Genomic DNA, 72,089 nt, shown 5'->3' with positions numbered 1-72,089 from the left:
TGCTGTGCTGACTCATGGTGTAATCACCACAGTCTGCCTTAGTGTTACTGAGTTATGGTTTCACTACCACAGCATTTCTCAAAATTCTTGCAGAGTCATGCTTTGTGTTTAAACTATGACTCTTCTACGTGACCCAACCATATGCTGTTTGTGGTTCAAACACCACAGCCCGCCCGAGTGTTTCCGCGGTGTATAGTTGGCATAGTTTAAGGATTGTATTGTTGCTTTTGTCATAGTTTAATCTGCTATATAGCTGCTTTTGTCATAGTTTAATCGGCTATATAGCTGCTTTGTCATAGTTTAATCGGCTATATAGCTGCTTTGTCATAGTTTAATCGGCTATATAGCTGCTTTGTCATAGTTTAATCTGCTATATAGCTGCTTTTGTCATAGTTTAATCTGCTATATAGCTGCTTTGTCATAGTTTAATTGCTTTGTCATAGTTTTTTGAGCTACAAAGTTGCCATAGTTCCACATACCACATCACACATTTTTTTCCCCAACCTCCTTGTATTTTTGCATAGTGATAGTTTCATAATGCTGACAAATTTTACCAATCAAAACCTACCAAATTATCCACCTGCACAATTTTTGGATTCCCGTTAAGCCCGTATTGATTAAACTAAATGAATAACATGGTGACGTGATAACGTCACACAAAATAGATTAAAAACATCCATGGATTCTAAACATAAACGTGCACTTCAAGACCCGTAAAACGTTTAAATTCTACGGTAATTCTTTAAATTTCGTTCAGTGTAAATGAAACAAATACCTTTTATTGTAAATAAAACAAATCCCTTTTTTTTTTTGTAGTTTTTTTTTTCTATGATGCAGCAGGGAAGTTAAAAAAAATAAACACACATTTGCTTTGATGAAGCAGTGATGCCTCCAGCAAGGTAAGTCTAAATAGCAGTAAATAATAAAACTGACCCGCCATCAATACTACTGTTCATCAGCAAATGTGGATAGGTAAATTTAATACAAAAGTCAAATAACTTGAACGCCCAATGTTGCGCGAAACATGAGAGACTTTCGGTCCAGAAGTACTGCAAGACTTCAGAAGAAACATCATTCCTACTGAAGAAGAAGAAACATTCCTACTGAAGGAGAAGAAAAAGAAACATTTGGTAATGAAGATATGGATTGGTCTTACTTTGAATTTCTGGATGTGGCTCCACCCAAAGCCAGACTGGACTTTCTGGTAGGTGCACTTATTGTATTAAAGTCAGTGGTGGATTAATGGCTAATTAACAGAATTTTAACTTCATGGTTACTGGCCCATCACTGTTGGACCTTGAGCAAGTCCCCTAACCTTAGCTGCTCCTCAAGGATGGGTTAAAACAAGAGAACTAATTACATTTATACCTGTAAATATTAACGATATGTAACTCTTTTATCATTAAGGTTAACATACACACATAAATCTAATTTGCTAAGATTATTATACACACACAGTCCCGTTTGCTAAGATTATATATATGTGTAAGTCCCCTTTGCTAATATTATATATATATATACACGCATCTCATGTGCTAAAGCAAGTCTTGTGTACTAAGATTATATACACACACAGAAATTTTGTGTGTTAAGATTAATTGCACACACGTACATCTTGTGTACTAAAATTATTATACGCACACACGTAAATCTTGTGTGCTAAGATTATTACTACACCACATATGTAAATCTTGTGTTCTGAGATTATTACAAGCACACGTGTAAGTCTTCTGTGCTAAGATTACACGCACACACGCAAGTTTCGTGTGTTTAGATTATTATTATACTCACACACGTAAGTCTCGTGTGCCAAGATTGTTATTATACACACATTTAAGTCTTGTGTGCTAAAATTATTATACGCACACACAAGTATCGTGTGCTAAGATTATTCCACGCACACACGCAATTCTCGTGGGCTAAGATTATTACACGCACACACGCAAGTCTCGTGTGCTAAGATTACACGCACACACGCAAGTCTCGTGTGCTAAGATTACACGCACACACGCAAGTCTCGTGTGCTAAGATTACACGCACACACGCAAGTCTCGTGTGCTAAGATTACACGCACACACGCACGTCTCGTGTGCTAAGATTACACGCACACACGCACGTCTCGTGTGCTAAGATTACACGCACACACGCAAGTCTCGTGTGCTAAGATTACACGCACACACGTAAATCTTGTGTGCTAACATTATATATGCACGTCTCATGCTAAGATAATTACACGCACACGCATAAATCGTGTGCTAAGATTATATACGCACACACAAAAAAGCAATTTGCAACTACAAATTTAAGTCCTGGTGGCAACTGTAGCCAGGACCCCAAACAAAGTAAAATAAAAACAATAAAACTAATTATTTACTGATTACATTATATATGCATGTCACATGCTAAGATTATTATATACGCACATGCATAAATCTCGTATGCTAAGATTATTATAAACGCACACAGGTCTTGTGTGCTACGATTATATATGCACACCCATGCGTCTCATGTGGTACGATTATTTTACGCACACACATAAATCAAGATTATATAGCCATGTACATTTTGTGTGCTTAGATTATTATTATATGCACATACGTAAGTCTCGTGTGCTAAGATTATTATACGCGCACGTAAATCTTGTGCTAACATTATATACGCAGGTCTCATGTGCTAAGACTATTATATACTCACACACGTAAGTCTCGTGTGCCAAGATTATTATTATACACACATTTAAGTCTTGTGTGCTAAAATTATTATACGCACACACAAGTCTCGTGTGCTAAGATTATTACACGCACACACGCAAGTCTCGTGTGCTAAGATTATTACACGCACACACGCAAGTCTCGTGTGCTAAGATTACACGCACACACGCAAGTCTCGTGTGCTAAGATTACACGCACACACGCAAGTCTTCTGTGCTAAGATTACACGCACACACGCAAGTTTCGTGTGTTTAGATTATTATTATACTCACACACGTAAATCTCGTGTGCCAAGATTGTTATTATACACACATTTAAGTCTTGTGTGCTAAAATTATTATACGCACACACAAGTATTGTGTGCTAAGATTATTCCACGCACACACGCAATTCTCGTGGGCTAAGATTATTACACGCACACACGCAAGTCTCGTGTGCTAAGATTACACGCACACACGCAAGTCTCGTGTGCTAAGATTACACGCACACACGTAAGACTCGTGTGCTAAGATTACACGCACACACGCACGTCTCGTGTGCTAAGATTACACGCACACGCACGTCTCGTGTGCTAAGATTACACGCACACACGCAAGTCTCGTGTGCTAAGATTACACGCACACACGCAAGTCTCGTGTGCTAAGATTACACGCACACACGCAAGTCTCGTGTGCTAACATTATATATGCACGTCTCATGCTAAGATAATTACACGCACACGCATAAATCGTGTGCTAAGATTATATACGCACACACAAAAAAGCAATTTGCAACTACAAATTTAAGTCCTGGTGGCAACTGTAGCCAGGACCCCAAACAAAGTAAAATAAAAACAATAAAACTAATTATTTACTGATTACATTATATATGCATGTCACATGCTAAGATTATTATATACGCACATGCATAAATCTCGTATGCTAAGATTATTATAAACACACACAGGTCTTGTGTGCTACGATTATATATGCACACCCATGCGTCTCATGTGCTACGATTATTTTACGCACACACATAAATCAAGATTATTATATAGCCATGTACATTTTGTGTGCTTAGATTATTATTATATGCACATACGTAAGTCTCGTGTGCTAAGATTATTATACGCGCACGTAAATCTTGTGCTAACATTATATACGCAGGTCTCATGTGCTAAGACTATTATATACACACACACATCTTGTGTGCTAAGATTATTATACGGACACACGTAAGCTTAGTTTAAGGTTATCAAACAAACACACGGCTCACGTGCATAGATTATCATATAAACACGCAGGCTTCACTTGCTATGATCATATAAACACTCACATCTCGAGCTACGGGCAGCTGGTCGTCTTCGGCAGTGGTAGCAGGCATGACGCTCTCTGAAGCACTGAGACCTCATCACCCTCATCACCTTCTCAAGTTGAAGAAGTATTGAAGTACCACAGCCAGGTATGTGTCGAAGGTCCTAAAACTCACACAAATGCACAAGTCTATCGTGCCAAGATTGACATACACAAATGCACTAGTCGATTGTGCCAAGATCGACATACACAAACGCACAAGTCAATTGTGCCAAGGTTGAAATATACACATGCACAAATGCGCAAGTAGATTGTGCCAAGGTTGAAATATACACATGCACAAACGCACAAGTCGATTGTGCCAAGATTGACATACACAAACACACAAGTCGATTGTGTCAAGGTTGAAATATACACATGCATAAATGCACAAGTTCATTGTGCCACAGTTAACATACAGAAACGCACAAGTCGATTGTGCCACGGTTGGAATATACACCTGCACAAATGCACAAGTCGATTGTGCCACGGTTGAAATACACAAACGCACAAGTCGATTGTGTCACGGTTGAAATATACAAATGCACAAGTCCATTGTGCCATGGTTGACATACACAAATGCACAAGTCTATTGTGCCAAGGTTGAAATATACACATGCACAAATGCATAAGTCGATTGTGCCATGGTTGACATTCACAAATGCACAAGTTGATTGTACCAAGGTTGAAATACACAAGTCGATTGTGCCACAGTTGACATTCACAAACGCACAAGTCCATTGTGCCATGGGTGAAATATACACATGCACAAATATACAAGTCAATTGTGCCACGGTTGACACACAAACGCACAAATCTGATGGTTGAAATATACGCGCACACAAAATGCACAACTCTTGTGCCAAGGTTGGAAAAATCTAATCCAAAAAATCCAAGACCACGAGGGACGTATAACAAAAAATAAGATGGAAAATTAATTCAGTGTTTACAAACCTCCAAGCTTGGACCCAATATAATTCAGAGTCAAAACTTACCATGATAGAGATTATGTAAAAACAATAAATAGCTAATTAAACTTTAAATTAATGTAATTTCTTAACCCAGTGCACACACAGTTGGAGAAATGTGGGTTAATGTGTAGGACTGTATCTTTCACAGGGACGTTCCGTATCATGGTGGTACCTAAAGAAATTTGCAACTACAAATTTAAGTCCTGGTGGCAACTGTAGCCAGGACTCTAAACAAAGTAGAATAAAAACAATAAATAAACCAAAGTCCAAGCTTGGACCCAATGTAACTCATACAATCAAAACCAGGGCCAGCCCTAGACATCTTGGGGACCTAAGCAGGATACCTTTTGGGTGCCCCACACAGCCAAATATGGACAGTTAAGGAACACAAAAGCTGATACCATATTCTATTATAAACCAAATTAATTACATTTTCCCTCTATTAACATGATGGCCACAGTTTACTAACTGCTCCTTTACTGTCTGAATGATCCTCAGTGTCAACCATTGACATTAACTCTAAGGAACCACTGTAACCTTGAATGTAAAATAAAATAAATGCAAAGCCACTGTTATGGAACATTAATAAGGTTCTAAAACAAACACTCACAAATGCACAAGTCTATGGTACAAAGGTTGACATAAACAAACGCACAAGTCTATCGTGCAAAAGTCGACATACACAAACGCACAAGTCTATTGTGCCAAGGTTGAAATATGCACATGTACAAATGCGCAAGTCGATTGTTTGAAATACACACATGCACAAAAGAAAAGCCTTAAAAAATATTGAGAAAGTGTAAACATTGAAAAGAAAAATGTAATTAAAATATTGTTTAGAACTAAAAAGTAGTATATTATAGATTATTTTCTCCAACCACAGTTTTATTCATTTTTTCTTGCTTTTGAGAGGCAAAGTCTTTTAGAAATCTGCCTTCCAATATCATGGTTCATACTGATTGTGACATTGATAGTGTTTTTTGAAGGATGAGGGGTGTTGATAAGTGGGTAACAGTTCACTGTGTCGGACAGCCATCGTGGGGGGGGGCCTGGTGGCCGTGGGGCCCTAAACAGCCGCTTAATCTGTTTAGTGGTAGCCCAATAGGGATTATATTTGGTAGAATTTGCAACTAAATATTTAAGTCTTGGTAACTGTAGGTACATTATTTACAGTGAGCTCTATTTATTGCCCATTAAACTTTTTTTCAAATACTTAATACTTTTTGTAAATCAGGCAAAGATGGATGGATGCAGCTGTTGAATCAGTTAAATGGGTTGCAAGTGGCAAGATGCTTAAAATGTGGGAACTTTGACCAAGTGGGAATTGTTGAGTCAGGTTTTGGTACAGTAAGCAACCTTAGAAACGTCACCAAAGTAACATGAATGGATTGGATTAAATTTAACTTACTGGACCGATGGGCCATTTGTAAAGAAATCAAATCCACCACCAGGGATTTCATACATTTATATTCAACAGAATGATTGAGTGATTCATGACCTCTTCCGCAAGCCAATGGAATTCAAAAGAAAGTCCACCCTACGAGGCAGAATGTGGAACTGATAGATTAAAGCTCCTGAATAACAATGGAAGGGGGAAAAGGACAACATTCACTCAGTCTGAAGAGGAAAATTAAAAACTAATAACCTTGGAGTGACCGTTAACGGTGTGAACTGGAAACCAACATCCAATAGACGCAGCGCTCAAATATCACCCATCATGGAACTGATTTCTGAGATCAGAAAGTCCTCCTGGAGACTTGATCATATTTGGCAACATGACGACAAACTCCTTTCAAGATGTCAAAGGCCTGAAAGAGATGTGTTTAGGTTCAAAGTTACCAATGTGGTCCAGCAGCCGATAGCTTTGTCTTCTAATGGAAGGAGCATGATGAACTTTTGGTTTTACAAGTTTACACTCTAAGGATCAACTTTAAGGGGACAGATTTTTTAAATTTTTGACTTTATAGAAATGTTGTTATGCTCTGTTAATGTGTGTTTGTGAATGTTTGTTGAGTTACAATTTGTTTCTGCGCGTCTTGAAAAGGCTTTCTCCGCGTCAAGAGAGCTTGTCGGTTATTCCTCTTCGATCTTGCGTGTCCCTCTTGCAGTTTTTCATTCTGCTCGAGCAGATGACCCCTGACCCTTCGTCTTGGTGTTAATCCATTTCTTCACAGATGCACAACTTTAAACCCTGCCACTCTCACAGGGTTTTGAAGCTGAACTAGAGCTTACATAAAACTCAGACCTGACTTGACTGAGACTCTCCTTGCTAAACCTGATCTTATTTGTATAAGTTGCTGAAACAGGTTCTGGACATGTTAGTTTTGCTATTGATTCTTCCTCTGATTTTTTGCATTGCGGTGACGTATAACATTTCCGTTTCCCCCAATTATTCTGATGTGTAATCTTTTTTTCTTCATTAATCTGACGTATAACTCAAATCTTTTTGTTCCATTGTTCTGATATTTAACCCAGGTCCTTTTTGCATTGTTCCAATGTTTGACCAAAGTTCTTTTTCCCCAATTGTTCAGTTGTTTAACCCAAATATGTTTCTTCCATTATTGTGATATTTAACCCAGGTCCATTTTTGCATTGTTCCAATGTTTAACAAGTCATTTCCCCCCCCCAATTGTTTGTTTGAACCAAATATGTTTCTTCCATTGTTCTAATGTATAATCAAAGTATTTTTGTTTCCATTGTCCTGACATATAACCCACATCCTTTTTCCCCCTTTGTTGCATTGTTTTGAAGGTTTTTTGAGATTATGATCTTGACTTTACTCACTATGTATTCTGTTTGCTGGTATTTGCTAACAGGTTAAGACCTTCCTACGTGGTATTAATCCAGGTGACTTTGTCGAGAAAATAACTTTAGGAAGAAGTTTTGGGGTTCTGAGCCCTGGCTTGGACCCTACCACGTGCTCTTAAAGTCCTTTTTCCACATTTGTTTAGCTGTTTAACCCAAGTCTTTTTCCCCATTATTCTGATATTTAACCTTGGTCCTTTTTGCATTGTTCCAATATTTAACCAAAGTCCTTTTTCTCCAATTGTTTATCTGTTTAACCCAAGTATTTTCCCCCATTATTCTGGCATTTAACCCTGGTCCTTTTTACATTGTTCTAATGTTTGACCGAAGTAATTTTCTTCCATTACTCTGATGTATAACCAAAATCTTGTTCTTCCATTGTCCTTTTGAGATTACACTCTCGACTTGATCCACTGTGAAAATTCTGTTACCCTACAGTCTGTGTGCATTCTGTTAGCTGGTATTTGCTAACAGGTTAAGGCCTTCCTACATGGGATTAACCCAGGTGACTTTGTCGAGAAAATAACTTTAGGAAGAAGTTTTGGGGTTCTGAGCCCTGGCTTGGACCCTACCACATGCCCCTGATGATCCATGCCAACCACTGCTAGAAGATCCCTGGTCTGAAGAGACAAATGGTCCCAACTCATCTTTAACATGCATTGTAGGTGAATGATGTTCTCTCACTCTGACATAACACAAAAAGATCTAGACACAACAGAAGAAAATGTCTGTCCTGTGTTGGTGTCTTGCAGTACGCTGATGTGCAATTTTCCCACGTTGGAACCCTCCTGGCAACTGTCCCACATTGGAACCCGGCGTTGGAACCCTCCTGGTAAATAACTCAAACCCAGCTACACCTAAGTATTCACCATGTTTTTTGTTCTGTCTGCTGACGTTTTTTTTTTTTTTTTTACTCTTATCTGCATTTGTTTTCTTAGGTTGACCCGATGACACGTGGAATCTTTTTCTTCTAAAAATAGCTTGATTGTGTGACATTGTGACCGAAGCCATGTACCTGTATCTGTTACTATCAAAAAGTGTTGAACAATATCTAATATCTGCAAAAATCTATAATCAAGCATCTCTACCATGTTTGGTTAATAAAGATTCAATTAAATGTAGAACACTGTCACGCTTGGGTTTCATTACATGTTTGTATTTTCTAAATTGTAGGAGTTTTAAGCGGCTTTGGTCAAAGACTCATTATGCAAAATATTACCAGTTAAGAGCTTCAGTAAAAAATGTTTTCATTTGATTGAATTTTATTGTTTATTTTTCTGTTTTTTAAGTTTATTTTTAACAATTTACAAGGCAACTCAAACTTGAATTTGTTTTCAGTTCATGTGATTATGATTAACAGTTGTTCATTACTTATAATATGCTACATATTTTTTTATTTCCATTCAACCAACTAATGTGCCTTTGAATATGTAACTTGTTGTAAATAAGATTCTGTTAAATAAATTAAGTAAAACATCTTGCCGTCTATCATTTGAAATATATGCTGAGGCTTAAAATTGTAATTAGTTATTTTATTACAAGTGCTGCTTTTTATAACGGTTTAAAAAGCTTTTTAGTAGTAGTCAACTTCTTAAAGTAGCTGAAATTACCAAAGAGTTGGTGTGTGATCTGTTGCAGGAATATATAAAACCAAACTATCATCAGCTGATGTAGAGGAACCCCAATATGGCACAAGGAGAACATGCAAACTCTACACAAAAAGGTTGCCAATATTTATTAGATTTGCTGAGAATTAAATTTTACACCCATTAATCTGAATATTAACTACAACCTGGTGCTGGACTAAACTGTTTTTCTAAATTAGATATATTATACATGACCTTTGAAGTTAGTTTTGTGTATTTCTTTTTTTGTGTGTGTGTGTGTGTGTGTTTTGGAGTTATTTTAATTATTTGTATTTTTCTGCCATTCTTTGTGTTTTTGGGTTGGTGTTGGGTAATTTTGTTGTCGTGTATTTTTGTTTTGTATATTTTTGTTATTTTTGTAGGCTTGTTTTTGTTTTGTTTTAATACAGTATATTAATTTAACTTATTTTTCCATTTGTTTTTATTTTTTATTTATTTTTAATTTTTTTTTCTTTTGTCTGCACATGCTGTCAAAGGTCAACACTACAAGAAGTGCAATCATTATGAGATAGCAATGCATGTTTTGTTATTGCAATAAAATAAATTTATTTATTTTATTGCTTAATTGTGACCATCACCAGCCCTCCCTAAGGAAGGGTAAGAAATCTTTTATTAGAGGGAGGATATAAAAGGGAGAGCAGTGTTGCACCTAAGTGGAGAGGGAGAGGGGAAAGGGAGCAGGGAGGAGAGACTCAAGGTAGGAAATAGAAAGGGTGGGGAAGAATGGATTGTTTTACAGTGAGGGTGAGATGTGAAGTTGTAGAATATATTGTGCTTATTATGTTGTGTAATCAAGCCAGTATAGTGACAAGTGTGAAGCTTAGCTATAATGGTGGTGGCTGTGGACAGGGGGAATGAGTGAGTGGTAGTACCTAAAGCAGGTATTTGGGATTAACGTGTCTAAAGTTAAGCCCAGTATGAGTTTTATCCCACATCCCAAGGCGTGCCACTGCATCGTATACCAGTATATGTGCAAAAAACCGCTACCGCAAACCCAGGAACTGCCCCGGGCCGACAGATGCAGCCAGGCCAGCACAAAGAGTGTTTTTAAAATTTTGTTGTCATTTTGCTGTGGTTTTGTGCATCTTTCTGTCATTTGGTTAGATTTTTAGAATTTTTTTTTTATTCATATCATTCATAGCATTGTCTTAGAAGCGCCGCAATATGTCAATAAATACTGCTTTTAACAAAGCTTTAAATTAATATATTTAGAGAAGTCGTGGCTTAAATTAGGCTGTCTTTGTATCAGCTCTTATCAGGATAAGCAGGTATACAATCAAAAATGTAAAATCATGACTCAACCTTTTTTAAAAAGTTTCTTAGTAGATTTTATTGCTGGTTAAGGTTTATTTTATGTCCTTAATTCTATTGTCACACATCACAGTGGGATAATTAAAACCACCTTTATTACATCAGATCTAATAAATAGTTATAAATTACATGAATTAGAAATGACCAGGCTTTTGTGTTCTGATGGAAATTAATTTATTTTAACTTTGTTTTAATATGAAATTCAATTCTTCACATCACAGATGTCACAAGAAACATTGTCAGATTTTATAGTCTCACATGACATCACAAATCCATCTGCCAGTTTTCACAGTGAATTCTACAACATGTCACACACATCTGCGTGGAAAAAAATAAAGTTTCAGTGAAAGCATTGTTGCACATAAAAACTGAAGTTTTTCAAAATAAAAGTACCAGAACATGAAAATAAAAAAAAAAAAACCTTTTAAATAAATGTAAACTTTATTCTTTCTTTTGTCTGAACACACAGTAGTCAGTTTAAAGAACAAGATATAAATATTTCAATGATAAACATTGTAAACAGTGTGTAGATCTACATTTTTTTTCGTGTAGTTTTAGCACAGTTTAAAAAAGAAAAAACACAACGCCTCAGTTTTTGGGAGAATGTCTGGACTTGAACCATTGGAAAAACATCAGGAACAAGTAGAACTCACTCACACGTGCTGTCCCTAATAAAAGAGAAAGCATAAAGTGCAGCTAGCTGCAGTGGCTTTTTTTTTTTTTTTTTTACAGCAATGACTGACGGAATAGTTTTTCTGATAACAGATGATTTTGGGTCTATATGTTCGAGCTCTAGCAGAACAATTGCACACATGTAACAAAACTTTCTCCACTCACCAAATCTTTTCAAATTAAAGTGTCAGAGAAATGTAAGTGTTTGCATTTTTTCCCTTTCTATTGATTTGTGTGGAATACATTAAAGCAGTGGTTTTCAACCTTTGCAGCCCACAACCTTCAAAATAAAGGTTCTAGAGACCTGGGACCCCACTGGTAGATCTTTTTGGGGATACATCCATAAAGTCAGCAAAATGATGGTCCATTGTTCTATGAATCTTTTTGATAACCACATTTATTTATTTATTGGAATAATATCAACTGTTATCCAGGAAGTTTATTGTTATTTGAGCCCATAGTATATAGATGTAAATCCTTGTTTTAATCAGAAATAAAATTAGTTAAAAGTGACCAAAAATGGAGGAAAAGTTGGTGAAATGGGATTTTACAGACACAAAAAGTATAAAATAAGGAGAAAAGAGTAAAATTGACAATGAGTCAACATATGTGACATTCGTTGGAAAAAGGGTTCATAAGTGCCAAAAATGTCTTGAAGGTGGATAAAGTTTGCAGAAAAGGACAGAAAATGTGGTAAAAAGGATTCAAAGTGTCAACATTGCCTTAAAAGTGGCCTAAATGGGGAGAGGGGGGTAATGCATTTAAAAAATAAAAAAAAAGTAGAAACAATTAGTTTAAACGGGCAAATAATGCATGTATAACAAATAATGATTGTGGTTAAATTAGCAAAAATAAGCATGAAATATGGTGAAAAGAGGTTCAAAAATGGGTCAACATGTGCAACATTAGGTTGCAAAAGTGGTGGAAAGGGTTTATAAGTGCTGAAAATGTCTTGAAAATGGGGGAAAATATGTTGTAAAGGCATTGAAATTTGATGAAGTGGCAGAAATAGGAGTAATGTAGCAAAAATTCATTAAAAGGAGCAAAAATATGCTATGAAAATTTTATGAAAAAATGTTAAAATATGTCGTTTGATTAAAAAAAATAAATATATATATATGCAAAATGGGGTTAAATTAGGTTAAAAATATTTTGTTTCTTGAAGGCATCTGGCGACCCCAAGGTTGAGAACCTCTGCATTAAAAGGTGATTGAAATCTAAAACCAGTGATTTTACAGGTAGGGATACTGGTTTGGTTATCTCTGGTAAGCAGCACTGGAGCGATGGAAAGGAGGGGCTTCCAGTGACTGGTTGCCGTACTGTCCCACTGGGCAGCCCCCAGACCAGGCTGTTCTTCTCCAGCAGGACCAGGGAGGGGTACTGCATCTAATCCACGGCCTGAGACACTGAGACCAGGACGGCCGACGCTGGGTAAGCGTAGAGGCTGAGGGCGGAGCTTAAGAGGGTGCCGTCATTGAGGCGATAGGAGGAGGAGGAGGAGTGGGAGGTGACAGAGGGAGGGTAGGGAGGCTGCTGCCTGAAGGAAGCTCCGCCCAAAGTCGGATCATGGCTGGATGACGTCACAGACAGCTGAACCGGAAGAAGGCAAACGTGATCTTGGAGGTATTTTCTTGTTGATCTGTGAATTTTTTGGTCCTTTTGTGCTTCTTTGTATATGTGTTTTTGTAGTTATTTTGTGTGTTTAAGTGGTTGTTTTGTATTCTTGTTATTTTTGTGTTTTTCTATCCTTTCCTGTGTTTTTAGAGTTGTTTTATGTATTTTTGTTGGCAATTAGTGTGTTTTTGAAACAATTTTGTATTTTTTTTTTGTCATTTTGTATGTTATTAAGAGTGTAATTTTTACGTCAGTTTGGGAATATTTGTTGGCACTTTTTCAAGTCATTGTGTGTTGGTGCATGGGGGCTGCTATTGGACGAATCCGAGTCCTGGGAGTCGTGCACCGTCACACAGCTGATCACGTTGGTCATCTGACTCGTTCCAGAGCTGAAGGTCAAAGACGTGAAGTGAAACGTTCAGAGTCTGAGTTAGAACAGGAAGTGACGTGACGGATCTCACCACTTAGTGTGTCTCTCATCCTCTGAGTCGCTGTGGATGGTGATGATGCTGACTGCCGGGCTCGGTGTGTCAGAGATGATGATTTGCTGAGACTGGTCACCAGCAAACAAAAGGTTGTGGACCACAGTGGTGGGACGGACCAAGGACATTGGCCTGGAGCGCAGACAGGAATACACATTAGATTAAACCCAGAATAAAGAGATGTGAAGAAAAAGGAATAAACAGTTGAAGTTTTATACATAAGGCTGACATTACTTGTACTTGGATTTTTAAACGGTTGTCTCAACTCTATGTATGTATGTACAGTATGTGTGTATAGTGTGTTAGATTGGTCCCATGCTGTACGTGTGTGTGTGTAACTGCTTTTTTTTTCACATTTTTCTGTAATTTTGTGTTTTTGGAGTTACCTTGTGTGTTTAGGTGGTTGTATTATGTGTTTTTGTTATTTTGTGTACTTTTATTGACATTTTGTCTTTTTCTGTTTTTTGGGGGTTATTTTGTGTTTAAGTGGTTGTTTAATGGGTCTTTGTTGTTGTTTTGTATGTTTCATGAGTCATCATGTGTATTGGTTCATCTTTGAAATCGTTTATTTTTGTTAACTTGTGTAGTTTTTGTTGACATTTTTCTGTCCTTTTATGTGTTTTCAGAGTTATTTTGTTTGTTTAATCAGAATCAGAAGTCCTTTATTTATTCTACAGAGAAATTACTTGCCTTACAGCCACTCAAGAAATATTACAAATAAAAACTATAAACACTAAACAAAGAAAGAAAACGTACATAATTAAGTAAAATACTGTTAATTAAATAAGGATTAAGTACTCTAACATTATAGTAGTAAAAATAAAAATTAGATGAATAATAATAAAACAAATGTACAAATATAATGCAGATATTTACAACAATCAAAGCTGTGAGGTTACAGTGATGAATTGTAAAGGTGTGCGTGTGTGTATGCGCACACATGTATGTTCATTGACTTGAGATTCCTCATGTGGAATGAATTTCCAATCATAGTTTGATCGTGCTCTTTGTGTATAGACATATTAGAGTGTCAAAGTGATGGAAAGAAATGGGAAAAAATGTCTTCTGATCAATCATAGTATTCAGAGACTGCCTGCCGTCAGCACGTGTACTAGTATGTGCATGTACATGTGAAATAGGCGTCCTACAGATATACACAAAACTTCATAGCAGGTTGATCAATAGCCCGCACAAGAGTAATGAAGCACCAGTCAATATCACCACCCGCATTCTTGGCTCGTAAACTGATGACGGCCTCGCTCCCTCTTGTTTATTTCTTTCTCTTTTTCCATTAAAACCAAATAACAATGGTCCATCTGTTTCTGTCACTGCTGTGTTTACTATCACTTAGCCTTCTGCGCATGTTCCTCTCAGAATGTAAAGATAACACTAGATGCATCAAACAAATTGACATTATTCAGAAGTTACATGATACAGTCAAACTAATTGTGCCTATCACGACCCTGTATTGTTGAGATGCTTGTGGCCTTAAGACACAGCCAATGTGACGCCTTAGGCAGGATCAGGCATCAGCACCTCAGGACTGATCAGAAACATGGACCTGAACACATGTATTTAAGTAACTTAACTGCATTTGGACATCATGAGGTAGTGTGCTGGATCCAGTCATGTACATCTGTACACTAATGCATTAGATATGTTATGTCAATTCAAATTTCAAGTCAGCACTGTGCAGGGATTGATTTCATCCTGTTGTTCCTCTTTCATTCTTAAAGGTATACTCTTGCAAAGACAACTCAGTTAAAAGACTATTATATTAAACATTACTAGTAGAAATGAGAGGAGAATTAGAAACTGCATATGCAATAAAAGTTTGACAAACTGTGATGTAGTGATTACTCAAGTGCTCCATTCACGTAACTCCAACTGGTTTTATAAGGTTAAAAGCATCGCATCATTCCAATCGTAGTGTAGACTTACTGATTTTAAGGTGTCTTCTATGTTCAGCTGGAAGGCATGCGTGGATGTGTAGTAAGATGGCTCCAATATCTTACATTATGTAACTTTTAATAATTTTCTAATCAACTCTGTGCAGTAGACATTAATTAAATGCTTATTAATGCATTAACTGATATGTCAATTCATGTTAGGTATTACATTATAATATCAATACCATATTAGTAAAATGTAAACTAATGCTTAATAATGCATTAACGTTAATTAATCGACCCTCATTGTAAAGTATTACCAACACAAATTAGAACAATAGATTATATCTATTACAGTACAGAACAACCTAAACATATAGCTGCTGTGCACATTTGCAACATTGATGTTAAAATAAATCAAATTATCAAACATTAAAAGAAAACTATTGTTGTGATAATACATTGGTAAAATTAGAGTGGTTGTCCTATTTACAGTATATTCAATTTCAGCACAATATCTAATGTGCTGAGGATGAGGATAAATTCGCCTAACAGAACTGTTATATATTTGTGTCGATAACATCATTGCCCACTGTAATAATGTGTCTCCAAAGGTTGATGTTGAAAGAAATGTTTATGATAATTAAACATGCATAATTTTTTTGTTGTGCAATATTTCACTCAGCATTGGAGGGGCTACTATACGTTTGTGAACTTTCCACAGTGCTTTCTTTTCTTTATTTCACACACTAGAGTAATTACTTAAAAGCTAAGACTTTAAAGCAGAACTAAGTAACATTTTCACCTTAATAAATCCTTCTCGTTGTCCCTGTGAGGGTAATACAAGTGTTTATGGGGTGATTGGGGGGTCTTTCTGTCTGTGTATAAATTCCCTTTTCTCAAACTTATATCGTGGCGGAACCAGCAAAAAAAGGCAGAGAAGACCTTTGTCCGAGGAATGGAGCAACTCCATGCGGTGACAGCTCAGCATCAGCAGCAAACACGTACTGTCGTCACGACAACAGGCACGCACACACACTCACAACCCAGCACTCCATCAGGCAGCACACACACACAAGTATCCATCCATCTATCTATCCATCCATTTTCAGAGCCGCCTTGTCAGCTCACAAACAAACACATCACACACATTTCCACACTCCCTGCCATATTACTCCCACATCATTCATTTATGATATGACCATACTGTTCACAAGGTCACATTGAAAAATATGTGTGAAAGCACCCTTATTGTCACTGTTGTATTAGGATTTTTCAGTGATGGGCCGCTCCATTCTTGGGATAGCATGTAGCTGTGGGGTGGGGCAGGTGGCGGGGGTGTGGAGTGTTTATGACAGTGACATAACCAAAAAGGACCATTGGGGGGAGCGCTAAGCGCAAGTTACTTAGTTCTGCTTAGTCTTTTTGCCTTAACTAACATGGGACATAGGATTTAACTTTGAATGGTATTAACACAGTTTTGTTGTGGCTTTTTTTTAACTGCATTATAAACTTTATACAGACTGGTTTTTGAACCCTTTTTCATGTAAAATATTTACATTTTTTAAGGCAATAAGATGGATGGTTCTGTTTCTATCCTGTATGTTATGTATACAAATCTTTTTATTATTATTATTTAAAAGTAGCCTATTATTTAGTATCCTTCTCAAAGTTTACTCCAAACTTAAACAAGGACAAACACTACTTTAGTATGTTTGATATATGTTTACATCGCAGAAGCAACTTATAATCAAAAAGAGGTCAAAGTTAGAAAAATGTTCCATGGTTACAATTTAGCTTTCTAATGGTTTTGTGGATTTAAGCCTGGCCTTGGAGCAGCATGACTTCATCCAGCATCTTGTTCCCTGTCAGCAGAATTCATCGCTGCACAATTTCAGAATGTTTTTCTTTGTGTCATCACATCGTTTAACAAGTCAGACAATAATCAGAATGTTACAAAATGGACATCACCGAGTTTTATTCTTTTTTTTGCCCAATTTTTCAGAGCACGGTAAAAATCTCTATCTCTCATTGCCGAAAATTTCAAAACTCATTTCTCAGTAAAGTGTCATAAAGTTCAGTCGTTTACCAACTAAGTTGTGTCGGGTTGGTTTCTCAATTACCCCACCAAGTTTCAAGTGCCTTTAAAGCGTGAATCATCATTGTGCTATGATCAGGATCACTGATTCAAATGACTTCAAATATCTGTCAAAGAGAATATTTGGTTTGGTTTTAATTGGCTCTGGTTTTCCTCAGTTTTGCACACTACAACTCACAAAGGCTCAAAGCAGCTGTGACAGATGTCCAGATACACATTGTTCCATCTACAAAGGCCAAACCAGGTAAAAGTATTTACAACGCAGCAAACTGTGTTCCTCATCTTTATTAGTGGCTTTGGCATCTAATCTGGGCACCTTGTGACAATGATGGAGCAGTCCATCTCTGCTGGGTTGTGGAGAGACGGGAGGATGGAGGAGGACTGACCCGCATCCTGAACTAAAAGATCTATTTCATTACTAAAACTCCAGAGGGAAAAAATGGAATCAGAGAAGAAGAGAAGAGAAAAAGTGGGTAGAGGTAGAGAGTCATTTCATTATACAAGCCCAGAGCAGAGACGTGTCCCCATGGTGACAGATCGCCACAGCAACAGCTTCTGAGGGTTAAACTGAAACAAGGAGACTGTCTGCTACTGATTAAGTCAGGAACACATTTAGATAGACTGTCCAGCCTTCAAAACCTAATCACACAGGCATGCATACTCACATGCACACAGCAGCACTGGATATGATGCATGTTACTCAACAATACTATTCAGCTGTCTAATACTTTAGTTCTGACCTTAAGCATACCAGTCAAACAAATCTGGTACTATTAATACAATCCTTTTTCTTGTAAGGAAAATGTAAGGTCTGTAACTTTAAAACTAGGCTGCACCAGTACAAACTTAAGATCAAGTTTTATGCAAAGAGACGAGGACGTGGACCATGTGTACAGATGATCGAGAGGATCTTGATTTCTCATCTCAGTGCTAATGCTAAATGATCACTACAATTTTGCCTGTGGAAAGAAAGTAGTGAAGCCAGTAGAACTAAATATATTCCAGTCAAATTAGTAAATAAGTAAGTAAAGATTATCATTTAGCTCTGTGAAAGACCTTTGTGTCACCCATGTCCAGGGTGTAGCCCACCTTGTGCTGCCCAGAATTACTTAGGGCATTTTATTTCAGTTTCGGACAAATATAGACCAGTTAGCTGCAGATTTTAGGTGGGAAAATGATCAATTGAATCAATATTGTGCCCTAGTTTTCACTTCTACTACCATTAATGATAAGATAACCTTTATTAGTCCCACAAGGAGGAATTTGCACAGTTTCAGCTACAGATAAATAAAATAGAATATATATAAATTATACACACATAAGTATGTAAGGCATTGACACAGTATCCAAGCAATAAGTCATAGATGTTGTGGCGGTTTTGGATGAACGAGACGGAGTCAAGCTTTAGGGTTGCTGGTCAGATGCGGACACAGGGTTTATTTGTCAAAGGGCTTTGGGAAGCAGATCAGTCTGGAATTCAAAGGTAAACAGGCTTTCATTGTGTGCGCCTCAGTGAATCTGATGTTGTTTGTGCTCTCAGGGTTTTTGTACGTTGCTGATTACGGTAGTCATAACAATAGCTAGCAGAGACATTGGTGAACACTATCAGTTTACGATGGTATCTGACCTGCTTCGGGCAGTCTTACTAGAACTGACCAGGAGAAATTCTGTAATCACATATCAACAGATATCAGTCTGCAGGATCTTCACAAAAATTTAATTCATTTTCTGATCAATGCTTCTTATTTCATTTGAGAATCTTGTAGAACAATTTGGGGAAATTTGCGACATTTGGGAAAAAATGAGTTTGTTCAAGATTTTGAGAAATGACTGTCACCATAAGCATGCTAATATGAGTCCTACAAATATTGACATTTCATTGAATTTGTGTATTTGGAGATATCTCTGATATCTAAAACTGAATTTAGTTTTCTCTGGGCCAGATTTGGTCCACGGACATTAAGATTAACACGTGAGTTATAGGGTATCCCTTTCCTGTGACAGTTTCTTCTTCAAGTTGATCTTTTTTTTATGCTAATTCATCTTGGGATTCAACCATTAACCTTCTGATCAGAGGATAGTCTGATTTTCCTTTAAAATGTAGAAAAGTTCAAAACACTAACTGATAAAGAAAGAATGGTGCTTATCAAGCATCTTCTCTGCAGGCACTAGTACCATGGGATTTTATAGGCACACAGTTTAGTAGATTTTGCATCGGGGCAGCTGATCAGTGTCTGAACTCATTCGCTCTTCCATTACTCTGATCCATCGCTGGAGCTCAGCGGGAGGCTGCAGCAGCATGGAGCACTGCAGATGTACGGCAGTGACAAAAACAGAGAGCTAAAACCTACATTATGGCCTCGAGAGTGCACGCAGGCACACAACCATCTTTTTTTATGGACGCACATATTGATAGGCGAGCAGCTGACAGCTGGTGCGTAATTATCTGGTGAACTTCTAAATCATCGTCAGAGGGACTCATCACAGAAATGTGAGGGAAATTAACAATGAGGATGTTACAGTAAACATCTGTTTTACATCAGGGGAGCAAATTAAAATTAATGCAGACAAAAAAACAGAATGAATCACGTGTAACAAATCATACAGATAAAATAATACATGACCAAATCTTTCATTAGCAATGAAAGTTACCTATTTTCTTAGTAGGGTTACACATTAAAAAATCAATTTGTGCTGATCCAACATCTTGTTTAAATGTATTTCGAAAATGTGTATTAATGAGGATAATGTAATAAATGAGGCTCTCTGGTGGATATTTCCAGGTACCCCTGAGGCAGTTAATTGTGGAAATGCCAGATGTTAGGTAAAACTATTTTCTTCAACTCTACAAGCTCCAACGTCACACTGCTCTACTCATTATAAAATTGTGCGACCAGGGCAGCGTCCCTTTCTGCGAGCATCAATGCACCCATCTGTTCCTCTGTCATGAAGTCGAGCTAAACCACAGAGCGAAACACGAAGCCCACACATACACTTGCATTTCTCATCATCTCCTGAAAAGACAACAGAAAATGATTCCCGTTAAATGTATTCTATAGTTCGATGTTAAAATCAAATGTATACTCAGTATCAGTAATTTGCTGGAGTAAAGCACAGCTTAAACCAAATGTAAATATATCAACAATTCACAGTAACATGTTTTAGTCCAATAAGCCCTTTGGTGCCTATTTATATGCAGTGACAAAATCCTGTACTGTAAAATTAGTTGTCATGATTTGATTTAAAATAGCCGCTTGTACGTGCAGAGTGGTTTGAAGTTGAACTGGCAGTATGCTTTTTCATGTTGCATTACAGTTTGTTTTCACGCTGCAAGCCAAGCCATTAGAGTCAACAGAGGTGGTGTGATGTAATTCCTCCACAGCAGGAAGCAGATGGGCCAAGGGCAGCACGTCTGTGGAGGTTCGCCTTAGCAAAGGCCAAATCAAAGCTAACACAAAGTTCAGAATTTAGCACTATTGCATTACTCTCTTAAGGTTGATTTGTTCCTACTGAAACCTGAAGACGGACCTATTTTGTGAAATTATTTCCAAATGTCCACTGGTTAAAGAACTTGGGCTACATAACATAAAGACTAAATAATTGCATCCTATACAAAAGCTCCATGTTGATGTTGGCCCCTTGGTTTCTGAACTGCATCTCTGCAAAAATTCAGTCACTTTTACAAATCTGCAGTCGGACCTCTTTCAAATAATATTTACTAATAATATTAGTACGATCTTTTTCAGAGAGCCTGTAAAATTCCAACAAGTTATGCTCACCTACCTGGAAGGAACTACACCATCCGCACTCTTAATAAAAAGGAAAAGGCTATTGATTTGTCTCTCTACACATAAACACCCCTGGATGTCCTCTGAAGGCTCAACACAACCTTTAACCTTTAGCATTAATGTATTTCCCCTGACCCCGCCCTCTAACCATTCCCTTAAAAAGGAACTTATGCTAGAAGTTGCATCTTACTTGAATGGATACAGAAAGCACAGTACTCATTCTGTTTTTGACCCTTGATCAGGCAGAAAAGCTGTTACTCTTTACTGCCTGAAGTCTTGAATTTGTAGCTTGTTTCTTTTCTCCCCCCATGTCACCTTTTTGTGATACATGTTTGCTTATCTTTGCATTTTATGGGTTGGTTGTATTTTAATTTTTCTTGCTTGCATGTTTTTTAAAGATGGTAATTGATGTAAGTGTTTCTTGCTTGTTTTCTTTAAATTAAAAAATAATATATATCTTTAAAAAAAAAATTTAAAAAGAGGAACTTATCTGATATGATATGTTTATACAGAAATTGCTTGACAATAAAAAAAAAAAAAAAAAAACTTCCGGAAAGAAAGAGAAAGAAGAAATACTTTAAAGTGATCGACATATTTTGGTTTAGAGAGAGACTGCTGCTATCAAGGGAAATCTATTCAGGCTTGAGGCTGAAGCTGCTGCTTGTAAACAGGCCTTATTTGTATTTGGTGGAGAGTGAGAGTGAGCCCTTTGGTTACTAAACTTTCTCTGTGGAAACTAAAAAGAGCAAAAGAGCATGGACTCATGGCGGACCACTATAGGAAGGAGCTGCACTATACCTGCACCCATCTGTCCCTGGTAATGGTCTTCATTCCATAGCCCTGCACTTAACTATGACCTGACAAACAGGTGAGATCTTATTCTCAGTCAACACTCAAGTAACTACACAACACGAGATTAATTAATGTTAGGGTAACACTTTATATTAAGGTACTGTAATAATGGTTAAATAATGCATAATAAGCACAAATTAACAGCTCTTCTGATGGAGAGGTTGAGGGTTCGATCCCAGTACCTGACTATGTGTCGAAGTGTCCTTGGGCAAGACACTGAACCCTAAGTTGCTCCCAGTGGTCGACTAGCGCCTTGCATGGCAGCGCTTTGGGACTGTTTCAGTGTGGGGATAAAGCGCTACATAAATCAAGTCCATTTACCATTTTACCATTAATTGACCATTATTACAGTACCTTACTATAAAGTGCTACCAATGTTAGTGAGACCAAACAACAATGGTGCGTCACTACCAGTTCATGAAGGAGGCAACATGGCGTTGACCACGTCTTCCTACAGGCAGTCTTGAAGAGAAATAAATAAGGAGTTATATGGTGTTGTGGTGGTTTACACGTTAAGTCTCTCAGCAAGAACATCTTGGGTCAGATTCTCCACTTGCTCAATGATAATTAATCACCTTCATCTTACAGTAAATCTTCCCTCTCACAAATCCACTCTAAAGCTCTCTTATCTGAGTGTTCTCATTGTCTTTCCATTTAATTAACTTGAAATCAGTTTACTCTTCCATCTTTGATATTTTTCTATTCAGCCTCACACTGACCTGATCAGAATCTCTCCTGGTTAATCATATATTTAAACTGCTCTCTTTTTTCAATTATGCAAATAGGAAGTTTCATTTCACCCACTTCCTTCAAAATAAAAATCCCACTGGCTCCTTTTTTTCGCTCTCTCGTATTCCCTGTTGTTTCTTTTCTCTTTTGTTCACATCTGGTTAGTCTGAGTCTGTCTCCAGAGGGCTGACCTGTCCTCTGCAACCAAGGTTGTGTGTGTGCGTTCGTGCGTGCGTGTGTACGTGGTGATTAACAAAAGAACTAACAGAGCAGTAGCAGATCAGAGGAATGAGGAAAGAAGTGAGGTTGTTTGCTTGTGTCAGCTTTTTTCTTTTTTCTTTTTTCTTTTTGCTTTCTCATCCATAAAATGTAATTTATATGATTTATTTTATTCTAAGTTTAATTTCATAGTGGCTGTTAAAGACTTTTGTTAAAGGGAACCTAAAGCACCCGTTAGGGACCTGATTCTTTGTTTTATTTTTAAAAAATTTAGGAATAGTTTTGACATCTTTGTCTACAGTAAAACTATAAAGTCAATTGTTTAAAACCACATTTTAGAGGAAATTAGAATCTTTTTTTTTTGCTCATAAATTTTTGTTTTGTATGTCCTTAAATTACATTTTTAGTACATAATATATGTATTCACAAAAAGCATTCTGATTTTCAAACCAAATTGAAAAATTAGAATTAGGGTTTTCTGAATTGTTTATCATTTCTAATGTCTTCTTGGCTCTTGTGTTTGTTTTTTGCTCATGGTCAGGTCTTTAATTCACCTTTGCTTAAAAAAAATAATTTTCATGTGGTGTCCCTTTGTCAAAAACAAAGGGACACCTTGGTTTGTACAAAGAATTTCCAATTTAACACTTTAAAATCTGGATTTTTTTTCTGGGATACTTGAAAATAAACCTGAAATATGTCTCATAAAAACAATCGAAACATATTTCGTGTCTGTTTACATCACAGAGCTACTCCATGTAGATAGAGCTGGATACACCTAAGGTCTGCTTTTGTTTAATTACCCCCATAAAGTCCCATTGTGTAGCTTTTGATGTCGACTGCGTTCCAGCAGTCCATTACCCACAGAGAGAGACGGTTAAGGATTTGAAATAAAGAGACCCTGCTGCCGGCTCCACTAATGGGAAATGTGACAACTAAGCACATGTTCCTGCCAGGTGGAGAAAACCTGACAAAGAGAATATGTCCCTAACTGGTGCTCTGACGGAGAGCATCCTGAGAGGAAGACCAGGTGCATTTTAATTGAAGAAGCTCAGACAAAGGAAAACCTCCACCGTATACTCTCAAATAGGGATGTAACGATTCACTCAACTCCCGATACGATTCGATTCACGATACTGGGTTCACGATACGATTTTCTCACGATTTATTTTACAAAATGGGAATGTTGACAAATGACTGAAAAATATTCCTTTATTTTTTGGGGGGAAAATGCTGTACTATTTTTCTTTTATTTTTCATTGTCAAAAGAATCCTTTGATAAACTATTCAAAATGATGCAATTTAACTAAAAATAAATCTTGAATGAAATAAATAAAGGAATAATACAAATGAAGAAGCCTATTAATTTAAATTCTGGTTCTATAATAAACAATTCAAAACTGCGTAATAGTTCTTTTTCTTTTTAAAAGTGCAACTGAAAATGTATTTTGTGCCTTAACAATTGGACTTTTAAAAAAAAAAAAAAAACAGTCATTTTACTGTATTTACGTCAGATATTTGTTTAGACCAGCAGAGGGCGCTGGTAACCCAGTGGTCGGTTGGCATGCAGTTATTCCACCAGTGAAGAAGAGATGCTATGCTAGCAGACAGAGTTAATAGAAAAACTTTTACAGATATTCACGTAATATTACAGATATTCTTTCGGTGCTAAAGGAGAAAAGAATCATTTATGAGCATGTTTAACAGTAAATGGTGGCCAGAAAGAAAATAGTAGCAGATTCCGCCCGTCACGTCCGCTTCTGGAAGGATTAATATATAGCGCCCTCTGCTGTTTAAAAAAAGTACTGCGATTCAATTTTCAGAGCATCGATGTGAACCGTGGTACCTATGAATCGATTTTTAACTGCCTTACGATTAATCGTTACATCCCTACTCTCAAACGTACTGTCCAAGCCATGAATGTAATCTAAGCACGTCTGATTAACTATCTAGATGGAAATAAGCACATCAGCACAAATAAAATGTTGAATCTGCTTTTAAATCAGGCTGTGGTTTATTTAACGTGTTTAAACAGAACATTGTTTTCAGAAAAAAAAATTATTTTTTTGAAAAATAAATAAATCGGCATTATATAAAACACTTAAACTACAGGCACATATATATTACACATACAGCTGATATGCTATGATTAATGTAACATACAGGATTTTAACTACTGGAGAAAGGATATTAGAGAATATAAGCAGACTTAAGGGCTGAGACATAAAAACTGTGTCGAGCTATGTTTTATTTCTATTAAAATCATTGAAAAGGTTCACACAGATGTTAACATTTGACCAGTGTAGTTGTTCACATATGGAAACAATGTGGACTTTGCTGTAAAAGTTTTTCTTTAGGTTCATTTCAAATAATTAGCTCCCAGCACAACAATGTAAAGCTAAAGTGTTCTTTGTAAGAAACCAAATGAAAGAAAAAAAACTGGCTACCGTTTTCAGTTTTTCTTATCATTTCTTGAATACAACCCTCACTAGAGATTTCTAAAGATTTCTTTTGTACCCCACCAGCTGGTGTTTTACTAGAGTTTGTTTGAAGCGCAGTTGGAATTCTCAACTGTGTTGTGCAAAAGAGCAGAAGAACATTATGAGTATGAATATTAAAAGAGGCCAAGTAGCAGCGAGTGGCACTAATTAGATTTTGAATCACCTACACTTCCCCATTGTGCAGTTACTTTTTGTCATCGTTTTTAGGCTCAACATGTTTTTCCTTTTTCTTATATCCTCAAAAGATGTTTGAGTGCCTTTTTTTTACATCATGAACCCTCTCAAAGTTTATTAGACACTTATTTTCCAAATGGTTGTAGATATAACCGCTTTTAGCTGCAACCTTGAAAAGGAATAATTTCAAAGGTAATTACCAGACCTTCGAAATGTGCTCAATCGCTACAAATGAGCCAGAGGAAAGCCCCAAGACCAACTCTGTACTAGTCACATTATACATATATGATCATATATTTTAATCTCAAGCATATCTTCCATGTACATTAATCAAGTCGTCATCAATAATTTCTCTGTGACTGAACACATTACCTTGGAGTGGAAATCCTGCTTCTTTTACCATGCTCAGTGGCATTGAGAAGTCATGCCTTATTCAGTGCAATCACTCGCCTCACGAAAGAAACTTCAGGACCCAACGTGTCATGGTAATGAACTGATTTGCATTTGAACCTTGATGAAGCTAGCAGAGCATATGGTTTATGTCTTACAGAATACATGATAATGTTGCTGTCGATCAACGAGATTGGTTCCTCCAATATGTACACTTTATTATGAAAAGAATCATGAGTTCCTGGCATAGATAAGAAGAAAATGTACATCTAGAGATGTCCAAAAAAAGAAAGTAGTAGGCTTAAAAAAAAAGTAGAAGGCTTAAACTCGCGTCAAGTTGCAGCCGCTGCGTGCCGTTGACATGGTACATCTAGAGGGGTCGGGAGGCATAATCCTCCCCGGAAAATTTAGCAAAAATGTTATATGGTGGTTTTTGGTGCATTATATTAGTGTAAATGTGGCTTTTCTTCTGTCTATTTTGTAGCACTTTTCTTAGCATGATGTATTTACAAGTTGAAATCTGGCATCCATGATATTACAGACGCTAAAGGGGTAAGGAATCATTTATGAACATGTTTAAAGCTTTAAATCTGAGCATATTGTAATCAAAGTGTTCTGAGTGGACAATGAAGCGATTCTCCTTTTCCTGTAAAAATGACATTTCTAAATCCAGGAGCCTGACGCTGGACTCAGCCAATCGGAGATCTTTCTACAAACACATGTGCTCCCTAAGCTGTTTTTGGAAATACTATTGGCGGCTCAACTGAAGTCGAGGGCCGTTCAGGTACCCTCGGTAGTAAACGTGTAATGACGGATGTTCCAGTAAAAGTCTCCATAACAGCGTAAGACACAACAGTTACACAGCAAATCAAGTGGAAAAAGGAAGACTGAGGTTGAGAAGCAACAGTTTGAGGCCACAAACACTGAGGAGGAATGGATGACTTTGTGTCCTCATGGATCCCTGTGACTGTGCAGGGTCCGCCCCCCCCCCCACACACACACACGCACACACACAGGTATCAGAGAGAGAGTGATAACAGATGCGTGTAAACCAAGAGAAGCTTATTCAAGGTGAATTAATTCTATAGCCTGGAAGCGGAGTGATGGTTGTCAGTTTGCTCAGAGCGGCAGTTAGCAGGGATCACGGCCGTGTCTGTCTGATCTCTGTCTTGAGAGTGATACATGCGTTCATGTTAGAGACTCTAAAACACCAGAAAAATCTCCAATAACACAAGATAAAGTCCATACATTTGTCCCTTGTCTATATTGAGAAAAAAATGTCGCTAAGAGCGTTCAGAAAATATACCGGTTTGGGAGGTTCAGTTTTAGTTTCGGTTTCAAAAGGCATCGGAGAGAGGATTCCTTGAACTGCAGCTTTAGAGTAGAAGGAAGCCAGAAAGAAAGTTGTAGGCGATTCCGCCCACCGCCTACGCTTCTGGACATCCCTGTACACAGTTTCAAATCTTGGAGAAAATGGATCAAAATTTTAAATTTGACAAACAAATTAGTGCTGTGGTGAAGTTGAGTTTTTTCCATCTGAGTCAACTAGCAAAGATAAAGTCCTCACTTTCAAAGCATCACTTTGAAATATTGATCTATGCTTTTGTCACAACACGGCTAGACTATTGTAACACTGGCATCAGTCAGTCCTTGCTCACGCACCTGCTGCTGGTTCAGAACGCTGCTGCGCGCCTTCTAACTGGCTCACGAAAACATGACCATATTTCACCTGCTCTGTCTTCCCGTCACTGGCTCCCAGTCCAATATAGAATTGATTTTAAAATTCTGTTATTTGTTTTTAAATGCCTCAATGGCCTTGCCCTGGTTATCTGTCTGACATGCTCATGTCCTACTCCCCAGGACGTTCACTCAAGTCAGCCGATCAAGCGTTGCTTATGGTCCCTCAGACGCATCGCAAACTTAGAGGAGACAGAGTGTTTTCTGTTGTTGGTCCCCAAACTGTGGAATGAGCTGCCTCAGTGACACTCTGCATGTCCTGGAGGAAGAGGAAGTTGCGTGTGCGCAGACTGACGGGAGAGAAAGGAATGGAGGAATGGCAAAATACAGTAAGAAATCTGTTCAATTCTGACATAGATAGCAAAATGATAATAATTTTGCCATCACAAGCCCGGTCTCAGTGTTTATATATATAAGGAAACAATGTTCAGATGTTCGAGTTGACACTAAAGCAAAAAAAATAGCTTTAAAGTCACTGACAGGGTTTTTTTTACAAAAAGGCTTTTTTCTCAGCTTTTTGCTCTGAAACTGATGATTTGTGTAAAACTTGCTCTATTCAACAGCCGATTACAAAAGAACGAAACGAGCCAGAAATAAATGTTTTTTTTTTTAATGAAAGAACAGGCTTCAATCTTTCAGAATCTAGTGTCAGTTTTCAGATAGTCATAGTAGAAAATATTCTGTGGGTCTTTAAAATCAGTCAAAATGCTCAAAAACGGCTGGCACTGGGGGGTAGAAAATCTGAGAATGGCTGGCACTGAAAGAGTTAATAGTGCTTTATAAATACATTGGATTGGATTGTATATCTATTGCCACAAATGAAAATCTATGGCATAAAGAAGTACAGTATCATAACTTCAAAGAAAATAAGAGTTTTCTCCCAGTGTGCAATGCCTGATGATGTTAGTACTTGTTCAGACAGCTCTAAGAATGCAGTAAACGTGTGTTTCGAGAAGTCAATCAATCATTGTCCAAGACTTAAGAGGCAGGACGGTTAAAGTCAGAGTTCAGCAACAGTTCTGACTTTATAGAATATCGCTAAAAGAATTCAAAGATTTGCAATAAAAGCTCTTTAAAACCATCAGTAAATGTGGAATATTGGGGGTAAAAAAGACAAAAACTATGACAAATGAGCGATTCTCAGTTGTTTTAGAGAAAAGACATTGGGGCGTATTCACTAAGATCTGTAATAAAGGGTGGTAAACCAGGTGCGTCCATAAATCCTTTGGTGGCGCTGGTTCTTCACCTGCTGTGGGGAATTCCTTCACATTGCCGCACTTATAGCTGCGCGAATAGACGTGGTTCAGAGCTTCCGTTGCGGAAACCCGGTGGCCGGGAAGTGTCAGGTGAATGCATTTACAGAAATGAACACAAATGCAAAAAGGTCACAACACGAATGCAAAATGGCCACAACGGAAGTGTTTCCGACGGACCGGTATTACAGACGGACACGTCTCTGGCGGATGTTTTTAACCCACCAGAACAGAGAAGAACAAGAAGAAGACATCGAAACGCGTATGAAAGTAAGTGAAAGTTTAGGATACTCTTATATTTTTCATATCAGGCTATCATATCATAATACCCGTCCGACTGTAATACCGGCCCGTCGGAAACACTTTCGTTGTGGTTGGTTTGCATTCGTGTTGTGACCTGTTTGCATTTGTGTTCGTTTCTGTAAGTGCATTCACCTGACACTTCCCAGCCACCGTAGGATACAATCCCCAGGGGATCAGTCGATCCCCTGGGGATTGTATCCCTTATGAGCGCATGGAGTGAAGTTTGCACACATTTTGGATATCTTTACTTGCAGTACTACTCATTAGTTCTATTAAAAGACACATGCTCATGTCTTTCTCTGGTTAGGCTAATCACTGACTTTGATCAGGTCTAATAACACTCATTAAGGTGGCAGCTATAATTGAGTTAGGATCCTCTTCACCAGTGTTTGGGTTCCTGTTAACAATGTTTGGCATTTGTGACCTCCACATGGAGCCTTTGTTACAGAAAATGTCAACCCTTTACTGAGGCAGTTTGTCTTCACAAGCTATGAAAACAGTCATCTTAAGGGAGATTTACTTCTAGATTTTGAAGGATACTCATTGGTTTACCAGATGCCCAATTTACACACGTCTGTGTTAATGTGGATACGTGAAGGTGTTTGTGAACCATTAAAGCAGGCTATGGCTGCTTTAATGTGGTGATGGCAAGAGCTTGCATGTGGTGCTTCTTATCTCTGTTCAGCCAGTCCATATACCGTTGTGCAGCGCACACAACACACATGGATCAGTGACATGCTTCATGTATTGCTTCACCTGTTCAATACAAAGTAGATACACAAAATGAGCCAATTGAAACACACACTGATTGCCTTCAACAAACTCACCTCTCCAAACGATAAGAAACCCCTTTAACAGATCCATCTATATATCCATCTTAATCACCCATGTATCCTCTTCACGGTCATGGTAATGAAGCCTCTTGACCATTTGGCCTTCAATAGCATTTGCAACAAGAGCTCACAGAGAGCTCAAACCTCCACCAAGGGCCAAATATCCTCTTTGTCAGATATTTTCAATTATCTGGATCAGTGATCTTGATCTTCCAACCATGATCATTCACACCTTAAAGGCTTGCAATTAGGGCTGGGCAATTTGCCTAAAAAAAAAAAATCTCAGATTTTTTAAAGAAAAATTTGAGTTTCGATATGATTTTTTTTTTTTCTCAATGCACTTAAAAATGACTGCAGACATGAGATATATTGTCAAAAGTGCAACTTTATTGCTGTGATTGTTCTCAAGAGTTAAAATGTATAGAACAATCCCAAAATAAAAAGTTAATGAGGCTCTGTTTCAAGCTTTAACCCAGGTTTAAGCAAAAGTGCAGCAGCAACTTCACAGTAGCTTAAATTTTCTGATTAAAACATCAGAAAACTTCATATTTTATAACATTACAATTAAGAAAATAATAAACTTTTCCCTTAGCATCTCACCATAGTGCAAATAAAAAATTAAACATGCCTGTGGCACACATATAGCCTACTCAAAAAGTAAACATATGTAGTAGATAAAGAGGGGGTTGGCTCCCATCGCGCTACGGTAACCCACAAGGACGGAACGCGAAAAAGTCCAATGTGAAGGGGAAAAAAATATTTTTAAACTCAACATTGCAAAATAAAAATCGTTTTTATCTACAATTTTTTGCGTAGCCCTACTTGTAATAGATTTCTATCCCCCATTAATAGCGATACAGTAGGTTCAAATGTATACCCTCATAGGTTCAAATGTATACCCTCATAGGTTCAAAGGTATACCCTCATAGGTTCAAATGTATAGCGCCTTCATTTTTTTGGGAAAAGCGCAATAAAATGCACAATCTGTGGGGAACCAACCACACATAACTGAGCCAAATTTTGTAAAGATCATGAATTAATAACCCAGCTATGAATTTTTGAAATATCGCCAATGGTGAGAGATAGGGATTTTTAAATTCCAAAATGTAATGGAATCTTCCATGACATAAGGTCTATGTGGATTTTTCTTAATTAATTTTATGTTTTGATAGGGCTTCGAGATGACTATTGTAATTTGGGCTATATAAATAAAGTTCAATTGAATAAGGTTTATCTTTGGTTAAAATTTTGTCAAAATCTGTTAGGTACTTTTGACATAATCCAGCTAACAAACAAATAAATAAACGCCAGTCAAAAGATTACCTCCTTGGTGGAGAAAATGTTTTCTGTCCACATTGAGGAGAAAAACTTTTGTCCTAACAGATGTAAACGTCTCCTCACATTGGTTTCAGTGAGAAGAATTGTTTGGAGGGTGGATGAATCATGGGTGGAGAAAAAAGCTTCTGTATTAGTTTTCTGAGGCATTTTTATTTGTTATTACATTCACCACTTACTAACTAAAGTAATATTCAAATATGTTTTTAACGTATCATCGCAGAGCTAGCATTTAGCTAACTGCTGCTAGAAATGGCTAAGCAACTGTTATTATTATTATTTATTTTTTTTTTGCATTTATGCCAAATGCAAAATGGACTACTTGCTAGGGATTTGCCAAATTGTTGGATAGCAATGTTAATAATTTGTTAAACATGTGAAAAATGTAATTTAGTTTATGTTTGTGGGCAGATTAATTTGTGTGTCTAACCTTGGTACGTAGAAATCTTACATTTGTCGTTTAAAGCTGCACTGTACTTTATTCTTGAACCATGACAGAGGGGCGTGGCTGAATTCGACCCGTAAACCCCGTCCCCCACTCTGATAATCCCTCCCAGTCTCCTCCTCTCACGGAAGTGCACGAAATCACACACGAGAGCTGAACGTGCACTACCGGTAAAAAGATGCACACAAAATGTAGGAAAATGGAACATTACCTGTCTAGAAGGAAAACAGCCACTTGTGCATCCAAAGTTAGTCCAAGACTGAAAACAAGTTCGCACCGTGCATACGCGTCACTATATATCGCGGCAGCCAATGAGGAGCCTCCTTCGTGGGCTCTGCTCACCCCTCCTTTCTGTAAATCATGTGATTGGAGCTGGAGGGGGTGACCGCCAAGATTTTATTAACTAAAATAATTAATTATAAGGCACAAACAGCACACAGACGTACGATTTTTTCAGAAATAATAACTTTTATGATATACTATATGATGCTACTAAGAATTTTTTTTTTAATTAAAGAAAATAAATCGAATACCCCAGCTTTAATTGGAGTCAAAGTGCTTTTATTTCAAGGTTCAGTTTAACATCAGGCTGAGAGGGAAAATCTAAGCTCGTTTTGAAAGGGAAACTAAGTGTCGTTTCAAATGTATCGTGTCCTGTACTCTCCCACATGTAAACTATGAATCATTTAATGTTGCTTTAAGTGTAGAGCATCTCTGGTACTTTAATGTATAGTGATTTACCAAAATGATTAATGTTTTTTTGTAATTTGCACAATAACCAAAATCATCCCATGGGGAGGATGACGCTCTCTGCTATGCCAGATTTGGCCCGCAGGCCTTGAGTTTGACACGTCTGTTTAATTGTTGTCAATTGTGGAGAATCAACAGCTACATTTGAAGCCCCTGGGAGTCAGGATGTCCCTGGTGAATTAAGAAAGCTGTTGTAGCAAGCTGTTCAGTATATTAATGGGCTAGTTTAACAACTGATTTTTCCACTGTTTGGGGATTTTACACCATACCCCGTCCCCCCCTCCTTTACCTATTCTCCTTGGAAATAAATAACTGTTTAGAAATACAGTAAATGAATGCAAAACCTGGAAAAGAAGTGAGTGCCGTGAGTCGTGTTTCCTTTTAAAAAAAAAAAAAATGTGTATGTGTTGGGTTATTCATTACTAACAAAACTTTATATTTTGAGATTAATAATTGAGTTAACATTTTGCATTTGGCCCTATATGAATATATCAAGCCACTTGTACATCCTAAACAAGCAGTAATAGTAACAGCATAAAATCCAATGAAGATTAAAGCAAAGTATTGAAACCAACAAAATGTGATATTTTGTTGTAAATAAATACCTGTACACTTATGACAGGATGTAAAAAGTGTACAGGTAATACTTTAAGTTTTTTTTAAAGATTTTTCAGTTTGTAATACTTTAAGTTTAAGTTTATTATGGACTTTCCAAGGTGTATTACTAAGAGTATTAGTGTGTAGTTAAGGCATAGGAGTCAGTTTGAATGAGTCAGCATTTCCAGGAACAACCATATTCCATTTTTAACGCATGCATTCATTGTGAATAATAAAGACTCATTTTTTTTAATTAGTCTGCACTATGTCCTTGGTAAATATTTGGCTTCCTCGATGTTGATTCTGCAGAACAATCATTGAAAAGTGGAATAAAGTCTTTCTTATTCTTGAAGACAGTTCTCTGTTTGTGATTTTGTGGTCTTATACGTACACAACATTTTTGTTTATAGTAAAGAACAATTCAATGTGTAAATGTAAAAAAATATCAAAGTCAAAGACATCTTCAGTCCACTTCTTCCCCTCATAAGCTCTGCATAAATTAAATGTTTTTCTTTATTAAATAAACGGCTGCAGCCGTTTCCCAAAGGTTATTCCTACTTAAAAAAAAGTGCTTTAATAGCATTGTAGGAGCTTTTTTTTATTATTCCTATAAGAGCCTCTTTTTACTCCTAGAGGAGCCTAGAAAAACAGTTTCTGAATAAACAATTCACATCTTACAAGTGTAACACTTGCTTTAGGTAATTACAATTTTGTGTTGGTTTCCATAAAAACATATTGATATATAATAATATATAATATTTGCCATCTTTGGTATTTGAGCTAAATTTGTCTCTTCATCTTCATCATGTTCAGTCACGTGGATTGTCAAATAGCATCTTCAGATTCTCACTTCATTTCCTCCTTAATTGAAATCTGATGAGCTTCAAGCTCCGGAAACACTATCAAGGCAGAGCAATGTGTTCAGCTCGTCCAGTCACCCGTGTATAGTTCTGTGCTCTTTCCCTCATGGCAAGAAATCCTGATATAATTCTGTCAGGTGAGACGGTTCAGGGAAAAAAAAGGAGTCCAAGGGAATTCCCAGCACAGCTGCCAAGGAAGCAGATTGGAGTTGGGCAAGAAAGACAAGAGGCATCATCTATCCTCATAACACTCTGATACCAGCAGGTCCAAGGCACACAGCGGAAGAGGAAATAGGAGCGGGAAAAGGAGGGAGGAAGTAGGGAGTAACATGGGCAATGTGTAAGTGTTGCATACTGATATTAGAATTAGCCTCTTTCTGCTGAAGGAAGGAGGCATCTTCATAGAGACAGGGGAGTGAAGCAGCAATACGCTCTCCAGGAAAGTGTTGGAAAGGAAATGATGGATGAGGAACCCAAGTAAGCAGGAAGTAGCGAGGGGAATAATATATGCATGATTGGAGGCAGATGGAGAGGGAGGAATAGACAACAAAATGCTGAAGAAACAGGAATAAAAAGTTAGGATCCTTTTACAGTGTGCAGTATTAAAATATAAAGTCTAAATCATATACATTTATTTAACACACTCTAAACTTTGGCCAAAGTGTAACAAACTGTCTTGGTAACACTTAAAGCTGCAATATGTAACTTATTTTTTTGGCAACATTTGGTCAAAAATCCATAATCATCGTTGAGCATATTGTAATCAAAGTGTTCTGAGTGGACAGTGAATTTCATCTCTTTCTCCTGGCTCTGTAAAAATGACATTTATAAATCCAGGAGCGTGACCCTCCTAGAATCTGGTTGTCAGCCAATCAGAGATCTTTCTAACACGTGTGCTCCATGAGCTGTTTTTGGCGTTACTATTGGCTGCTCATCTGAAGTCAGACGCGGTCACATACCATTGGTAGTAAAAGTTAAATGACGAACAGTAACTACAGAGTGATACGTGTATTCATGTTAGCATCTCTAAAACACCAGAAAAATATCCAATAACACAAGATAAAGTCCATACACTTGTCACTAGTCTATATTGAGAAAAAAGTCATTAAGAGCGTTCACAAATAACACCGGTAAGGGAGGTCGGGTTTCAGTTTCGGTTTCAAAACGTAGCGGAGAGAGGATTCTGCAAACTGCAGCTTTAAGTTCTATACATAAAGGCTGACATAACGCTGTCATTATTATGACATGGCACCTGTCATTAGCATGAACAAGGTGTCATGAAGGCTGTCATTAAGTGATGTTTGTTACTCTTAACCCCTAACCTGAACCTCTAACCAGGGCTGGGGTCAGTTACAACTTTAAATTACAATTACGGCTTCAATTTTTCATGTTCAATTACAACTCAATTACGATTACGTTGACAAGCATTTTTCCTCGATCACAATTAAAATTACAATTATTACTTTCCTCCTTTTTTCAGTATAGCCCTGGATTTAAATTATTTTTTAGGTTAAAAATGATTCTCAATAGAACTGACAGGTAAACTTGATACAGTATGAAACATATTTTAATAATTATTAACTAGATATGTGTAAGCCATTGAACTGTAACATGATTCCCCTGGTTCACTGTTGAATAAAATGTATTTGACAGTTTTTAATAGAATTTCCATGCCAATTACAATAACAAAGTCAATTATGATTACAACAGCAAGTTTTTTCAATGACAGTTTCAATTATAATTATGTCATAATTGTAATTAATCATCAATTACACAATAATAATTAGAATTGACCCCAACCCTAACCTTACCTAACCCCACTAGATCCCTCCACCTAACCCAAAAAATGCCAACATAGCTCCAAAGGTGTCATAATTTAGCAAACAAAACTTAATGACAGCTTAATGACACCTTATCCATGCTAATGACTTATAATGGCAGCGTAATGTCAGCGTAATTTCAGTCTTGTGTATAAAACTTCAAGTAAATTGTTACCACTGTCTTACACTTAGAGAACCTGACCATAGTTGACCTATTCCACCAGCACATGATGTAAAAATCTACCTTCATTTAGAAGATGGCTGTTTTAGATCTTTTCTATGAGTGGATTTATATAAAATGGTTTGCAAAAGCAATAATACAAGGGTATAAAATCCATAGTTGACATGCAGCAGCACAAGGCCCTGAGCATGTGTTAGTGTGTAAAATGTGTGTATTATTACATTACGTAAACTGAGAGGTTATTAAACTTGTTTTACAGGGGCTAGTGTTTCAGCACCTTCTATACAAGCACCAAATAATGTAATTTTTGCTTCAGTGCAATATTTTTAAGTTGATCTTATAGGAGCTACGGGCCAAAGCCCTGACCATACATCTGCTTTATCACCGGCTGAAGTGCAAACTGCTTTCATTTTTGTGTTTTTCAAGCCCAGCGCTCCTATGTGAGAGATAGGGGATCTAACTGCTGGCCAAAGGGTAATCTCATCTCCCAGACAAGTGGAATATTTGGGTTTTCAAGTCCTCGGGTAGAGCTAGGCTACCTGGGAAAGGCTTTTTTCTTCGCCTGTCAGTCGGCTGTGGTGAGCTGCAGTCAGTGTGAAGGGGGTGAGGGGTCTAATCAGGAGACCATTGGTGATGGGAGACGAGCGCGTGATCTGAATGAAAGCCGGTTTAAGTGCCTGTGCTCTGCTGTCCCAGACTGCAGGGAGATAGGAGAAAAGGGGAGTTAGAAAAAGGGATGTGATGCTCAGTGAGTGAAGTGAAAAATATGAGATGAGAGGAAATCGGACACGGAGGACCAAAAGAAGGACAATGTAATTCATCAGATCTATACACCACATATTAAATCTGAAGAAAAGAGTGTTATTAGACACTGAAAAGGATAAACAGCAGTGAACTGTTCACTAGTTTTTGAATCATCTGACTTGAGCTGTTTTCTTAACAAATCATTAATATTTTAAAAACATGAAGCTCTAAACCCATGATCATAAAAATAACTTTGACACTAAATCCTTTAAAAGCAAGAAGATAGACTGATTGATGCTAAAACTGAAGCCATTTCTAATTGGAAGGTTCTCTTTCATCACAGATTGGAGGATGGCTCCATCTTGTGGAAGTTTGGGAATCGATAACACAGTAGACTAGTAAACAAAATAGTTTTGTTTTTTTTTAAGGTTCACGTATTTGGAGAATTAAAGGGATTACTATTGGCATGTTTAAAGTTATTGAGCTATTTTAAAGTCTTCAGGAAGATCATCTTTTCTGCAAACAATTTAGTATTTTAATTTTACAAGTTTGTACCAAGTCTGTATATAAGAGTGAATACTCAAATTTAATTTAGTTTATTTTTGTCTCTTTAAACATGCAGACTAAACTCTTGTACAAACATTAAGTTAATGTTGTTTCTGCATATCAACAAAACAATAAAATATTAAAAATAAATAACAAAACAGGACAGAAAAGATGTTGGCTGAAGCCTCTGCTTATTTCACCCTTTTCAAATTCATCTTTTACAATGCTTTCTTTAGATTTGTATGAACAATAGAGGGTTTTCGCCAACGTCATATTTTGGGCAGTAACCCAAATATGTTGGCGGTACGCGGATATAAACATTTCATAATGGAGGCACACAGAGATAAACTCTGCGATGTATAAACCACAGAAAAGCTCCTCAAAATGTATCATAGATGCAAAGGCATACAAGGAAGGACTATGTGGTGCCAAGTGTAAAAAATTAGAATAATGGCAGCTCGTCCACCTGACATGACCGCGCGCTCGATCGCTGCTGTGCAGAGAGAAGCAGCCATTTTTTTCAAATTTTTGCCTCGTAGATCCTGGTTCCCAGACCGGTCTGCTCCCAAAACCCTTTGACCAAATAAGCCCTGTGTCCACATTTGACCAGCAACCCTAAAACTGGACTACATCTCATTCCATTCAAAACCACCACAACATACACCAACAAACTCAACAGACTGGTCCGCAAGGCCAGTGATGTTGTAAGGGTGAAACTGGTCAACCACGGAGGCAGCATCCTGAGCAGCGAGGCCCACACATCCCTTTCACCAGCCACTTTGTCCAGCTCGTGACCATAGGTGAGGATTGGAATGAAGATTGACCGGTAAATTGAGAGCTTTGCCTTTTGGCTCAGAGGATTGGTGCCGAGACAGCGCCAATCCACCTGTCGACTTCCCACTCCATCTTTCTCTCACTCGTGAACAACACCCCAGGGTACTTGAACTCCTCCTTGAGAGCCTTTAGGTTTATGGATAATTTGTGTGCTGGTTGTTGTTTATGAGCCTGATCGCTTACTCAGTGGCTGCATTTGCAGAGCCTATTTTTTCCCCACAAAGAAAGGGCTTTGTGATTGTTTTATATGTTCTTCCCCAAACTTCCACACAGTAAGTAATATAGAGAACTATTGTATGGAGGTAGATTTGTGTACTTATAATTCAATCAACAAAAATATTAAAAAAAAAAAAAAGTGTTCAAATGCAAAATAATATTTGAGGTCACTTTTGAACATTTTTTTCTTTGATTGAAAAAATTATTAAGAAACCTATAATTTAAATTCTGGTTCTATAGTAAACAATGCAAAACTGCATAATAGTTATTTTTTCTTTTTAAAAGTGCAACTAAAAATGTTTTTTGTGCCTTAGCAATTGGACTTTTTTGATACATTTTTTTTCTTTGATTGAAATGTTTTATTTTTTGATTGAATAATAGACACAAATGTACTACCAATTATATGGCCCAAATACAAAAAAGAAGACTTCAATTTTTAAAAAAAAAAACGTATTTAAGTACACTTATTTTGATTGAAAAGGTTTTTCTTTGATTGAAGTTATTTTTTTGGGAGGGGATTGAAAAGTGTTTTTTTTTTTAAATTATTATTAAATAATAAAGACACAAATCTACCTCCATACTATTGAAGAACAATGCAATCTATACGTACATGAATTGCATATTTGAGTTTAAATGGTTTTATTCAACTAGTGCAGTGCCCGTAGGAAGTATGTATTGCTATAGAAAAGTAGGGAGTTAAGTAGCTTTTTCATGGATGGCCAAATGAGTTTGTGTTTGAAGGTGGGACGTCAGAGACATTTAGGTTTGTTGTGTAATGTGTAGAGTGATAACTATAACTTGCTTTTTCTTCCTTTTGGCTGTTTTCCTCCTATTATGGATAGACAGGGATATGAGAGACCGTGGTCGCCGCCGCCGTGCTCCTCAGACCGCTTCTATGTGAGCGCTACACACGGGTATGAGAGCCAAGCACCGCACACATGTTTTTAGCCATCTCATCACTGGAAGTGCTACTGTAGAATTGAATGTCTTGCCAACTTTTCTAACGGTTGCATGCGTTGAATCACCTTGGCTGAAGGGGTAAATAAGGTTAATTTTGCAAGCTGTAGTTAACTAACATCTTCAAATGTAATTATAACAAATTTGATAGAATTTGATAATGAATACAAATTCAATTGTCTGTGAAATTTACATTTAATTTGAATAATCTTCCATTAAAATTGCCTTTCTGCTGTTGTTGACTAAACTGAGAACATAATTGAGTTGTATCAGTGTGTAAGACACTAAGAGCAAAGGTAAGACCATGAATGCACCGCAGTTTTATTTTTATTGCGTATGAATTTTGGAATTGCAATGGCAAATTAAAAATACAATGAGGGTGCAGTGCAAATATGTTCTTTCTCCGAGGCGCCATGAATTTAACGTTCTTCCATGGTCAAATATGTCTCTCTGTGTGTGTAATAATGTTAAAATGATATATAAAACACAACTAATAGTCATTGTGGAAGCTGCCAATTAAATGGTGATTTTAAGATACTCTATATTAAATAGGTTCAAATATTTGTAAATCTGACTCTGAAAAAGTCAGTGCTTCACCAGCCACAAACCTCACTGCACTACACGATGGTCCTGGAGGCTGAGTTTCAAACCCTCCTGGGCATGCCTACAGCAGACTGGAGAGACCCCTTCTAGACAACCTCATCCTGGGTTAGACGCAACCTGGGGATGCGTTTACAGGATGACACTCTGGAGCAGGTGGAAGCTCTCATCATATCTTGTGTAGAAGAAGTAAATGAGCAGGGGGAGGAGGTGAGAGAGGGGAGACAGGATCTCCTCACCACTATCACCACCAGGGCTGAGGTACACATTTCAGCTGACTCCAGGGCCATAGCAGAGGTGGCCAGGGCCCACCTTCAAGCCCGAAGCCCCCCGGCCCCCATTTCCCCTCCTGTTGTCACCAGACCATACTCAATGGTTACTACGGCTACCATGGTGAACATGACAGAGTCGGCAGCTGATTGGTTACCATTTAGGGAGACTGAAACAGCCACTACTGTTGAAATTCACTCCCATCCGACCCAAACAGTTTCATCAAAACCCCAGAGGACCTCACAGCCCCTCCCTTTGGGTGAACTCATCAACACAAAACCAAAATCAAAATCATCCCGTTTAGATATATGTTATGTTGTTGGTTGATAAAATCTGAATGAAGGATATTTTTATTTTAATATTCTAGTGCTGATGTGATGCCCCCTTCACATTTCTGACCGCCCCTCATATATGCCTGCCTACAACCTGCCCTGACACACACACACACACACAGATATGAAGTTGAAGTATTTCTTCATACATATTTTCAGAGTTTAAGAGAAAAGATGCAGTCCCTAGCTGCACAGGTAGAGAAGCTGCCCATCTTCCAGCTTGAAGATACTGTTGAAGATTAAGCCAAAGTACAGCAGCTCATTATTACTGCTGATAGGCAATAAACTATCTGTACATGGAGATACTCACCCTCAGAATGTGCTATGACATCCACCAGAGGGAGAAATTTCTCCATGGCCAGCCCAAGAGTTTTGCTCTCTTATGTAACGTCAAAGCCTTGTGTTTTCAAACTGCACAGTTCATTAACACAGGAGCCATATGTCTACTGCAGGTTTAGCACATATCTCATTGCACACTGTATCACATGAGGAGGGTGGCATGTGGTCAGGGCCTTTCCCAGCCGTCCCTCGAGCATTTCAACTAAAAGTGATGTATCAAGTTCCTTCTCTGTTATTTGAAGAAATATATATTACATATTAGGTGTAAAATGTTCCGATTTTTCTTTCTAGTCCTGAGCGACACTCACACGTTTAACTTTTCCACTGAAGCAGCAGGAAAACAGGTTTAATGACCCTGTCACCGCTACCTGCACACTTTCCTCCCCCTTTTTCAGTCAAGACGTAACATTTCTTCACATCTTTGGGGATAATTTTTTTTCACCATTTGGATAATCACTTTAAACATATGTTATGTAACACATGTGTCTTTACTCAACCTGTATTTATATATTCTGGAGTATGACCTTGGTAATTCAGAGCATGTGACCTTACAAGTGTTCTGGGCTGAGGTACCAGCAGTCTGTTTTTATGTGAAATACCATAACAGGACCAGTTAGCAAAGACCCAGCTCACCCCTCCTCTTGAAAAAGCAAACTTTTATGCTTTGAAAAACCTGTCAACCCTCAAACATTGAAAATGATGCACACATATATACGCCCTAATGTTTCCTTTCTCTGTTTCTCGCCTGATACGCTCTCAGCTCTTTTTATTCATCATTCTTCTTTGCTTTAGACGTTTTTGGTTTTTCTCCAATAACTTAAAGACGTACGTTATTTGAGGAGCACAGGTTTTGCTAGCTTGTGACATTGCTTTTTTTTTTACTATTCTTTCCAAAATACTTAAAAAAAAATTTTTCTTAGGTTCATCTCCTAACTGTTGCTTTATCAGCAGTTAACAGACAACAATCATAGCAAAACTAAACCCGATCCACCACCACCCATGCACCCCATTGCTCAATTTCCATCCATTAGTTAGGATATCCATATCACAGCGACAGTAATGTAATATAGTAAAAGCAGAACATGACAAAAGATGACATAGAGTCTGTTTTACAAAGCTTTGCCCTCAGGCACCGCTGACAGAAACCCTAAACAACCCTAAACTACCCTAAACTACCCTACCCCTAAAAAGAACCAGAAAGGAAGACCCTTTCTGTGCAGTTCTTGAACCATTTGGAGAACAGGCAAAAGCCTCAGGAACGGTCTTGACTTTGTGAATTGAGCTTTAATCAAAAGTTCAGAGGCTCTGTGTTGAACCAAAGAAAATAAACAAATGAATGCAGGCCTGCACCAAGACCACCGCTCCTTAAAGCTGCAGCATGTATTTTTTTTGGCATCATTTGATCAAAAATTCATAATAATCTTTGAGCATATTGTAATCCAAAGTGTTCTGAGTAGACAGTGAATCTCTTCTCCTGAGATCTTTCTACAAACACATGTGCTTTATGGGCTGTTTTAGGCATTACTATTGGCTGTTCGACTGAATTCAGTTGCGTTCCCGTACCAAGTGAAATGGTGAACGTTCCAGCAGAAGTCTCGATCACGGCATTAGACGCAATAGTTAAACAGCAAATCAAGCGGGAAAAGGCCGACCGAGGTGGAGAAGCAACAGTTTAAAGGCATAAACTGAGGATCCACGTGACTGTGCGCGATCCACTGCACACATTGGTGTCCGAGGGAGAGTGACAATAGATGGGATAAATAGTGTGTAAACCTAAGAGAAGCTTATTCAAGGTAAATTCATTTTACAGTCTGAATGCAAAGTGATGGTTGCCACTCTGCCCTGAGCGGCAGCTGGAATCACAGCCGACTGTGTGCTTTCTGGCGGGGACGAGTTGACAGCAGAAGCCGCTGCTCAGGGCAGTAACTACAGAGTAATACTGTACGTGCATTCTTGTTAGAGTCTCTAAAACACCAGAAAAATCTCCACTAACGCAAGATAAAGTCCATAAACTTGTCACAGAGTGTTCACAAAAGACACCGGTAAGGAAGGCTAAGTTTTGTTTTCAAAACGGAGCGGAGAGAGTATTATACAAACTGCAGCTTTAAGGGGATAATGTAGCTAACGTATTTTGTAAAGGATGTCCTTGTCGTCAGTTTTTTTACCATGTTATTCACAGAGTCTCCCTGCAGATGCCTGGAAGCTTACACTGAATGTGGGTCTGGTTTTCAATGATAAAGAGCTGCATTTATTAAGGTATGTACAAAAGATATTAACTACATTACTCATCTGAACATTTACTTATTATTGTCAATTACAGTCTCCAGTTAGGACACACGTAATGTCGGAGTAATAACCCACTTTAAAGTAGTTTGAGTAGTTCAGCCAAAGGCCAAATGGTTAGTAGATCAAACTCTCTTCTTCTCACTCGTTGCTTTTGTGTCCTTGGGCATGAAAGTTTACCCACATTGCCTTATTTTGGATCTGCATGAAAGAATGGTTTGGTAGTCGTCAGGTGGACTGGGTTATTGCACTGGGACAGTCATACTGCCCCAGTGCAATAACGCAAAATTATATAAAATATTACATTTTCATGCACACTTTTATGCATTTCTGTGTTTGTGGGAACTTGTTCTACACAGCCCATAAATTCCCTGGCAGTGTGATCAATTTACCTATAGCACTTCTCAGTATCCAAGTGAGTGCACACCAAGTGCTCACCCTCAAATTTTACATTCAATATTATCAGAGTCGGCGGTATACCGAAATGGCAGTATTTGTGGAACCAATCATTTCCAAAGCTTTTATATGAATAATTTAGCGTTTCTTAGCTGTCTCTAACAAATTGCATTTGAAGCTTTGAGAGTGATTCTCAAAGCAAAACACACAAATACAGAATGTGCCCAAAGTTATTTCACAAATGTAACCACAGTAACTGGTCGGCTTCAAATCAATTAACCAAGGCTCAATAGCCACCTAAGGATGTGTGATATGTAGCACACTCTCCAGTTCCAGTACGTCCTGAAATGTATAGGCCTTGTGTATCAAATAAATAGAAAAAGCTGTTTTGTTTTTTTTAACGCTCCCATTGCTCCCAGTGTCGACACTTTAGTCCCAAACTGCCGGTGAGTAGGCAAAAGAGGTGACACAGTTGTTATTCATTCTTGCTCAGCTCTAATCGAATAATAATTGCATAATTATTATCAAATATTTCACTTCAAGCCAAAGGACCTGCCAGGAGTCAGAAAGAATTACCTACTCAATTTTTATTTTGTATTTTATTTTTAAGAAAGAGAGAATGAAACTTCACATTTTTTGGGGTGTTTAATAATTTCAGGTGAAACACATTAGGATGATTAAAACTTAACCACAACAGAGCTTGGAAAAGGCAAAAATTTGTCTCCACATTTACTGACATTGTATATTATAGTTTTCCTTTTCATTGAAGGTGACATTTGCAAAGCAATTTTACCATATTGGAAAAAAAAAAACACAGAAAAGTACAATAAATAAAAAAAAATAGGCATAGGATGATGTCAATAGTCTCAATAATATCCAAGTTTGTTCTGCCTAATCACAGTCTTTTGATATGACCTGTGGTGAACTTTCATTTGAATCCTGTTTTATATTTGGCATAAATTGAGAAAGTATGCGAGACTTTGAGCTGTTCAAGTCTAAACCAGAGTGCTACAAGTATACATAGGCGTTCATACCACAATCCTTACTCTTCAAACCTCTGCCTATCAGATTTCTTTCATCAAAAGAGGCCTGTGTGTTGGGAGCAGGTGTGGCTGGAAGCTGTGGTTTTTAAAGACAGGCAAAGAAGAGGAGACCAATGTTCACAGATGCCGCCCTAAAGCAATAATCCTACTTTCAAGCTCGACTCAGCCCTCCCTTCCAAGTGATTATGTCTTCAACATTCTTATGTCCCAATCCAGGTGGTTAGAGCTATTAGCCTCAAACAGCCTATCTACCTGATGTCAAGATAGAACATTAACAAAAGACTCAGAACATGCCTTCAAGTCCTTTGAAAACACATGTTAGACAAAAAGAGGTGTTAACTATTTCTGCCAACTGTGATTATCTTACAATATGTTCAAGACTTTGCTTGAATTTTCTACCTAGGTACTTACATCAGGCTGGAAAAACAGAAGAAATTCCTCCCTCATTTTTCCCCTTTAGAAGTAGGCTTACAGGTCACTGTGCTGTCTCTTTTGGTTGAACGTGTTTATTTAAAGTTAGGAGAACACTCAACCATTTACATTTTTTAGCACATAAAATAAATACAGAGCGACCCTGAGATTTTTATGAATGGCTGCATTCATTCCAAGCCCCGCCCACTGATCAGCAAGCAACACCAGCTGTAGAGCCACGCCCATTTGGGGAATGTTTGCTGTGGTGCCTGCACGATGATTGGATAGGAGTTAGAGCTGGGGGCGGGGCCGAGCTCACAGCACACAGTTTATAAATGACAGTAAGGAGACATGTAGCCTCAGCATAAGGACTGAGGTCTAAACTAATGACCTCACAGCTAAGCCATTAGCCTACTGGCTGGTTAACTATACAATTATATGTGTGTGTATGTAACTATTGTCATTTTGAAGGAACGTAAAACAGGCTAGTCATGGCATTTCTGATATATCTGACTCTACTGACAGCAGCTGTCATCACACAGGTAAGACCTCTCTATGCAGACAGTAGCATGTTTAACTGCAGGAGTTAGAAATCATCTTTCAGTTTGAGCTCTTAATGTTTCACTGTAAATCCCTGGATTCATAAACTCATGTTAAACATCACTTTATTGATAAATTATCATCAAGTAAAAAATATTTCATCTTATATAGGTGTGTAGCAGAATAGGACATGTTGGAAATGGGTTGGATTCCTGCCATTATATGATATTCCCAGCCTGGAATCCATCCAAATCTTCTTGTATTATTCATACAACAAGTAAGGAAGTGGGTGTACCTTTGCCAGGCTATGATATCCCTATTTATTATGTAAGAATGACTTAAATTAATACACAATACTGCCAAAATGATTCACACTGTTTGCAGCTACAACAGCTTCATCTCTTTTAGGAAGGCTTTCCTCAAGGTTTAGCATTGTGTTTATGGGAATTTTTGAGCATTCCTTCATGAGGGTATTTGTGAGGTCAGACACTGATGTGGGATGAGAAGTCTCTTCTCTAGTTCATTCCAAAGGATTTTGTGCAACCGTGTCTTTATGGACCTTGAATTGCTTTGTGCACTGGTGTGCAGCATACCTGTCAAGTATCCCGTTTTGGCCGAGAAACTCCCGTATTTTACTCCTCTTTCCCGCCATCTTCCCGTATTATTATTTTCCCGTAAATATCCCGTATTTTAATGTAATAATAATTAAAAGATGCCTTACTGAACTGAACGCTGTCACTAGCCTCGCAAGAACTGCCTCCTGAAATGGCCTGAGTGGCAGTTCTCGCGAGATTAGTGCCGACAGCGGCAACAAACCCGGAAACAACTCAGAACAGAGATGCTGAATGAAGACGTTCCATCAAAAAAACAAAGAACTGGTGTAAATACGTTGTAAAATGTGACAGAGTTTATCTTCCTAAAGACCATCAGGATGTGACACAGTTACACATTCTGTTAGATTAATAACTGAGATTTTAACGTCTACCACAGCGGAAGGAACAGCGTAAGTCACCATGAAAAATCAGCCAATCACAAGCTCCACAAATATACACTGCTTTAAAAAAGTATTAAATAATGTAAAGTCTGTAATAAATGTGTCTAATAAGTCATTAGTGAATACCAGAGAACCACATGAGTGAGCATGAGAAATTATCAGAAAATATGTAATGAAAATAAAATGTTAATCTCTAACTTAAAGACAAGCAATGTGAAATTAATAATAAATATGCAATGTGTTGACTTGTGCATAAACTGTAGGTATATTAAATAAACACATGTGCTTCATATACACATTTATGTTTTTATTCAGGCTGTTTTATAATTTAGGAATTAGAGCTGGGCAATATATCGAGACGATGTATCGAGTTTTCTTTTGGCGATATAGAAAACTATAATATTTCATATATATATATATAATACATTTTATTTAAAGCGCTTGTCAAGACACTCAAAGACACTTTACAGCATGAAAACAAGAAAATATGGCAGAGAAAAGAAGTGAGTGGGTGGTTTAAACATTAAAAGCTGAGTGAAACAGGTGAGTTTTGAGAAATGATTTGAAGGATGGGAGGTCGGTGCAGTTGCGGATGTGGCTTGGTAGGGAATTCCATTGATATATATATATATATATATATATATATATATATATATATATTTTATAGCTTATTATGTATCAAAATACTAGTTTTAGGAGTCGCTGCTTTTACATCTCAAAACAACATGTAAAGCTCAGATGGATTAATGAGTGCACATATTGATCATCTGTTTGTTAATAAATGTCCCTTTGTGGCATTTTGCATCAGCAAATTGAACCCAGAATTGTTTTTTTGGTCAGACTTTATTTGACCAAATTATCAAAATTTATATCGTATATCATCATTTTGAGAAAATATATTGAGATGTGAGTTTTGGTCCATATTGCCCAGCCCTAGTAGGAATGTTCACAGCATTTCAATGTTAATAAAGGTCGATCTACCAGATTCTAATCACATAATTGTATTTAGTAAGTGGTTGACAAGTGGGTATTTTAGATTTCTTGTACACCTATATTAAAATATAAGGGATACTGGAGCTTGGTTGGGCGGGTGGGACGGCTGGTAGTGGACACCAGACAAATTTCCCTTATTTTCAAATCCAAAACTTGACAGGTATGGGGTGCAGTCATGTTGGGAGAAGAAGGGCCCATCTCCAAACTATTTCCACAAAGTAGGGAGCATGAAAAATCTAAAATTCCTTTGTATGATGGTGCAACCAAAGACATTTTCACTGTAGAGGCGTACAGAGCCAGGCATAATGAGCCCTTCACTGAGTGCGTGCTCGCATTGAGGGCAGCAGTAAAAAGTTAGAATGTGCTGAGCTCAGCGATAGTGTACACGTTCATCAGAACCAGCATGGAGGGACCAGAACTGATGGACTATGATGCCAGAACAGATGTTCAGCTGTGGTTCTCTCAGGGCAGAGATCTGCAACCTGCGGCTCTGGAGCCTAATGTGGCGCTTTGACTCTTTTGCACTGGCTCCCTCCAGGAGGACTTTAATCCATGTGAGAGGAGGTTCAATGGTTCCTTATAGAGTAAAGGTTGTAGACCCCTGACCAGGGAAAGAGGGTTAGGAGACCCCACTATAAGAACTGGACCCTCTGAATTTAATTCCATGGGGTGAAGCAATTCAGATGCTAAGTTGGTTATGCTACTGTTAAGTTAATTCAATTAATTCATTTAATTTGAAAAAAAAACTAAATACATGTAAACCATTGTTATGCTTTACTGTTATTTTTTTTTAAAATGTTACGTCTTCTTTTTAAATTATATAAAATAAATTACCTGTTATTTCAGCCACTGCTTGCTGCAGAAAAGCTTAACATTGTCACTAAAGCCTGAAAACATTTTGCAAATATCTCAAGTCATTGTCAATCTTTACTTCATACAAAACTACGCCCCCCTGTTCAAAAAAAGGGTGCGACCAAATTCTGTGCTGGTGCACTGGTGGTGGCACTGGTGCGACCAACTGAAAAAGTTGGTCGCACCAGTGCCACCACTGGGAAAGTTAGTGCAGAGCTCTGGCAAACATGGCTGATGCAGACGAAGCTCCGGTTAAGTAAGAAGTTTAGAACCACCTTATTAATATCCAAGTAAAAGCTGAAAGATCAATACTGAATCTAAATCGAATCATGATTAATCGATTCATTAATCAGTTATTTTTTAATTGGAATTGAATCGATTCAGGAAATTGACCATGATGTAACCCAGCTCTACCATTTATTGTGCAATATTTAGTCGTGAGAAAATGTCAAAGTTGGACATTTTTGAACAGATAACAACCTATCATTGTACCACGCTGTAATTAACTGATATGAGAGGAATCCGTTCTTAAACTCTGCATTTCCACGTACTTTATTTTATACACCTTTGACCATGGAAGTGATTGGAACACCTGAATTCAATAATTTGGATAGCTGAGCAAATACTTTTGGTTATATACTGTAGGTACGTGTCATTCCTCATGTCAGCATGTTCACTCGTGCTGCCTTTTCAAACAAAGGCTAATTTCTAAAACGGGTACAAGTTAGTTCAAGTGCTGACCTATGAGTCACATGGAAAAACCAGTGAGTTATGGGTACGAAAACCCAAAATGTTTACACAATAAAGGAAAGATATTATCTGTAGGTTTGCTGATGTAGTGCTATACTGGGATGGACATTAAAATTTCTGAATATTGAATTTTAACAGATTTCTTGTGTGTGTGTATGTGTGTGTGTGTGTATGTGTGCCACCCTGTAGGTGTCTGCTGGCTGCCCAACAGAATGTGACTGCCCCGCGGACGTCCCAGTTTGCCCCGCAGGTGTTAGCTGGGTGCTAGACTTGTGTGGGTGCTGTAAAGTGTGCGCTGCACAGCTGAACCAAGACTGCAGCCCCATGAAGCCCTGTGACCACCACAAAGGGCTGGAGTGTAATTACGGCAATGGTGTGACCATGGCCTGGGGCGTCTGCCGAGGTGAGGGCGGAGGAAAGAAATGTGTCAGGACTCAGGCTTGAAATATGTTGGGACTTTTCTGTGTTTGTGTCAGAGCATGAGTAAGGATCTTTAGATTATAGTTACCAAACATACTATAAAAGGACTAAAAGGTCACGAGAGGAAGAGGTTATAGTGCAGCAGATAAAGTTAATATTCCATAAGAATCTTTCATTTGGTGATACAAGCACCAGATTTGGCAGAAATGATGTCCAAATCCTATATTTTAAGAAAAGTACGCTTTCCACCTCAAAATCCAAGATTGTCGCCATTTTTCAAGATGGCTGTCTTGTAAAATGTGAAAAAAATGTTTTCCGTGTAAAACTCCAATAAATAAACACATACTCATTGTTAACACAATAAAATGAGTTTATTCTGAGGGGAATAACTCAATAGTATCAATTAAATTCAAATGTGGCTGCCAGTTTTCAAGATGGTGGCTATTACAAAGCTCAAAAGTTAGTGTTTTCGACCTAACTTTCTGATCATCAATATTGCATCAAGTTGCAGAGTAACATCCATAATCATATCATTGAAATGCTCTTGTCAAGCTCTCTCAGTAATGTTTTCTATATAAGAGTGAAGTCAAAGCACAACCAGGGAACATTGGTGACATCAATGCTGTGAGACTCAGTGTACCAGCTGTAGTTGTAATTTACTAACTGTTGTATTGGTATACTCCTCTGTAGTTTGTAGCATAGTTTACTGTCCCAAATAATATCTAATAAGCCCTGTATATATCTCAACTAGAGATAGCAGCACCTGAATGAACAGGATGTACTGCCACTGGAGAGCCGAGCCAAGGTAATGGGGCTTCAGTTACCTGGATGGTGTACAGATCGCACAGGACTTAATTGGCATTGGATGAACGATCTGGCTAGGTGAAGAGCAAGATGCTTGAACCTAGTTGTATCCTATATCTCAATGTGCTTTGATATTTGATATGGTTGGGTGGTAAAAGGATAGCCCCTCGGCCTTTAACTGTATAAAACAAAATGTCCACTTGTAATCCATTGTGTTGTGGTACTAAAACTGAAGAAGGAGGAGGATGTGTTGTCTCTGTCAGACAGAAACAAAAGAGGCGTTGAAGTCTCCCCCCGCCCGTTATGAGTGTAATTCTGATGGCTAATCAATAATGGCCACAAATATACCACTCTTTCAGGCAATCAACCTACTGCCCATCAGGGTTGGATGAAGGAGGTGGTATTGAGAAACATTAAGACGAAATGGTGCGAAGTATCACAAAAATTGTCGCCAAATGTTTAGTAATTACAAACTCGGGCATGCTAGAATAAGTGCAGCTGGAAGTTAGAATTATCCTCTTGAAGGACACTCCAAATGAGAAGGACAAGCCTGGATGCTCACATGTGTTTCTTGTGTGAAAAGGAGGAACCGGCATCAGAGCTGCGACCAGCCATGACCATGCAACTAAATGAAAGGCTCAATGAATGTTCTCACATTCTCAATGATGGCAAAGTTCTTTACAAGGAGAGACTTGAGCAATTTGGGACACGCATGCCTGACATGAACTCAACCAGAATTCTTGTCCTGGAATCTTTGAGCAGAGATTCCCGGACATTGGCCCAGTCTTGTCAAAAGCATCACTTTATTCTGATGCTAGATATTGCGCAGGCACACGGTGGACCACAAGTGTAAATTTGAGGAAAATCTCCTCGAGTTTGAGACTCGTTGCCTCCGACCACCCAGCATCATTCTTTCAGCGTGTGAAACGATCTGCGTTCCAAGTTGCCTGTATTTGGAGCCAGACAACAGTGTGCAAAATGCATCCTAAAATCCCTGCCAACTGGGGATGGCAAAAAGATGGTGAAGCCTTGCAAGTACTCTGGATCACTCTTCCACCAATTGCCCAGAGTCGTCAGCAGTTGACAAAATGTGGTTGTAAGACTGAATGCCAAGGATGATGCAAATGCTATCGCTTCAGCCTCAAGTGTACACAGTTGTGTTCCTATAAATGTGAGGATTAAAACAAGATTTAATCCAACCTACAACCTGTACATCAACAGGAAGTTGACTCAAACAAACGTGTCATTTTTAATCATGTTGAATTGAACATTATTTAGAAATTTAGCTTGTCCTGTATATCAGTAAAGTTCAATTATATTTTGAATGCTCCAGTTTACCTCAGATAAGCCTTACTACATCTTCTCGTATTATAGATGCAATATGCACATTATTACAGTCCTAAAACATGTCCTGAATGGGGTGGTAAAATACCTAGATGTTCCATTGAAAACATCACCAACAGACAGTTTATTGCAATATTTTTGATTATTTCACAATAATTTTCAATAATTTCCATTTTCTAAAGGTAGATTGGATTTAAAACCAGTTTCAAACCATATCGAATGGTGGCCATCTTGAAGCGTACTTTTGGTGCTTGTATCACCAAGTGAAATATTGTCTCAGCTACTGTATCTGCTGCACTATTAGGATTCTAGGTTTCCACATTCCAGAGGCCAGCACAGAGGATTTTTTAATGAGCAATAGGAGTTTTATGAAGGACTTTAGATCAAAATACCTACAAGTAGTTACTAGACACTTCTTGTTGTTAAATTCCCTTTGTTGTTAACACTGTTATTTTATGCAATCTTTAACAATTCCCATGAATTAGAATAATTCAGACTGCTATTTATTTTTTTGACTTTCAATATTTTCATTGCCATATGCTTAGAAGATCTTAGAAAAGTATAAAAATGTCAGCATTATATACACATCATATCATAGAAACAAACAAACGTGTAGGTACATGTGTATAGGCAGTCATTGTTCTTAAAGAAGAATTTTCAAAGAAACACCCTGTTAATCCATATATCTATTACAATACATTTACTGCCTTCTGTACATAATGTTATGAGGATTGTCTGTTATCTCCTAAATATCAAGTTCAGACCTGTTTGAATGTAAGCATTACAGTACTTTACACAATAGTTTTTTATTCTTTATTCAGAAGAAGAAAAAATATATTGATCCACTTTGTTAGCAGGACCCAAAGGGTTAACACAAGTAAGTGACTGCGAAAGGATTTACATAATGTATTGATTCATAATGATAGCAGAAATGTCCTGTTGCCAAAATCTATACTTAGTGACACAGACTCACACCTTATGGCCTGAGTCCAGTGAGTCCTGGACTGTCCCTTAAGGGGCATAAACAGCTGGAACACCTTGATCCCTTTCTGCTTTAACAGATCTATGAAATCATTGTATATTCTTGTCAATTATTAAAATCGCTGTAATTTCCCTCTAAAACATAAAAGGCAAATACATATCCTCAGTAAGTAATTTAGGTTTAGATTAAGTGATATAATGAGTGGAGGTGAACTAATGAATCTATGCACTAATGGTCCACTTGTCCACATGTTTTCTGTTGCAGTCTTTGAACTGAAACGTTTACTCTGAGTAGCCCTTTGCTCTCCACGGTTTATTAAACATCAGTGTAGCACCCACACTGAGAGAGCTGTGTCATGTTTCTTTGCCTCATGCTTTGCTATTTACATTTATTATCATAGTTATACATGATAATCACTATTTCACAATGCATATTTTTATGCAATTTAGAATAGACATCCAAGAGGTGCCTTTTCCTGGTCACATCTGTTTATTCAGTTTCTTTGAGTCTATGTTATTTAGATTAGGGATAGGCAATGTTTATCACAGTAGGGGCCACAAAAATATGATTATCTGTTCAAAGCAGTGGGAGCGCACTGTAGCTGTTGCCACTCCACGTTTTTGAAGCCAAAACACGGCGCTTAGCGGCACTTCCATCTTTGCAATTTTTTGAACCAGAGTCTGCACAGTAAGGTCCGGCGGGAGGAGCCCTGGTAACACGCCCCGCCCATTTAGCATACTGCCCTGATGACTTACGTAGCCCAGCTACGCTGAGAACTTAAGTATCTGTCCCACTGGAAATTCTACCAACGGCTTGTTCAGATCATAGAGGTTAGTACAAAACCAGGATATATTTCAACTCAAATATCTAAATGTACTCTATTTAAAAATGAAGAAAATCACACTTCCCTGCTTTCTTTCACGACATAAACGCTATTCACAAAGAGAGCTACGCAACACCCACGACTGTCAATCATCGTCACATATGACGTAAAATCCCGTTATTCAACCTCAAATAACTTATTTAAAACAAACTTCACAGAAAAAGGAGCACTTGAACACAATGTAGAGTGATAATAAGTAATGATCACAGCAGAGTTTAGGTTTGGGAAAAATTATGTAACAAGTATTTTAACTTTACAGTTTGACCCACATCTCATCTGTTATCATTGAGGAGGCAGGCTTTATGACCTATACTGCAGACGATCAGCAGGGGGAGCTCTAAAAATAACAGCTTCACTCCACCAGGGAGATTGTTCCATCCATTTTCTTTTACGGTCTATGGTTCAAAGTACCAGAACAAAGATATTTGCCTTTGTTGTCTTTTACTGTAGTTTTGTTGTTTTATTATTGTTTTGGAGTCATGTGTGTTGTTCTTATTATTGTGTGTTCTTATTGTTTTGTGTCATTTTCTGAATTTCTGTTGACAATTTATGTGTTTAGTGTCATTTTGTATATTCGCTGTTGTTTTGTGTGTTTTGTAGTACCTTTGTGTATTTTAAGGGGTTGTTGTCTGTGTCAGTGTCTTTTTGTGTGTATACATGAGTTATTTTGTGAACTTTTGGAATCTTTTTTGCGTCATATTCCTTCTTGTGAAACAATTTTTGAAGGATTTCTTTTACGCACCAAATGAGACCAATGTCTGCATGTGGTCCACATACCGCCAGTTTCACATGTCTGATTTAGGTCATCAGAGGGTGTCCATATGTTTGTGCTAGTCAAAACATTATAGTATACTCCCAATGCGGATGCACTATAAGAGGTTAACCAAGAATAGTACAAAATACATTGTATACTGAAAAATATGCAAAATAATGAAGCATTTGTACTTTACATTTACACATTTCCCAATCAGATAAAGTGAATGATCTTTACTCAAAATTCTAAAAGCCAATTTGTTGGGGTGACAAAATAAAACTTAAGTTTTACTGACATTACTTTTTTTTTTTTTCCAGCTAAATCCGAGGGGAGAACCTGTGAGTACCATGGCAGGATTTACCAAAACGGGGAGGGGTTCCGTGCTGGCTGTAAACACCAGTGTACCTGCATCGACGGGGCCGTTGGCTGTGCACCACTCTGTAACAACAAACTGCCACCAGCGTCTCCATCCTGCCCCTATCCTCACCTGGTCAGGATACCAGGGCAGTGCTGCTTTACTGTCGACTGTCACAAGGACACCTGGGAACTTCCACCAAAGCATCAGGTCTGTTATATCATGAAATCAGAACAGTCTGTTTTAGCTGATAAACAAAGGTCATTAAGATTAGGGTACAGTATATCAACAGAACATTGTATGATCACTCACAGTATTTTTCGGACTATAAGGCGCACCGGTTTGTTGTTGTTGTTATTTTTATTATTATTATTATTATTATTATTATTAAGAAAATAGTCAGATAAGTCAAACTTTATTCAACTCATTAACAATAACTCTCAACATTGTTCAGGTTTAACACATAAAATACAGAACAATACACTCACTTTTTCAGTTCTGGTACATATCACTCCACGAGGCGCCTGACTACGGTAGCCCTGAGGCGCCAAAAATCCATCAAGCAGTGCAGCTCCATAGTTTACCAAAGTTGTACTAAAACATTTTTACATATTAATTTCATACATAAGGCGCACCTGATTATAAGGTGCACTGTCGATTTTTGAGAAAATTAAAGGATTTTAAGTTCACCTTATAGTCCGAAAAATACGGCATATTATAGTCGTATTGTCATTATGTATTGTATCGTTTTTCTGTAAAAATAAAGGAATAAGAAAAGTGACCTACAAATGTTTGAAAGCTGAATGTTTTTTATCATTAAATCTATATGTAATCTCAGAGTAAACTTTATACTGATTATTAGTTGTGCTACCATAAATGTGACTTGATATTTCTATTATATATATATACAGTATAATGTGCTGGCTCATGTCTGATTCAAATCATGCAGCATCTGCAACTGACTCATTTATCCTGATAAGCACAACAAGAACATGAAAAGATTAGTTGCATCCTCTTATTTATTTATTTTTTTTAATGTTCTCTCATAGGTGCCTCCAACAGCTCGCCTGCCCAGACCTCAGCCACATCCTGTAAATGACTTGGACTTTGCCAACAGGTTTACAGACAACTGGCAGAATGAACGTGGCTACAAACACCTGCCTGGTGAGCGAAAAGCAATGCTCGCTTTGATGTTTTGTTTTCAAGGAAAGCTTTTATGGTTTTGTTGAAATCAAAACTTTATCTGTTTGTAAATCATTGTCTGTATGTAACAATAATGTTGCTTTATTGTTAGTAGGATCACCATACTTATGCTGTGGGTCAATCATTTATGTTTATTAGGCAGGTACATTGAGTGGGTGCCAAACTCAGTTCTTCAAAGTGTTCCAGCGTGTACTCCAAAATGCTTGAGTGCACCTTCATTTGATAAAGATGTTGCTTAATATTAAGCAGATCTACATCTTCATGCATAACAATGGTCCTCTTAATGTCGGACAAAAGGGGGTACTTAGAAATAAAAGGAAAGGGGGTAGTTGAGGCAAAAAATTTTGAGAACCACTGATTTAAAGTATTTGTCAGCCTCATGGTTGTAGACGTTGTTTATCCATTTCCATAGTCCCGATAATTACACTTCTAAGTAACAAGGTCTGGTGTTAATATTTGATATCTCAATCTGAGCCAGCACGCTAAAAAGAAAGCTGAGCCACTAATATCAATTACTGTTGGTTTTTATTCCTACTTTCCTTTAAATCTCTAACTCTATTCAGATTGGAACCACCTGACAGGGAGGATGTGTCCTGTTCAAACCACTAACTGGTCCCAGTGTTCCCGCAGCTGCGGAATGGGCATTTCCTCTCGGATCACTAACAAAAACTCTCAGTGCAAGCTGGAACGACAGACCAGGATCTGCACTGTGCGACCGTGTCACAGCCTGACTGTCCCCACCAAGGTGAGACGGACTAAATATAACCTGAAGAGCAAGAGACGACAAACACTGAGAGGTCAAAAATAAACAGTGCTGCCAGGACAGCTTTTAATCACAACTGCTTTCCTCACAGTGAACCAATGGTTTTATTGATTGATGGTAATAGTTTAGCTTGGTGTGTGTGGTGAAAAATATTACAGACAGCATGTTTTTTTTGTTTTGTTTTGTTTTATATCCAATTATCTTCAGCTAAGAACTAACTTTGAATCTATAACCAACTTCTGACTGAGCTTGAGAGCACAGCTTGTCTTTTCTGCACTTCAGGGGGTTCTCCACTTCCAGTAAGAGCTGAGAAAGTACTGGTTTACTTTCCAGTGTTTTGGTGTCAAGCAGGAGCCTTTTTAAATATAGTCCCCGACCCCCGGCATTCCTGCCAAGCAACTGTCCATAGCTGGGGCCTGTCTGTGTACTCAGTGTCCAGGAAAGTGCAGTGTCTATATTAATCCTTCATGTTGGACACACACGACGCACTTCTCTCTGCCCTACTGAGTAAAAAGCCCTCAGGTCAAGACAGATCATGTGTGAATGTCTGTGTCAAAACAAATTAAATTGATCACATAATTCTAAAAAAAATTCAATCTCTGAGTTAATGTTTTGGTCTGTGAACCTCTAGGGTTATGAAAGGCCATAGGAATCATGGTTGGGGTCAATTATAATTGGAATTGATAAGTATTTACAATTATGACATAATTATAATTCCAAATGGAAAAATCTGTTGATGTTCTATATTTGTAATTGAATTGTAATTGAGTTCAGATAATTGACTTTGTAATTGTAATGGGCAAAGAAATGTACAAATTTTCAATTTAATTAAACGCAAAACTGGGAAACCACGTTATAGTTCTATGGCCTACACATATTTACTGAACAATTATTAAAATATGTTTAATATCAAGTTTGTCCGTCACTTCTCTTGAGGATCAATAAACCATTAAATTAATTTAAATCTAGGGGTATAGTGGCCCAAGTGGAAAATATTAATACCAATATTTTCATTGATTAGGAAGTCTAACAAGGTAACCAAGAGATGAGAAACAACTTGGACGATAGATAAGAGTTTTTTGTGTATTTTACAGCTGATTTTAGACATGGGTCAAAACTGACCTGTTAGCATAAGAGATGCTAACAGAAAGCTAACACAAGAGGAAGGTTACACTTTTATGGGCTTATTTAATAAAGGCTCAGAATATTGGGATTGATGGTAATTGAACTTTAGTGATAATGTAATTGTAATTAACTTTCAGGGGAACCTAATTGTAATTTTGATTGTAATTGGAAAAAATCCCAGTCACCGTAATCATAATTGAGTTGTAATTGAACATTGATAATTGAAGACATAATTGTAATTTAAAATTGTAATTGACCCCAAACCTGATCTACTACTGTGGAAATCTTCATACTCGTCCTTTAACCAGTGACACTAATCCATCTTATTATGAAATGATCCACAGAAAGGAAGAAGCTGCTCGCCAACACAGAAAGCCTCCCAACCCGTCACCCTGTCGTATGGTGACTGTGTGAGTGTCCGCCTCTACCGGCCCAACTACTGCGGGCTCTGCACAGATGGACGATGCTGCTCACCACGGCGCACTCGCACTGTGCCAGTCAGCTTCCTGTGCCCGGATGGAGAGCTCTTCCAGAAGATGGTTATGTTCATCCAGTCATGCAAATGCACTATTGCTTGTGATCACCTCAACGAAGTGGCCCTACCTCCACAGCACTGGATGTACGGGGACACGCACAAGTTCATAAACTAGTTCTGATGACGAGAGCTGCCCTACCATAGGCTCCAAGAGATATTGCCATAGGTGCCTACCTGACGAAGATCACACATATGATGTGCCCGAGTTTCAGTAGCAGCTGAAAGTGGATCTTTCACTTGCATTGGTTTATCCAAACTGACGTGGGACCTGACCTCTGGCCCTGAAATCACCTGGACTTCCTGCACCCTGAAGCAGGTGGAGGATTTAAGACTCCCCGACTAGTTTGAGCGACAGAGCACTTTATTACTGAAACTTAGGACAGTAATGTCTAGGGATGTCCCAATACAACTTTTTCACTTCTGATATGATACAGATATTGCAGCCTTGCGTATCGGCCAATACCGATATTGATCCGAAACCAGCACAAATCATACATACTTTTACTTATTTTTTAGTGTGGAATGTTAGAAAAGGCTTGATCAAGTGATGTTACTCAGAGAACAATAGTCAGTAACAGTAGGTTACTTTGTTGGAGTGTGAACCAGTCACCTGCTGGAGCGGAAAATTTTATCAGAATGCGTATACCAGTGATTTTAGATGCAGTTTGATAAAATCTGATATTCGTTTTCTGGCTGATATCGGACCGATATAAATATCGGATCAGGACACCTCTAGTAATCTCAATACAGAAGTCTCTCAGAAAGTCACTAACCAGCATGAGTCAACTTGCAGTAGCTGCAATGATGCGACACTGCTTTATTTAATTTATTTACAAAAATGTTCCTTAAATGCATTTGTTTTGGGTCACACTAACATGCGCTCGTGACCATTGTGAACACCAATTGCATCTAAATTGGACTTCTTAATCATCAAAAACTTGATACCGGTTGGTAAGTATTCAGCAGTCTTAACCAGTGCCAAACGATTTTATATATTTATAGAAAAAGCTAGGATATGTCTCAGAAAATCCTGCATTTCATGAATGACGATATACCCTGTATAAGAAAGAATATTGTTCCTTTGATGTTTTTGACACTGGTGTGGCTGTCACGCCTTTCAGTCTGTTCAAGTTATAAATTCATCCTCTGAGCAAGTCTCATGTGAGGTTTTATTATAACTTGATGTGAAGCTTCAAATTGTGCCACCTGTCCTGTGATTTTAAGCTGCATGTGGCATAAAAACTCTGCTTATACAACAGCTCCATCAGCTGGTGGAAACAGTAACTACAATCAGAAGCTTTTAGCATTTCAGTCTGAAAGATTTGTGAAGAAAATACATCTTCCAAAATGATGGTATAAAAGTTTATTCAATAAAGCAAAACAATTTTTCCAAAGGAAAACACTAAAACAAGCACCTGGAAAAGACATTGGGGGACAAATGCTTTTTCATTGTGATCTTGCCTACACACGATGGGAAAGGACCATTAAAATAAAACAGGGAAGGTGATCTTTTTTTTTTTCTATTCCACCAAAATTTAACAACAAGTATCACACGTTTTCTTTTTGAAAAGAACACTTCGGACTCATCTGGACTGTTCAACTGCAAAGACAAAGGAAAAGAAAAATTAATCATTTTAATATTTTCTACAGTCATGCATTAGCAACAACAGTATGTATTTATACAGGATAAAGCTTTGTTTATGGATCCATTCATCAGGTGTTACTAACCAGAGGAGCATTACAAATGGGAAATTGTTTTCTTAGTTTGTGTCTAAAACAACAAATGTGCACAACATATTCCATCCATTTAAAAAATAATTCAACTGTGTTGTGATGATATTAATAAGGTCTAGCAGAATTTGAATGCCACATAGTATGACAAAATGGCAGTTGATTGAGTCAGTTTCCTACAATGACTTTTTCCGTAGTGAGACAAACAACTTTCAGTTGAAAACATCTAATCAAACATTATTCCCTGATGCTCTAAATCAGCAATTCTCAACTGGTGGGTCGGGGCCCAAAAGTGGCTCGTGGACCTGTACTGGGTGGGTCACGGACAGCTGGTCAAAAATGAATAAATACTTTAGTATCTCATATTAGACTTGTCTTATATTTTGAATGAAACTTTTCTTTTGACAGGCATGCTGTGAAATGCAGGTTGCACAGGTAAATATATAGATCTATGTTTTAAAAAATATACATGTGTTTTCAACAGTTACAGTATTTTTGAAAAACTAAATTTGGTGCCGATTTAATGACCGTGGCAAAGTGTGGGTCCCAAGGTGAAACCAGTTGAGAACCCCTGCTCGATAAACAATATTTCCTTAAGGCTGCTTTCACAGAGGAATAGCCCTGGACTCAGGCCGAATAGGCGGAGAACATTTTGTCACCTTGATTTGACTTGGTTTGTGTTCACTGCACCCTTTTTGATACCCTTCAAAATGACAGTTGGTTCAAGGGCTGCTTGTTTTGTAGGATATAGAACTCAGATTGCACTGTGGTATGATTTCCAGCAGCTTATGGAAAACTGAGCTGATCCTCTTCCTGTTAAACATTTTAAAACCTCCCATTTCCACAAACATCTAGGGGTTGTCTGACCCTCCTCACATTTAATTTTTTTTTAACTTTTCTTGCACTGCAGCACCCTGTCATTCAGCTCTTTCTCTGAGGTGTGAATTTGACTGAAATGCGCCAAACTCGATGTTGTGATCCACTCTACATTTGGCGGACTTTTTGGGGAAACAGAGCCTAGAGCAGTTAATGTGTAGAGATCATACACATGACAATTATGAGCAAAATACTAGTTTGCATGAGCTGACAGTGAGAAGTCCACGACTTCCTGGGCTGATGAGAACACTCACTGTAAGAGGAGATGTCGATCTCCTCGGGTAGCTCTGCTACGTTTACTTCGAAGCGGTCCTGAACCTCGTTCAGGGTTTTGGCGTCAGTTTCATCAGACACAAAGGTGATGGCCAGGCCTTTGGTGCCAAACCTTCCAGCACGAGCCACCTGAGAGAGAGAGAGAGAGAGAGAGAGCAAAGTGATCTCAAACCAGGCTCAGTTCAAGCAAAACTTAAAATACATTTGCACCTACTGTACATACTAGTCGTACGTTACAGACTTACAGTAATCACTGAGTTAGATAAATCTCAAGAACCATGTAGCTCTTTCATCAAACACTTAAGATTTGGCTCAAAATTAAGTAAAAAAGAAAAAAGTTGAGACTTTTACAGATGAACAGTATCTTTGAAGCAACGCATATTCTGATATTTGAACTGACTCTGTGAAGGTATGTGTCTGAATCCTCCGGCATGTCGTAGTTGAACACGATGTTGACTCGTTCAATATCCATGCCACGGCCGAACAAGTTTGTGGCCACCAGGATCCGCCTCTGAAAATCTTTGAACTGCTGGTACCTGGACAACCTGCAGTCAATAAAAAATATAAATTATTACAAAATAAATAATATAGTCCAACTCCACGGTGTACAAACAGCCCACAAAAAAGGAAATTTTTTTTTTTATTGAGAACTGAAGTGAAACTCCTAATGAAACATAACCTGCTGAGCATGTTAGCTTTAAAGGCTGCAACAATGAATCGATAAAATTTGATGATTTAAAGCATTGGCAACAAATTTCATCATCGATTTGTTGCATCGTGCGATTAATGTGTCACTGACCGTGACGTGCAGTTGTTTGCTTCACCTGCAGAACTTGGTCAATAAAGTTTTTGTTTAAAAAAAAAAAAAAAAAACAACAACCCCTGCCGAGCGAGTCAACAGAGAGCAAGTTGGATGCAGAGCGGAGGTGGAGAACACATTTTGCCCTAAGTAGTAAAGGAGCTCAACAGCAGATAAGTCACTACAAGATTTGTACAAGAAACGTATCGTTAGCCCCACTCTGGTAGCCACACTTGTGTTTTTTTAATCTTAGATTCATCAGCTTAAGCAGGGTTTCAATATGCTTTATATATAAACTTAAACTGTACACAATGGTGGTAATAGTTTAAAGATAAATTTACAAGTTTTTAAGTGTTAGTGAGGACACTGGTCTGTAATGGAGTAAGGCTGGATTAATTGTATTTAGACAAGGTTTAAAGTCATTTATTACATCTACTCAAATTTGTTTGATAACGTATTTAAAGGTGTATATATATATATATATATATATATATATATGTACATGTGTATGGGTGTGTTTTCTTCTGTACGCTACTAACTTGCCTTAACTTAATACTGTAGAGTAAAACAAGTATATATATATATATATATATATATATATATATATATATATATATATATATATATATATATATATATATATATATATGTACATGTGTATGGGTGTGTTTTCTTCTGTACGCTACTAACTTGCCTTAACTTAATACTGTAGAGTAAAACAAGTTAATTATTGAGTTGTTGTAAATAGTGCTATAATACACACTAATGCTACACTATATTTCTCATTTAATCAGAAAACATCAAACAATGACAGGCTTCATGATGACAAAGACATCCTGTGACCACAGAGAGAAGCTGTGGTGACAGAGCATCCTCAACATGATTATCACTGACATGTGGCCTGTGTCGATGGTTGAAGGTTGTGACAGTTGGTCAATTGTTAGTGTTGCTATTGTTGTTAATATTATACATTGTTTTCTTAATTATTGTTAGGTTCTTTTCTATGGATGCCAGCTAGGTTTCCCTCTTGACGTATAAGGATAAATGTATATGTATAAGTATATAGTTATTGTTCTATTACGTTTTATTTTGTCCGTACGAATGGTGAGTTTCCTTTAAAATGTCAAAACCCTCACAAAGACATATGCTTTAAGGCATACACCCTGTTTACAGATGTCATAGTGACTGAACAAAACCAAAACACTCAGAAAATGTGGTGTTTTGCAAGTATACTGAAAATAAACAGAAAATATATTCACAGAAGTGTCCAGAGGAGTCAGAAGACCTCCCCCAATTTCCTTTGCTCCACAGCGTACCGCAAGAAAACCAAATTACGTCACACAGACAGAATGCGGAAGTGCCGTTTGACTGCACAGAGAGATGGACAGTCCAGTGTCCAGTCAGACCCGTACACACGGTGTGCCTGACCAATAAGTGGTACTGTTTACGGGGTAGAATTTTTAGCTTTAAAAAGCTATTCGCGGTGAATGACAAGAGCCACGGGTGGTCTGAGTGTTGCCGAAAAGGACGCACCTGTAGAGGGATTGAATGACCTTGTACTGAGCTTCAACAGAAATAGGAACCGATGCTGCTGCTACCACAGATTTCTAAGGTATGCCATTTTTAATACAGCAGACAGGAGGCTAGCCCGGCGGTGGGAATGGGGGGAGCGAATAGGCAAAGAGACAGAGATGGGCGTGAATGTGAGGTCAGAGAGAGAGAGGCTGGACAGGGGATTGAACCGGTGGTAAAAGTGAGTGGGTAAGTGACTGACCCTGCACAGGCGTTTTGCAGGTTGTCACAAGGTGAAGCTTCACTACAATGATCCACACCTTTAATCCAGGTCACACACTTCCCTCAAAGACACATTTTACAAAGCTCATGGAGAGAAAATAAAGAGACTTTCATGGAAGTGAATAATGCGATTAACACAAACAGCAAACACTCTCACTACTGATATATGGACACGTGTAGCTAATGAAGTCCACCTTAGGGTGACCTGCTGCCACGACATGGGACAAATAAAGAGGCTGAAATTAAAAATGTGTTGTTTTTTTTATCCGATTCATCAATTAATCAAATGATTTATTGACCGATTAATCATTCATGAAAATAATAATTTGTTACAGCTCTATTAGCTTTATGAAAATGATATTTAAGTCAAAAAATAAATTAAATAAAACTAAAGCTAAAGACTGCAGTGATCTGTTTTAAAATGTCAGGAAGACACCATTAAGGAGCAACAGCCACACCCACCTCTCCTCCTGGGCCATTCCTCTGTGGATGGCAATAGCAGGAAAGTTCTGCTCTACCAGCAGCTGCGACAGGGCAACACAGCGGTGCACTGACTTCACAAAGATCACCACCTACAAGGAACAATCAACAGTCAGTCACTGCTGCACTCGTCCATGTTTATATTATGGTATGGATTCTATCCAAATGATTATACCTGGTTAAACTCGAGCACGTCAAGCAGGTCGAACAGTTTGCGGTTCTTCTCGCTGTCCTTCAGTTTGCAATAATACTGCTGTAATCCATGGAGCGTCAACTTGGTCTCATCATCTACAAACACCTCCATCGGCTGCACAGCAAAAAAAAAGACAAAGAACTTAACACACAACTCTATGAAGAGTAAAAACTGGCACTGCCTGGTGACCAATGGTGTGTTCTCCTGCACTGCAGCATAGCCATGAGGAGGTCATACAGAGCAAAGCAGAGCAGCAGAGGAGACTTATTCTATCCCTCTGATATGGCCACTAATGACACTGACAGCCACCAGTGGGCAAAGCAAAAAGGGACTCACATTGCAAACATCATGTGTCCATTCCAAAAAACACAGAGCTTAGATTGTCATACAAATCAACTCTTCTGTGACTAAATCAAACACAATGGTGAACTGCACAGACTTATTACTGCAGTAGCTGGTAACTCACGTCCTGCATGAACTTGCGGCACACTGGGCGGACGTCCTTACTGAGAGTTGCACTGAACATCATGACCTGCTTCTCGTGTGGCGTCAGTCGGAAAATTTCCTGGACGTCACGCCTCATGTCTGCGAGGGAAAACATGTGATATGCTCACTTTACAGTGTGACACTATATGAACGTACCGTTTGTAAATACCATAAATATAAATAAAATTACATTGGACATACAGAACATTTTTTTTTAAATCGGGATTTAGATTAAATATTTAAATTGAATTAATTTTTGAATGTGAACTTTTACACAAAGTAAAACTAAATTATAGAAACCAATACATTAAAATCTATTTCTCTGCAAGAAGCTACTATTTATTACGATTGTCAAGTTTCAGAACTGCAGAACACCTCAGCTAAAGCACAATTGGGGAATAAAGACAACGGATATTACTAAAAACAATTATGAAACATTTGTTTCATAATTGTCTCAATAAAACTTCATTTAACTATCAGTCATGATTTTTTTTCTTTACTTTCAATTAGAACCCTGAAAGTCATGTAACCTACCCAATGCCTCCAGCATCTTATCACACTCATCAAGCACAAAGTGTTTGATGTTCTTCACACTGAGCGTCTTGTTGCGGATGAGAGCCAGGGTGCGTCCAGGGGTTCCGACCACAATGTGAGGGCAGTTCTTCTTCAGGACTTCCTCGTCATTCTTAATGGACAGCCCGCCAAAGAACACGGACACCTTGACGGTGGACATGTACTTGGAGAAGCGCTCGTACTCTTTGCTGATCTGGAAGGCCAGCTCTCGTGTGTGGCACATCACCAAAACAGAAACCTGTAGTACAATAAAGCAGGACAGGATTGACAAGTTGTGTCTTACAATTTTAATTACCGGCAGTGTAATTACGCTCCACCAAAAGGGTTATGTTTTTGAACCGAGTATATTTGTTTGTCTTTGAACAGTCTTACTCAAAAACTAAGGAACGGATTTGGATGAAATGTTCAGTAAATATCCGAAAAGAAATGAGGAACAATTGATTAGATTTTAGGGATGATCCGGATCAATATCCTGAATCTAACATTTAGGAAAAAATGCAATTTTTGGGAGTATTATGGCATAGCAGAAGTCTGCGCTGTCTTGTGCTTTCTAGTTTTAGTTTGTAATTAGGAAATGGTTAAATCCTAGGTCGAAGCTCTTAACATTTTTTTATTTTTTGAAACTATTATGAATGACTAGTAGAAATACGAACGATGTAAAACAAAGAGGACGGTGATTATAGAGTTGTAGAACTAGTGCACTGGCCACTCTAAAACTATGTAGCATGATGAAAACAAAATTCATCAATTTGGTAACAACATAATAGACTAATTATCTCACAACTTTCTGGAACAGAGTTTGAAAACAAAAATGTCTCTTCAATGCTTAGTGCAATCACATGCTGACAATTGAATGCTTCAGGCTGAAAGAACTCTAAACATTCTTTGGCCTAAAAATACAAGTTCATTGAAAGTATGTGCCGCTACCCCAGGATTTAGGCTGGCTTGTAACCATAGGCGGAGTTTTCCTTTCTAATTTAGTTCAATTTAATACCTCCACCAAGGGGATAATATTTTCACCCTTCTTTCTCTGTTAGTAGGATTATGTCAAAAGTACTAAAGAAATTTTGACAATATTTCTAATAAATATAGATCTTTTGAGGGGATTCGGATCAATATAATTATTATGAACCAGTTTCAGAAATCAAAAATTCTCTCTCTCACCATTGGCAAAATTTCAAATTTCTCGGTTCATAATTGTCTGATCTTTATGGAATTTGACATAGTTATGTCGGTTTGGTTCCTACAACCCCACTGAGCTTCATCCAGATCTAATTTGGATGAAGCATTTTATCACAATTTTTTTTTTTAAAGTGGGGTGTCCATACATTTGGACCTCCTGAATCATTATTGACGGGAATCGAGATTTCTTACAAGCCTTTAAAGTGTGAATGATCATGGTAAGTAAGTAAACTTTATTTCTTTATATAGCATTTTTCGTAGACAGAGGTCACAAAGTGCTTTACAGTGAACACAATAAAATACAAACAATAAGATACATAATCAAAAAGGCAGCTCTGTTGGCTTTGGAAAACCCCAGTGGTATCTGTCATTGTGTCCTTGGGCAAGACACTTCACCCACATTGCCTAGTACGAATGTAATGAGTGAGTGTTGTTGGTGGTGGTCGGAGGGCACTATGGCAGCCTCGCTTCGGTCAGTCTGTCCCAGGACAGCTGTGGCTACAATTGTAGCTTACCACCACTACATGCAGAGTGAAAAAATAATGCCCTAATTCTGTATAGCGCTTTGAGGGTCTATGAAAAAGCGCTATATAAAATCCAATGCATTATCATCAACATATTGGTTGTCATTATAACTCTCAACCTTTTCCTAAATCTAAGAACTTAGATGTATACATAAGAAAATATCACATCAGAATATAACATTTCTAACTATCTTAAACAGTTTCTAAGAAAAGCTGTCTTCTTTGAAAATAACTCAAAGTAAAAAATGGAAAAAGGGCAATAACTCCAGAAAAAATATTTGCGTGCTTATCATTTTTTAACTCCATCAAGGTATTAATACCCTGAAGCGACACACTGAATTTGGTTATCATATCAAACAATTCTGAGAAAAGCTGTCTTGTTTGAAGATGCCTCAAAAAGAGTGAAAAAAACCGAAAAAAGGAAAATGACTCCAGAAAAAATAATTGTGCGCTTCTCATTTTCGAACTCCATCAAGGTATTGATACCCTGAAGCCACACACCAAATTTGGTTATCATATCTTAAATGGTTTCTGAGAAAAGCTATTCCATTTAACTCGAACGGACAAACGCACGGAGCTCAAACCCATATCCCCCTTCATACTTTGTGCCAGAGGATAAAAAAGGAAGTGCTTTTAAGCTTGAACAGCTTTTTAATAGTCTCCACAGAGTCAAAGGAGCGCAAGACAAAGGAGGTTCATTCAAGAGACGAGGTGCAACGGGTCTTAAAAAACCTGTCTCCTCGGGTTTTGTGACAGGTTCGAGGAACCATTCGTAGGTTGGAACAGGAAGCCAATAGAGAGTCTTCGGAACAGGAGTAAAATGGTCTCTCCTATTGGTGCGGGTCAGGAGCCTCACTGCAGATTTTTGAAACATACTGTAGGTGGTTCAGCTCCTTCTTATTTAGGCAGGTGAACAGGCTGTTACAGTAGTCCAACTGGACCATCATGGTACCATGATAAGGGCCACTGATACATATAACTGCCAGTATCTGGCAAAAAGGATATTTGGTGTTTTGCGCTCTGACTGCTTTTGTTTAAGAATATGAAGTAAAAAAAGCAAACAATGCTTTTCTTGTACTAAGTGTTTTTAAATCAGTTCCAGAAGAATTTGGTATTGACCCCATTTACTATCTAAATCTAATACTTTAACAACAAAATTTTACTGGGCAAGATCAAACCTGAAAACCATAGAATGTAAATAACTATGGTCAAAAACAAGTAGTAGGATACATAAACCATACAACTGACTACCTATATTCAGGAGGAGGTCTATTGACCACCAAGACAATAGGTCTTAAAAGCTGTAAAAATTCACCTGTCCATCAACGGGTTCAATCTGCTGCAGGGTGGCGAGGACAAACACGGCTGTTTTTCCCATACCAGACTTAGCCTGACACAGGATGTCCATACCCAGGATAGCTTGAGGGATGCACTCATGCTGAACTGAAGGTTAACAAAGAAACAATTCAAAATATCTGTAGTTTTGTTGCACACAAAAAAGTCATTGAATGTGTGGCTTCCAAAACCAAAATATGATGTTTAAGGTATTATGGTTTAACCAGGCTGTATCACACAATAATCAAAATCATCAGTTTCAATAAGTTAACTTCAATGCATGACTTACCACAGAAAAACCCTTGCATGAAAAAAATAGCACAATGAAAAAAAAAAAATCTTTCACATTTATCAAATCTAATACATGAGGAAAGTTACAAATTACAATACTAAAATGGCATTACCTTCAGAGGGATGCTCAAAACCACAGTCAACTATCGCACGGAGCAGCTCTGGCTTGAGGAGGAAGTCTCTGAAGCCAGAGCTGTGAATGGATACATAGGATCCCTTCACTTCCTTCCTGTTTGCAGGGGTACCGCTCTCAGGTGCTCCTTGGGGCTCCTCATCTTCCTCATAGTCCAAGAGTTCATTGTCAACATCGTGTTCTGCCATCTGTTTTTAAAAAAAAAAAGGATTTCAGCCTGACTAAAACACTCCATAACAAATGTTTGAAAAGTATCACTGGGAAGGTTGAGGCCTGACATTCTGTATAGAAAGAGAGCTGTTGCACAAAAAGTTATCTTCTGAATTTTCTTTGGTGACGACAAGATATGTCAATGTTTTTCTCCCATTCATTTTCTACTTATATTGTAAAGAGACAGGGAGCTAATGTAGACAAAATAAGAAACGAACAACATCAAAAGACAATAAATACACTTAAGTTGAGGTTATATCACTCAGGTGGAGTTTTGAGTAATGTGGATGGTAGGGGTCACTACAGAAAATGTTGATCCATCTACTACCTTTTGAATCCTCAGCTCCAACATTAATCATCAAACCATCCTAGTCTACATCAAGGGTCACCAACACAGTGCTGCAGTCAGTGGTGGCCCTTATGGACCATGTGAGGTTCCCCCCGGCCTGTGAAAACAGTCTAAAATTTGATTTACTTGGCAAACTTTAAACTCAAAGGTAAATACTAATGACAGATGTCGTTAACGGAATTGACTAATGAAAATAAAATCCACTATTGAACACAGAAATTGAATGAGGATGAAACGCCGTCATTCGGTGGCCAAAGGACATTTGTTAAAGGGACATTTTTTTTAAATTTCCTCAGAAGAGTTAAAAACATAATAATGATTAATATTGATGAATGACATATTTCTTAAAAAAAAATAAAAAAATAAAAAAACTCAATTAAAAGCAACACCTGTTTTTTTAAATTTGAAGAAAAACAAAAATATTTTATAGGGCCCTACATTTCCCTTTGTCTCACTGTAATAAAGCAAAAGAAATTGATTTAAGTCAGCTTTGGACCTTTTAATATCTGATTATTTGCTTTTTAATGTTTCCTTTTCTGTTATAATTAATTTATGGCTAATTAGTTTGATGATTTTGCAAATATCTAAACCGAATCCTAAAATCTCCCAGTAAGAATTTAAGGATATAACAGACAATGGCATATGTGTGCATGAGAAATTACGAATATCGCCAATATACGACCAAGTTAAAACCCATTGGTTTTACGAGATTAATTTGATTCAAATATGTAGAGCCCACACATCTGCAACCTAACGCTGCTTCACAATGGCATGATCGCTCTTCCCTGCTAACTGAGCTTCATTCATACAAGCTAGCAAGCTAACTTTAGTTAGCACCCACTTTAAAAAAAGACAACAATAAAAAATCAGTATAAATCACACGGTTATATCATGGGAGATGCTTAAAGTATACGAATTATACACACTAGTCATATAACGAAAGGTAAACCTGCTAAATCAGTTTTTATAGAGCAAACTAAATTTACACCAAGCTAAAGCTAAGCTACCACGGCAGCTAAAGCGACGCCGAGTTATTACTGTAAAATCAAACCAAAAGACAAACTAAATAACAAAAACACAGTTTGTTGTTTAAAACGTCAACATATGTTTCTGAAATGTGTGATAAATATAAGCACATGATAGCCGTACCTTGCTGAGTTTGTCGAATGTCAATGTGCGTACAATTTTAGCGCTAGCAAGAAGCAGTTACAGCGAGCAGTAGCACACATGCACGCTGCGTTCAAAACACCTGGGAAATCTCAGAGTCTGCGTTTGAATGTCAAACTGCAGTAGCCCATGAGGAACTGATTGAAAAAAATATCCATGAAAGTAGTAACCACAATAAAACCCTTAACACGTTTATATATATATTTTTTTTTACAGTTTTTGGATATTTTATATTTTTGAATCTACTATTATATACGTGTTATTTTTAAAATGTTCTGTTAAATTGCGTATATTGAATATATCTGAGCACTTCATTTAACATACAATAAAATGTCATATTTCAGACACCGTTTTCTAAGAAGAGATATTTTTTACCCAACAATTGCCTTTATTTTGTTAATTTTGCTTATAGCTGCCCATCTTTACTAGAGTTTTTGAGACAACACTTAACGTAACACCGCGGCCTGAACTATGGGAATGACGTTTCGTTTCCAGGGCTGCTATTGGTCAGAATCACAGAGGTCCAGGCAGTACAAATACAAGCGATTGTACACAATAAATGTGCCTTCAAAAACGTGTGGTACATACATATAAGTACATATAGGCCTTTTTAATGATCATGTAGGGTAAATTAGTCCCTACAGGGAAGATCTATTGTAGCCTACTCACATTGTTCACTTGAAGACAAAGAACTCTTATTCAAGGACAGGGACCATCAGTCATCAGGATGCAGCTCTGTACCAGGCGGCAGAACAGCTGCTTCCAAACTACTATAGGTAATTTGAATTTTGATAAGGCTCCTATTATTGTCAAGATCTTTTGCTTTGAGAAAAGCAAATTCCGGCCCGTGGATTAATATTCATTTCATGCCATTTATATAAGAAATGCATTCATGCCCAACTATAAAAAAGCACTCATAGTAATAAATGAGGACACGCAATGAGTGTAGGGTTGGTGTAAAAAAAAAAAAAAAAAAGGTTGTCTCTAATCAAGAAGAATCATGGGGGGTATTGGGTCATATTATGGGTAGTACATTTATGTCTTTATTATTCAATCAAAAAAAAAATAACACACCTATCAAAGAAAACAACTTTTCAAACGCATTTTTTCTTTTTTTTTTTTTTGGTGCTG

The 72,089-nt window shown here is 37.7% G+C and overlaps 2 protein-coding genes across 2 annotated transcripts; one reads left to right on the top strand and one right to left on the bottom strand.

Moving 5' to 3' along the window:
* The first annotated feature begins 45,622 nt into the window (after positions 1-45,622).
* LOC114463990 (protein CYR61-like) lies at positions 45,623-59,077 on the top strand. Its single transcript, XM_028447982.1, has 6 exons — positions 45,623-45,807; positions 49,584-49,797; positions 54,899-55,146; positions 55,986-56,100; positions 56,703-56,884; positions 58,372-59,077. Exons 1-6 carry the CDS (start codon positions 45,757-45,759, stop codon positions 58,675-58,677), a joined length of 1,116 nt encoding a protein of 371 aa, XP_028303783.1. The 5' UTR covers positions 45,623-45,756; the 3' UTR covers positions 58,678-59,077.
* Positions 59,078-59,910: 833 nt separating this feature from the next.
* LOC114465713 (ATP-dependent RNA helicase DDX39A) lies at positions 59,911-71,056 on the bottom strand. Its single transcript, XM_028450910.1, has 10 exons — positions 70,941-71,056; positions 69,213-69,420; positions 68,789-68,916; positions 65,729-66,005; positions 65,175-65,293; positions 64,691-64,822; positions 64,498-64,607; positions 61,843-61,987; positions 61,424-61,571; positions 59,911-60,162 (listed from the first exon to the last, which is right to left on the bottom strand). Exons 2-10 carry the CDS (start codon positions 69,418-69,420, stop codon positions 60,146-60,148), a joined length of 1,284 nt encoding a protein of 427 aa, XP_028306711.1. The 5' UTR covers positions 70,941-71,056; the 3' UTR covers positions 59,911-60,145.
* Positions 71,057-72,089: the final 1,033 nt, after the last annotated feature.

This window comes from Gouania willdenowi, chromosome 1 (genome assembly GCF_900634775.1).
Source record: "Gouania willdenowi chromosome 1, fGouWil2.1, whole genome shotgun sequence".
Taxonomy (NCBI): domain Eukaryota; kingdom Metazoa; phylum Chordata; class Actinopteri; order Blenniiformes; family Gobiesocidae; genus Gouania; species Gouania willdenowi.
The sequence above is the reverse complement of the archived record's forward strand: the minus strand, read 5'-3'. Positions and strand labels throughout refer to the sequence as shown.

Excerpts from the sequence above, each read along its gene's own strand:
- LOC114463990 (XM_028447982.1), top strand. The coding sequence starts at position 45,757 with ATGGCATTTCTGATATATCTGACTCTACTGACAGCAGCTGTCATCACA. Across the intron at positions 45,808-49,583 it reads CAGCAGCTGTCATCACACAG|GTGTCTGCTGGCTGCCCAAC; the intron begins GTAAGACCTCTC and ends GCCACCCTGTAG. Across the intron at positions 56,101-56,702 it reads TGGCTACAAACACCTGCCTG|ATTGGAACCACCTGACAGGG; the intron begins GTGAGCGAAAAG and ends AACTCTATTCAG.
- LOC114465713 (XM_028450910.1), bottom strand. The coding sequence starts at position 69,420 with ATGGCAGAACACGATGTTGACAATGAACTCTTGGACTATGAGGAAGAT. Across the intron at positions 64,823-65,174 it reads GCCGCAAGTTCATGCAGGAC|CCGATGGAGGTGTTTGTAGA; the intron begins GTGAGTTACCAG and ends TTTGCTGTGCAG. Across the intron at positions 64,608-64,690 it reads ACGTGCTCGAGTTTAACCAG|GTGGTGATCTTTGTGAAGTC; the intron begins GTATAATCATTT and ends TGTTCCTTGTAG.